Source organism: Gigantopelta aegis, chromosome 7 (assembly GCF_016097555.1).
Source record: "Gigantopelta aegis isolate Gae_Host chromosome 7, Gae_host_genome, whole genome shotgun sequence".
Taxonomy (NCBI): Eukaryota; Metazoa; Mollusca; class Gastropoda; order Neomphalida; family Peltospiridae; genus Gigantopelta; species Gigantopelta aegis.
Window position 1 is genome coordinate 14,062,562 of NC_054705.1, and position 62,715 is coordinate 14,125,276.

At 39.5% G+C, this 62,715-nt stretch overlaps 2 protein-coding genes across 2 annotated transcripts; both read left to right on the forward strand.

Moving 5' to 3' along the window:
• Positions 1-31,649: 31,649 nt before the first annotated feature.
• LOC121377367 (thioredoxin domain-containing protein 5-like) lies at positions 31,650-45,089 on the forward strand. Its single transcript, XM_041505343.1, has 4 exons — positions 31,650-31,806; positions 35,377-35,459; positions 35,753-35,879; positions 42,385-45,089. Exons 1-4 carry the CDS (start codon positions 31,744-31,746, stop codon positions 42,517-42,519), a joined length of 408 nt encoding a protein of 135 aa, XP_041361277.1. The 5' UTR covers positions 31,650-31,743; the 3' UTR covers positions 42,520-45,089.
• A 2,621-nt stretch (positions 45,090-47,710) lies between these two features.
• On the forward strand, positions 47,711-54,932 carry LOC121377698 (thioredoxin domain-containing protein 5-like). The gene is made up of 4 exons (XM_041505777.1): positions 47,711-47,915; positions 49,291-49,370; positions 53,419-53,545; positions 54,165-54,932. Exons 1-4 carry the CDS (start codon positions 47,853-47,855, stop codon positions 54,285-54,287), a joined length of 393 nt encoding a protein of 130 aa, XP_041361711.1. The 5' UTR covers positions 47,711-47,852; the 3' UTR covers positions 54,288-54,932.
• The last annotated feature ends 7,783 nt before the right edge of the window (positions 54,933-62,715 follow it).

The following is a 62,715-nucleotide window of genomic DNA, read 5'->3' on the forward strand; positions in this document are numbered from 1 at the left end:
GTCGACCGGAAACACACCTATTTTTTTTTTGGCCTTAGCTGAAATATACATTAGCCATCATATATGTAATGTAATATACCATGTTAAAGGAAAGGTACTCTTGGTGATGATATTCATGTACACATGTACCGTCGTTAGGTACCATACTGTTAAATCCACCATTTTGAAATGTTGAAATGTTAAGGATCTCCTTTTCCGAAAACTAACCCTGACATGGATAGTAAATTAAAATATGCAGTAAGGTTATTCATATCTATTTATTTTTAAAACATTTTAATTTTTCATATGAAAATAATAGATTAAGCCATCATATTCATGTGTACATTAGGTGTTTACGTAGCTGAAATATACATTAGCCAACATGTGTGTAATGTAACATAACATATTAAAGGAAAACTACCCTCGGTGGATGATATCCATGTACCCTCGGTAGTTAGGTATGCTAAAATCCACGCTTTTTGGGAAAGTTTCAAGAGTCTCCCTTTTCTGAAAAAACCACTCCTCCTTGGACATGGATAGTAAATATGCAGTAAGATTATTGACACATCTTTTGTACACATTTTTTTTTTTTTTAATAATTAAACCCTTCACACATGCAAAGAAATCTCTACCCTGATCAGTTAAAATATAGATTTAAGCCCCTCACACATTTCATATTTTTGAATTGTTTCCATGTCTACATTAGGTTGTTTTCACGGTAATCAGTTTGTTTTTTGTGTTTACCCTTATGTGTAACTGAAATAATGAGGGGGGGGGTGGGGGGGGGAAAGTCGGTTAAGTAATAAAGTTAAATATATGTACAATGTGGAAATAATCAATAAACTATATATGTTTCATATGTACAACGGTGTGCGTGTGGGAGATAATATATTATATTTATATTTAGTTATCTATATAATATATATATATATATATATATATATAGTGGAATGAACGGCTCTTCCTATACAGCAACGGGTCTAGTAATTGTATATATAAAAAGAAACATCTCTTTTATATTTTGGATAATACTCAAAAACTATATATATATAAATATATAAATATATATATAAATATATATCTATAACACGTGTAACGTGTATTAATACTATATATATAATATATATATATATATATATTATATAGATATAATATATATAAATTTATATATTTATATATTATAAAATTTATATTGACGACGCCCCCGCTGTACACAGGACGTTTTCCTACACAGGGCTGTTCCCCCCTAGTAATTTTATAGACTTAGGATATGGTGGGAACACATTAACAGTAAAGGTAATTAAAATGAAATAAATATATCATTTTGTATAGTACTCAATGCGTTCGTGTTGACACTATAAAAATGTGTGCATGGGTTACACTGCCAAATAAAAAAACTCAACTTTTTGAACGCCCCAATTTTTTTTTTTTTTTTTTGGGGTACTTTTCCCAATTAGATACACACTAAGAAAAATGCAACAAAACACATTCTGAATATTTAAAAATATATACTTTACTGTTAAAACAAACTGATACGTAATTTTCAAGTCATTCAGAAACCCGCAAACACTGCTCTCCGTAATTTAAAAAAGTTAAAGCTTTTCTGGTTCCTTTCTTGTTGAAATGAACGCCATCTTTTGTTGGAAATTTCGGCCGGGTATTGGGAATGTTAAGACCAATTGCACAAGTTTTCCAAACCTTCTTTCTTCCTGTTGGTGGAATTTCTCTGCTTACAATACGCTCCTTGAGGTAAGCCCGGGAGAATTGCTTAAAAGTTTGTTTCCTCGTCCGGCCAATCTCCGAGACGTTTTTGAACGAACCTTGTTTTTTTTTTTTTCTACTGCACAGTTTATCGAATAATATATCTTTTGGTGAACGCTGCTCCCAGAAATGTTCATTTTCCCTAACTGTACAATAACATCACGCTGAAATTGCTCAACATCCTCCATCATTCCATTAGGAATGTTATCCGTTCTTAATCCTCCACGCCCAAAGAAACGGAACTCGCTTGCGATCCTCAGATCTCCTGAACAAAACTGCTCCAGTCTTCTTACGTAGCTGCTTCCAAACAAAGCGATTTTGGCCATTTCTAAGTACATATTATCGATCTCAAAACGTGTTCTCTATAAAAGGTTTACTGAAAAAAATAAGAAACTTCCGCTAACTTTGCTTGAACATAACTTTTTTGATGAAAACAAAACCGGGGGGAATAATTGTTATATATGCTTTTAAAATGAGTGTTAATTTATGATGCATCGTTTTGGTAATACAAACATTCAGGCCATAGGTTAACAGAAAAGTGTTGGTAGGGGTTAAAAAAAAAACTAAAACAAAAAACACTTAATAACGGGTATGACCACCTCTTGAATTGACCACTGCAGTGCCGCATCGCAGGCGCATATAATTGACTAAGTGTTTGATTTTCTGCCTGCCCTGTGGAATATTTTGTTCCATTCCTGAATGAGCGCTTGACGAAGTTCGGTGTCTGTCCCCAAACCCCCCCCTATCCCAGACATGCTCGATGGGGTTGAAAGATCAGGACTTTTGGCGGGCCAGTCATCAATGAAATCAATGTTTTTTATTTGTCCCCCCCTAAGAAAATCTCTACAGTGTTTCTAGCTCTATGAGGCAAAAAAAAAAAAAGGTGTGTTTCCGGTCGACCCGACCGTCCCCTGGTTTTAACCACACACCCCCCGATCCTAATTTTTTTTTCTCTTAAACTGAAAAAAACAAAATAATAATTTAAAAAAAAGAATCATCATTTTTCCCCGCATTCCTCCCCTTCCCCCTTTTTCACTCCTCCCTCCAAGCATAAAAAAAAAAGTTCTCCAAAAAAAAGTAAATCCAATAAAAGAGGACAAACATCACCAATCTAATTAAAATTAGCTCCACTTTAATTTAACATGTGGATCTAACACCAGCCAGTTGGAGCTCATGTCCACCAATCAAAACCTTACTGGCAGAATCCTGCCAGTGATTTAAAACTAACAACACTGCGTAGTCTCCAATGTCCCAGGTAACATTTCGTCTGTAAATAATAATTTAAAAATATTGAACCAATCACACTTCGCCTTTTATAAACGTTATTTGGGAGCATACAAAATTCTAAAAATATCGGGCGAAAAAATCTATTTTATAGTGGCCGCAGTACAAGCGAACCATACCAATACGTACGGGGTGGGTTTATAGCAGTCTTCTTGCAATTTTTACATTAAAAAATTTTTATTTATTTATTTATAAAAAAACCAAAACCCCCCCACTAAATCAGTCTTCAGTTTTACATTACAAATTTATTTTATTTTATAAAATAAAACATGTTTTAAGGCATTCGTAATTCACACCAAACATGTCGTATACCCTCGGGATAATTCGGAATGTTTTCAAATTATTTTTAAATCACTGGCAGGATTCTGCAAGTAAGGTTTTGATTGGTGGTCATGAGCTCCAACTGGCTGGTGTCAGATCCACATGTAATAGTGGAGCTAATTTTAATTAGATTGACAACATCACCAAACAAAAGTATTTCCTTCCTTGCACATTGTGTACATACTATTATACGATACATTTTTGCACATGTAATTCCCTTTTCCGAAAAACATCGAGATATTATGGAAAAGCTTTTGTAATAGAGTTCCTTTTCCCCTGATTAGCTACCCACCGAACAGCTTTTTTGGTCCCCGGTTACACGGAAAAGTAACCGAATATTACAGAACATAAGCCTTGGTACAGGTTATTTCGATTAATATAATCCGTATCAATTCAGCTTAATTTCTCGTCTTTCACTTAAATCAACAGGTCTTATTATTAATGCATCTCAAATGTGTTTGCATAAAGAGTATTTAAAATAAGAACAACGAAGTTAATACAAATGTCCCATTAATTTAAGGAAATACACAAACAGTGCATACCAATACTACTACTACTACTACTACTACTACAACAACGACAACAACAATAACAATAATAATAATGATGATAATGATGATAAACAATAATAATAATAATTATTATTATTATTATTATTATGATAGTATTCAATTTTTAAAACAAAACAAAAACCCCCCAAAATAAACCTTGATAGTCTCGTGGAATAACTCGGGAGGCAGTCTATTTAACGTCTATAGGCATGGCGTCAATAATTGCCAACGCTGGCGACGTTTCAGTTTTGGCACTTGTATTGTTTTGTCATTCAGATTTAAAATTATTTCAAGATATATACCGGTAAGCTCCATATCAGTCCCACAGTTCTGTTAAGATTTGTGAAAATAAAATAAATCAGGGGTATGATGCATATAATTTGTCTGCTATCGTTTGCACCTACATTTACAAGGGACTCCCCTTCCAAACTACCTACATAAACACACAGACAAAAACAACATTTTAAACATCTGTTTATGCCACAAATCCATATATATATTATTTATAGATATGTTTGTTATACAAGTACACACACATTTAAGGAAGAAAAGGGAAGGGGGGAAAAAAAAACACCCCAAAAAACCCCTACCCTACCTACCCTAATTGTTGGGAGGATGGCAATCGGAAAACACCAAACATATATTTTGTTTTGGCTCGCGAGTGGGCATTATCTTGCTGAACAAATCGAGATGTTGGCGTTGGTATGGAAAGAGGTGACGTGAGAGCGATAATTGTCATGCGGTGTTATTTTTTTTCTGGGTAACGTTGAGCATTTAAATTGACCATCAATGACGACTAGTGATGAACGATAACCATGGGCAATGGCTGCCCAGACCATGGACAGAACCCCCCACCACGAAACGAAATCTCGGTCAAGACAACCATAACAGTCAGCATAGCGTTCATTTCTCATTACGGTAGACGCGCACCTCTGCCATCACCACGGTTTATAAAGAAAATCTGGATTCATCCGAAACAACACAAGAACGGTATTCAAGCGTTAGCCGGAATCCAACGAGTGTGTACCACGTGACCAAATTAAGACATTTAGACGATGGACGCGTTGCGTTATAAAACGGCATCCGACCGTAAGGGACGTCGTGCATGTAAAACCGTTCTCCCGCAGACGATTACGAAGTTTGCCCACTGAGTCGGGTATTATGAAGCCCAGGTGTGTTAGCAGCAAGTAGCAGTGGCAGTTTGGAAATCGATTGGGCAAATGTCTTCGTGTTCATGAGATGAGCCGGTTCTTGACCCGAGTTGTAACACGCGGACGTCCACGGGCCGTGGCAAGTCGTTGGGCTTACTGTCGTTCGAAATTCTTACGCGAAGATTTCGTAATCGTTTCGACTAGAACTCCCAACCATGAATTGCAACGTATTCTGTTCGACATGCCAGCCTCAAGCATGCCATATCGCCCGTGCGTGTAATTGATTGGGTATTTCTTGGGCATATTAAAAATGCTACAATGTAAAAAAACGGGTAAAATTCTTTACATAATTTTGAAGCTTTTTGGGTCACTTGACAACATCGGCATGGAGTAAGACAAGGTTAAACAAATTGACCGAATACTACACGGGACATGTCGAACCATGCCATGCACGTGCAAACTTGAATTTCACGTTGTCACGATTTAACCAGTTGCAACAAATAATCGATAAATAAAATTCAGAAATCCTGCTAATTACAGCTCAAGGCTAATAATAACCTATTGTAATTTCATTACCCAATGAAATTCTTAGTAACACAACAAAATACTCTATGTACAAATCGGACAGGCGTTTTTTTATGTTCAGTATATGTATATATAGATATAAATATCTATGGTATCTGTAGGGATAAGAAATGTAAACCATATTCCCAGATAAAGGCGCTAAAGGTATATTGTTATGGATAAGAAAAGTATAAAACCATATAGCCATATAAACCATACTTATGTGTTGGTGTCGTTACATTCCTGCTATCCGGTATGTATTGCGTTTGATGTACATATGGACCAAAAAACAGAAAAGGTTTGTTTCAAGGTACCATGGCCAAAAAACAGTTAGGTGGGTAGGTAGGTAAGGAGTTTTTTTTTTTGTTTTTTAGTTCAAAGAAAGGTTACCCTTACCTTAAAATGTGTTTGCCAAGAGAAAAACTAGTTCTTAAAGATGAAAGACATGAAGGCAAGCTGTCTGAAAAATCTTAGTGTTCTCTTTGCAGCCCACGGAGAGAAATAAAAATAATCTCAAATGTCAATGTCAGTTTTAGTTTGAAGTTTCACATTGCCATTTTCAAAAGACCAGGAAAACAAAAAACAAAGTTCCAAACTATTTCTTTTCACCAATAAAAGTTAGGTAGATGACTGTACAGAAACTTAACAGGCTTTGTCCAGTTTGGGTCAGAGGAGGACTATGCACAAATTTGTACAAGTTGGTCAATAGTACGTTGCACAAAAAAAAAGTTCACAGATTTATCCAAGTTCAGTAGATCATGGAATGCACAAAAACGTAACAGATTCGTTCCAACGTTGTATGGGAAAGAACAAAACAATACTAATTTTGTGTGCAATTCTTTACAAATCAATCGCCGTAGAAATAATAACGTGTAGTAAAGTAATTCGTAATAAAAAGGGCGTTCCTAGACCGAGTACTTCAGTGACAGTTTTAATGTTTATTAGCCTTATGGAACGTGACCCCTGCTAAAATCACCCAAAATTCAATTTATTCCCAATTAACTGAAAACAATGGAAATAAATGTGCAACTGATTTCATGTTTGGGTGTGTTATTCGTGAATATTCTCGTTATGGTTAAGGTATTACCCATTGCTCAGCAGTTGATAGGCCTACTCGACATCACTGGCGTAGGAAGCGCGGACTAAGGGGGTAATTTTGTAGCGAGCATCGTATGGTTTCGATATTAATTTTATACGCGTGTGTACCCCACCCAACCCCACTTTTTGGTATCTTCCTACCAGGGACTACACCCGTGTATAGTAACAAATTTGGGGTACTAGGCCTAAGCAGCATCGGCGCGTCATTTTGGTGGGGGACAGGGGGGACAGTGTCCAACCCCCTCACTTTTAGCAGTGCGGGGGGACAGATCTCTGTGATGTTCCCCCACGTACTCTAAATGAATGTTCTCAGCACCAGCCACATTGACCTTCATTTTCAAAACTTTTCTGGGTGTGGGAACCGAAATATTGTTAGAACCCAATTGTCCCCCCCATTTTTCCTGCCAATGGACGCCCATTGCTACAGCAGTAGCCAACAACGAAAAAATTCTACGAAGTCTTCTTCAAATGGAACCTTCCACCTTTGCATGCGTGAAAAAAAAAAACGTGATGCATTGTCGTTTGTGGCATGTGGTATCGAGTAAATCCCTGATTGTTTGTTTGAGATCGCCACGTTGTTGTTTTGGAAAATCAACCTACAAATGTACTACCGGAGGTTACGACTAATACGATATATTTTCCTGCTATAGGCCTACAGTATTTAGCAGTTTGTAATAAAAAACCCGTTTAATTCGCCACACACGTTACCGTACTGTCATGAGATCTCGTGTTGGTCACCAAGTACCGTGGTACATACTAAGGAGCACGGTGTTATAACAGCTGTTCTACACTCCCCCCCGGTGTTATAAACTTACTCGGGCTTTGGCTAGTGGACAAAAAAAAGTTACTAGCCCAAGCTTTTTAAAATGTTTACTCGCCACAGTGCGACACGACTCAGTTTGTTATAATTATGAATGGGTTGTAAGTATCTGGATTGTTTTCGCCAAAGTTACTAAAATCAACGATGAGTTCCGACATTGTACCGATCTAGGAATTCCACAGTGATCCAATCGGGACACAACTTCGTAAATAGCTGAAATGTTTTCCGTAACTGCACAATCATGTCAAACAAATTTATTTTGATGTTTTCGCTGCTAGGATTCTGAACGCACATGGCAAATAATTTAATACTCTAGGCGTTTTTGGAGGGTCAGTCGCCCAGATGGCGCCACGATAATAAATTTCAAAGCAGTCGCAACACCACCATTTTGGTCGCAAACGTAGAAACACTGGTTAATGATTCCAATTTTCAACAAATTAGTTATGCTCATATCCATCAACGTGCCAGGCATGTCTAGTCTGGGTCCCAGTCTCTAACAACGCCAGTGATTTGGGTACAGGGGCACGGCGTAAGCAGGTGCCAAAAAAAGTGGGGTGGGGGTGTATAAAAAACCATCGCTGCGGGGCCCCCCCCCCCCCCCCCCCCGCACACACACACCCTCAACCTCCATTTACACACACACCTGACGTGTAAGAGTTGTCCTACTTCAGTACTTCTGTCGTCTGCTTTGTCGATCCGCGACCACAACTTCTCTGTTGCGCCTTCCCCCCCGTCCCCACCCCAGCAGAAAAAAACAAAAGTTTCAGGGTGCCGGTGGCAAAATTTAGGGTCGGTCGGTGGACCGGAAAACAAACGATTTTTTTTTGGGGGGGGGGGGGCCTATTGTTTTCTGTATAGAATATGTACGTAAAATAACTTGACTATTGATTTCATCCAGGGTTGTTACAGTTTTCTTATTAATTAACGGTGATCATCAATAAAGTAGCCCAAGTGCTCCGCAGGAGGTGGGTGGGTGGGGCATTATACACCAGGGGCGTTAGCGTGATCGGGCCGGGGGGGGGGTCGGTGGGGGGGGTGGGGTTTAGAATATGAACCAAGTGGACGCGTTTTCCCTATTTTGTTTTTTTGCAAAACACTCAGAAAACCGTATGTATAAAAAATGTATGTTTTAGTCCTGAAAGCGGACCATTTGCTTCAGCGGGGGGGGGGGGGGGGGGGGGGGGGGTCATACGAACACCCCTAGCCTACACCCCTGTACAATGGAATGTGGTGGACCAGAAAGAAGTGGTAGAGGGCAACTGAAATCATTACACAAAAGCAGTTTTAACTGGAGGGTGGGGGCTGCTACTGGTCCATGTACGTTGCAGAACTCACTCTCTCTTCTCTCCCTCATATATATCCAGTACACCCAACATTGATTGTACACAGATGTCACTCCTCTATTAGTAATAGTGAATTAAATTTGATCTACAAAATCGACGTCACCATTTCTCACCAATATTGCCCAAATTGACAGCTCAAAATTATGAAAATGGAAAACATTAGAATGTTTATAAAAACATATTTTATTAAAAGAGCAATACTGAGAGGGTAAAAATCTGAAATTTCAGAACTCGGAACTAAAAAAGTTCAAAGTTCTACATCTTCTACGACAACACTACAAACTGTTATAGGTAAGCTACGTGACCTCAGTCAATGGTATTCTCTGATGTAACTGTCACTGTTCCCCAGTCCATTCACAATAATAATCCGAACGATTACTCCACTGTTTATTGTTATTATGCATAGATTTTGATTAGTTAAACACAATAAGGCATTTGATCAAGTAACATAAACTATCTATGTGTTAAATATAATTTTAAGTCTGTTCACTACTAATTACAATGATACATCTTTAATGTATCTTCATGCCAAAAAACTTGATTACTTGGAAAACTGCATTGGTGTATCATCGTATTTGCTAGAAAAAAGTACGCAATCACAGCCAAAGACAAAAAGATCATTGTCCCAATTGTGTAACCCAAGTCTGATTGAGTAATTATAACGTAAAATTACAAAAAATACATAAAATTAAAATAGATTACAAAAACAGTCACAACAAGTGCAAATAGTAAAACAATGAAAATGTAAACATTATTTACATAATTAAACCATCAGTTATTTGTTTGTTTTTTTATATTGTCAATGTAGTCACATGTTTCAGAGTAGTTAAATAACTTAGGGTTTTTTAATAAATCTGTACATAAAGGTATAAAAGTAGAATGTTGTCATCAGAAATATGAACTTTTAAAATGTGCACTGCAATGTATCATGGATTCTTATTAACAATAATAGTGAAGCACGTATATATCGAGACAAAATACTAAACTAACTTTGAATTGTGAACGGATTAATTGACAACGGTAATGCTTGTATGAGAAAGCAACAACAGTGTAAAACGTAGGAATTTCATTCATTTCATAACTTTTGAAAATTTTTTCATCCTAAAGTTTTGAACGCTTCAGAGAATTTCGCGTCTTAGCCTCATCAACTGTGATCTCGAAACTTCTTTTGCTGCGCCACCTTTTCGGCATGCTTGGTGTATTATTTCGCAGATGATGTCTTCAAACTTTATCCATAATTCATCCGAGTGGAACTAGGCCATTTGAAGTGGCGTTTTTGGGTTAGCCCTCGAAGAATTCACCGAGTCTCATGAAGGTAACCACGACAATCTTTATCATCTGCATCAATCTGTTTCACGCATCCAATGTGCCAATCGTTGTTCTATATATTGGAGCAATACACATAATAGTCACTCAGAGAGATCACCGGCTCCAATGAATTTTCACCGAGGACCGCGGCCGTTACCGGGTTGGAGGAACGTCAGCGTAATAGAAGCATCAGGAGATAAGAGGTCTGCAGGCAGTATGGTCGTTCTTTCGGGATTAACCGGTGGAGGCAGTTGGTGTTTACCATGTACAGTTAGGACAGTCCAATCGGCATGATACTTCATCCATTCCCAAACATTGGATGCACAATAGCCAAGGATACAACTCGCAGTTTTGTTACAACTCCACGACTGACAGGCAACCACAGCATGCAGTCAGGAGGTGTCCCTTTAACAGGAACTAGGATTTTGATTGAATTCTGTATATTTCTGAACGAGCTTTTTCACATTCTTCTGCACTGACACGAGAGATGTACTTAGCACTATGGTGATACTTCTGTCCCCATGTGTAAAACCTCTCTTGCACTTTCAATTCTCATGTTAGTTGCCTTGCTAATTACTGAGAATAAAGTCAGCCAAAGCGTAACGTGGCAGTGCCCACCGACACATCGGTGTGACAGGGGATGAACCGTCTCTACCTTCCCTACGTGTCCCAAAATAAATTTAAGTAATGCTTGTTATATTTTTTTTAATTCCATTTCCGTGTTGCAGGGACACCCCATTGCAAGCATTTATGATCTGAGAGAATATAAAAAGGAATGCTGTTTTAGTTTCTCATACTGAGAGGGATGGCAACTGTCCGTCCCGTACAGTAATTATCCAATGCTATGGGCCCTAAATGCCTAGCTTGGATAGTTAGGAACTAGCACTTCTTTCAGGATAGGCCAGTTATACTGTCCCTATTTTCGGTGTCCCAAGGTCATCCGAGGTAAACACGGGTAGCTTTTGTTATAGTATCGAGAGGATTAAAGATTCAGGCCATCTTCAGGACATTGTCTTGAAAATAGTGAAACCACGGGATGCAAGTTACAGCAAAAGGCTATTCCCAGTATGCACTTTGCCACTTCATCATGGAGGGCTACAGCTATAATTATTTGCGGCAAAATCCATTGAACAAGACCAGTTGGTTTTTCGGCAAAATTGTTTTTTCAGATCAAAGGAATGAAGAGCTGGCGTTTATATTAGGGGTCCTTGACCTTGATAAGAATAGTGGGCAAAGAACTCGAATGATTGGTGTTCTGAGACAAGTTTACTAATTGTTCTTTCTCTATTTATTCTTCTTACAATTCTTGTCTCTTCCTTCCATCTGGCATATCACAACTGATCTTCCATTGGTCCCATAACACAATCTTCCCTGCCTGTTTTCAGTTCTTTCTCAGAAAAAATCTACTAGGTGATGATCCTTCAACTTGCGTCCATATTCATCAGGACTGACTAGGCACATTTACAACCTGACGATTTCATCGATTTACAATAATAAATGCCATGTATTTGGATGTCTTTGACAAGAGACATTTGTGTTCGGAGAAATGTATTTGTAGTCAGGATTCATAATGTTTCGGTACGCGCATCCTGCAGAAGTTGCTATAGTGACATCGTTCACTGTGTCATTATCTGACATAATTTAAGGTACAGATATGAACCAGTTGTCATTCAAAACTCTTTTCTGTTTCTTTATCCTTTTGTACTGTTTTCGTTGTCAGTTCTTTCCTGGCATTCACTTCTACTATTTGTCATACTCTTTCCAGAAAAATGTTGTCAAACGTTTTCTGAAGGCATTGGCGTTGCTCAGAAGTAATCTTGTGATATGGGGGAATTCTTTTACACTCCTTGCTTTGTTTTGAAAATCGTTTACGCTAAAACCTGTCAATGGTTCCAAGATAATTTTGCAAACGATATTTCTTTATTCTTGCACCACATACAACCCTTTTAACAGTTGATTTCCTTTATATCCATTTGATATTCGAGCTTGTTTAATTTCTTCACCAATAACATTTGCTAAAAATCAACTTCTTGGTGATGCTTTTTGGGGACAGTCCTTGGACTCATCCCATGTTTACGAAGTTCTGCCACAACTCTTTTTTTTAGGAGTTTGCATTTTCTGGTTCATTTGGGTGGGGAAAACAATTTACACTTACAATGGCAGATGCATTTTTTTGCTTTTTAACTAGTCTCTCGTATCTCTTCGATACGCATTTATATTTTTTAATCAAGTTATTGTTAAGTGATTGTAAGAACATTGATGCGCCCTTCTTGATTTGGCTGTGGCACGACTATTCTTTTTCCTTGTCCTCTGCTTTTTATCAGAAAAATGGGCAGTTTAACAATTAAGGATCTGGTCTGGCCTTTGTGGGTCTGTACTTGAAGAGATCTCGTCCTCCTGAATAACATCCACATTGATATACGGACTAGAACCACCTTCAGAAATGTTCTTTTCAGCATCCTTTAATCGTTTCCTGTGTTTTGTTACCAATGTTCTGACCTTCTCTCTCCTCTCTCTTGCATCTTTTGTTGTTCTTTCCGTTATAGGTAAATAATACGTTTGTACTCTCTCTCTTTCCTTTTTTAGATAACCGTCACCTTCCTTTTCCAATTTTCTCTGTCTATAGTCTCTCTGAATCTCTGCCCTTGATTTTCCCATCCTGAAAATAAAAAAGTCCTTTACAGTAATCTACGTTACCAACATATGTAATCTACGTTACCATTGAAACAAGTACTACACACTGACAAATTCAACAGTTAGTTAATATCTATACATTGGTTCTTAAGGCCAACTGTTAGTAATATGATTTTTGTCAACTAACAATTACATTTTATTCCAAGACTACATTATTTTAGTACACTTAGAATATATATGTAATCTACGTTTAGCCTATACATTGCACACATATTTAGTAATATTCAAAGTAATTGTCTGCCTGCAATTATGTCTGACACTATTTTCAAATCATCAAGTCAAAATTTCGAAGGTAATGTCTTTGGTCTGTTATTTACGACTAATCGGTATAATCATGAAATAGAAAAAAGAACAAACTCGGAAACGATAGCCTATGTTGAACCATTATAGTACAATTTCACACAAACGTACGGTTGTGTTAAAATAAATATATTAATTATTAAGAAAGATTACATTTATTCACTGACTTACCTTATTTGGTCCAAGATCTTGAACAATTTGTGCGATGCATCTGATTAATATCAGCTTTCAAATTTCGTCACTTGCAAATATTTTCTCCACAGGAAACACGTGTTTTTGGCAAGGGAGACTACTACGTTTAGTGTGATTCAATATAGTCGTACATCCAATACCAGCTTTCATATTAAACGGCAAACTGTCGTGTTAATAAAAATGTTAACATTTACTGGTAACGTTGATTACATCACGTAAATTACTTCAAGTGCTTCTACACTCCCAGTAATACATTAAAATAATGTAACATGTAGATATATGGTTCATTTAGATTTACTTGGTATCACTGCATTGCGTACACAAACCTGTGGGTGGTTGGCGCTATACATTTGTACGATATAGGCGGTCACGTAGATTACATGCTTAACACAACTCTTCAAAATTACACACTGTTTTGCAATATGGAGACAATAATTTGAATTAAAAGTAACAAGTGTATTTTGTCATCGATTCGGTGATGTTAGAGCTCTGAAGTATGAATGTGTCACGTTTTTTTCCGTCGTTATATTAGCATAGTGAATTAACAAATGAAAAGTAACGTAGATTACTCGAATTTGGGCGACAATGTTCAAAATACTAGAACTTTTTTGTGTGAAAATACATTTATTTAAAATTTTCACATGAATACTATTGAATATTACAGAATCTTAGCAACGCATATGTATTGCAATAGCTGTTGCAAATATTATGTTACGACTGTATTAATTTTGCATGTTGTCCAAGCGACAACGTAAAATTCGCGAAATTACTCCTTTCGATAGATAAATTGGGATTTGTTTTTTTAAAGAACCCAATCTGTTTCTGATTGTCGACGTTAGTACTGGTTTATAGCTTTTAGTAAATGATAACTTGTTATCCTAAAACAATATTTAGAATGGCTAGTCGATGGCGACAATAATTTTCTTAAATTGGGCAACATTGGTGAGAAAGGGTGACGTGTCTATATACGGTAGACAAACGTTTATATTGTCTAAAGTTAGCTCATTGAAATGTATGTATGATAATATTGATTTATCTGTAAGTCTATAGTGAGGTCTATACTGATATAAACTGACAGAACACATGTTACACAACCAGTAGCACACAATGAACGTACTGGCTAGCGCCGACCCCGTGTAGCGCTGGCTGCAATGACCCATACACGTCACATGACCTTAGCCGACCACAAACTGTCCTGTGCAGAACCGTCCTGTATAGAGCCGGCTCTGCACAGGGCGGTAAGCTTTTGGATACTATCACTAACCTTGACCCCTGTCAAATTTCTATAACAAGCGGACAACGTTGTTTACAGGTTGATATTTTGTTATTTTTCATAATTCTGGACAAAATATTAATTTTAAGTTTCAAAAGATGAAAAAAATAAAAAGTACCTTTTGTCAACTATATCATATCAAAACATTACCGTTGGATATGTTTTATTTACTGTGTACGAAGCCAAAACAAGGGTGCGAAAAGTGACTGTCGTCGACCTTAACAAAAATACATTACCATTTAGTTAATGAATTACACAATAAATAAATAGCTTACCATTGTCGGTTCTCACATAATAAGTCTAAAAACAATTTAGAATGAGAGAGAGCCATTCAAAAGCTACACATAAAACCCCCACAATCAACATACACACAGTTACACCTGTGGTTGAACAATCAGAAGTGAGTAAATCGATTTTAAAATCTAGCGTTAATGCATGGAATGGCTCTCATTGGTCCAAATTAATGACATGACATTAATCGGACATGACGATTGGTTAACCTATCCTAACAATTCTTCGTGAGAAATAACGAAGATTATCGACAAACTTAATTATAGCCGAATATTGCCGAAAATTATACATCGCTACAACAAGAATTACGTAATAAAATAAACAATTCTAACTTAATTATCTTTTCAAACGGTATCCCCAAAAATACAATATAACATTATTATTTTTAACCACTCCCAAAAATTTACATAACGTGATAAAATCCAAGCCTACGGTCTCACTACACAGGTCACTTCTAGGTGAGAGTTGATTGATGACGGTCCACTATAGTTCCTAAATAGTATTAAAAATTTTTTTTTTTTTAAACCCAACCCAAACAAAATTATTAAAGTTGTAGTAACACAAATAAATATTATATTATATTATATTATATTATATTATATTATATTATATTATATAGAGGATAATAAACGAGTTACCAGTTATTATCAAATGTATGTCCCTCGTGAAATAATTTTCAGTTGTCACGAGCTTTAGCGAGTGACAAATGAAAATTATTTCACGAGGGGCATAAATTTGATAATAACTAGTTGTCACGGGGATCCTATAATACCCGTAACTGAATGAAACACAATTGTCCAAATATCTCTCCTAACTGTATATCTATTAGATCTCTCTGTAACAGGTAGTTATACCCGCTTGTGGCTCGTCTAGGTATGATCAGAGATAAGATCTTATATTAAGTATATATTATTATAGCACGTTTAGTTCACTAGAAAACACAACAAAACACAATACACTTTGGAATCTGTATTAACCTACGCTGACAAATGTACTGCCGCAGTAGTTAATTAATAACAACAATAATAACAACCCAGAACTGATCACTTAATTAGTTAATCTCTAGGTGTCTAGTTTACACAATATGCTAATCACTTCACCGTGACACAACACCCACACGTGTGATAATTGAGAAACGCTGCCAGGAGAACTTAATTAATAAAGGAATTACAACTCTATTCCTAACTGGTTAATTTTTAATTAACCCTTACTACTCGTTCAGTAACGTGTGATAATTGAGACACGCTGCCAGGGGAACTTAATAAATAAAGGAATTACAACTCTATTCCTAACTGGTTAATTTTTAATTAACCCTTAACTACTCATTCAGTAACCTTGTAACACAGAATTAATACTGGTACCTATCACAATAAAGACAATAACCTACAGTTTACCTAGGTCCCCTAGGATGACTGGCTAAGCCTTAATAATTATTTAGGACAGTGAGCCTACAGATTACTGCGTCAGATGACCGGTAGCACCGTCTAAATAATATTGGTATAATACAGTATTAAAATATTTAAAGTCACATCAATCACATCAAGGTTATACAACAGAGCAGAAATAATATATAATTACCACGTCCGGGCTGAACTCATATATTTCGTTCAGTGGACGTCGTCCGTTTCCCCTGCAGCCTTCCTATGTTTCTCCCTGATATCTCTAAAATCCTAGCTATTTATTCAAAACTCTCAGAGACAGCGAATATCGCCTGGGGGTACAAGGCGGTCCCTCACGTATCATCTGATATTTCCACCTCTCCCAGAGTCGGTATCTTCCCTTAGATGACCAGACATTCTGTCGCCAGTCGCCAAAATCACGGTTGTAAAAACCGCACTCGCGGAGGTATTACGTAACTACTGGCAACATGGCCTCCACAGCTGGACTAAGTGCATATTGGGATGCACGGTCGCGCGAAGGTATTACGTAACAAGGTGCCCACCTGGGCTAAGTGCATTTGGAACTGCACACGGCCCTCTAAAACAATTAATATCGCCACAGGCGAAAAGAAATTAAGAGCATGTACCGTCACACTAGTACCGAGTTTGTTATTCTATTTATTACCTCAGCTATTTTTTCTCTAACAGCCTTTATTTTCGACGCACATGCACGAATATATTTATTACCCCAGCGGTCACTCATAACTGGGAAAATATTTTCCATATTTTCTCAGTGAGAAATATTCTGCATTGGTCTAGCGAACAATACTATTATTTATGAACGTGATTAAATTACAACGTAATTCTCAGAACAGTGCGTAAAGTGGTTTACATCGTTCCTATACAGGTTGGCCTTTGTGCATGTGCGTCGAAAATAAAGGCTTTTAGAGAAAAAATAGCTGAGGTAATAAATAGAATAACAAACTCGGTACCAGTTATTATCAAATGTATGCCCCTCGTGAAATAATTTTCTAAAGCTCGTGACAACTGAAAATTATTTCACTCGGGACATAAATTTGATAATAACTGGTAACTCGTTTATTATCCTCTATATATATATATATATATATATATATATATATATATATATATATATATATATATATATATATATATATATATTCAGTGTAAAAAAGAAAAAAAATTATATATGTATACAATAATAATACATTTAAAAAAAATCAATCAAACATACATGTAATTACAGAAATAAATACTAAATTTTCAAATGATGAAAAATAAATAGGAAATTTAAAGTTACATTCTCTCGTTACCATATTATAACGTCATGTACAAATGTGAAATACAAGCTCAAATGCACTTTTAAAAAAGTCGTGCGTGTTCGCTATGAACGGATATCGTCAAACGGTATACGCTTGATTCGTCGCCAGTGCCGCCATAGCTCGGCAAAGCACAAACGACAGCCTGTTGTCAGTTTCAGTTTCAGTTAAAGCCGCACGCCCTAGTTCCATCCATCGAAAATAAATTATAATTTTGGTTAATCTACAAACCTGTAGCACACTTAGATCACGTTTTTATAAAATGGAATGAAAAAGCAGGTTTTATATCGATAAATACCATGGGAATCCCCATGACCCAATTGCTTGAAATAATTTTGAAAGTTAGTATTCTGATGTCACCGGTAGATGTCGCTCGAAGCACAAAAATGCCTACGTCACGACAAATTTCACAGAGTGCGCATAGACTTGGGATGCGTTCCTTTCACCTCTCCTGGACATGTTCCAACTGTTCTGTCCTGGACAGCGAAAGGAACAAGTTTGGAACAGGGAGTTACTTTACGAACATGGGTGCTTCTGTTTAGGAAGTGGCTGCTGCAGCAATCATGATACTTGAATGGGAATAAGACGACTCTGACTTTGTTGACTATACTACAGTGTTTGAAATAATAAATTTTATATATTTTGTGTAAACCGCAATTAGCCTACATTTGCTATTCGGAACCGGGTACTAGTGCCTAACCTATTGTTATTAGCAATTAGATGCACTGTTTATTATTGGTGGTGGTGGTGGGTGGTAGTGGTGGTGGTAGTAGTAGTAGTAGTAGTAGTAGTAGTAGTAGTAGTAGTAGTAGTAGTAGTAGTAGTCGTCGTCGTCGTCGTCAGGGGTGGAGAGGCACTTCCCGTCCCCAGGACGAAAATGTAAGCTTGTGTCCCCCACCCCCCAAGGTTGTGTCCCCCACCCCACCCCCCAAGGTTGTATCCCCTCTCCAGATATCGTAAGACTTAGCAAAATTATTGGTTTTAAGGGTTTGTAACGTTTTGTATTGAGATACTTACTTGTCTGAACTTTATTGTTAATGAAAATGTTTACGAACTGTGAAGAAAAACCTCACAAATGAACAACAAGCAAACGACAACAAATCGGATGTAGTTGCGCGAACCGTGCACGAGAAAACAAACCGAACCAAAATGATAACGGTCACGTGGTATACCAACGTATGTGACATTGAAATAGAAATACCCCCTCTAAAAATAGATTAGACCTTGTCTGCTCAACGTTTTTTTCTCAGAGGCACGTGGCTTTTTAAGAAATACGAAAAATGCATTTTGTGGTTTTACAAACACCAGGATTATCAGGATTACCAAAAAACACTTCAGGTGAATGGAAAGGTATATTCTAATTAATAAACGGTAAGTAAAGTGCAATTTTAGTTTATGGGTTTAATAGCGAAAAACAACGGCGTAATGGTTAACAACTAGGGCGTGTCCCTTTAACACGTGCGTAAAAGAGAAATCTTGCGCTGTACGAAGAACGTTCGGTTGAGGATACGGTACTAAAGTCTTTAGTTAAAACCGGTTGACAACGTATTATCGACAGTCGTACCTTCCTATTTCAGAATTGATATTTTATAAAGTGTTTACTATTATCCTGTTCAATTATTTAGACCCAAAGTTTTTTGCAAATGTTACGTTTATTTCCTATTCGATATTTGTTTTCTTTGCATTTACATGAAAACAAACCCAAACCCCGACAGGTTTTATATACAAATCATCATATAATATGCACGAAGTTGACTTAATTCCACTTTTTAAAAATCTCTGTGTCGTTTGAATGCACGTTATTTCTCCTATAAATAACTAAGGTCATTTGCATATCAAAAGCATCATTCTATAGTGCGTTTCAAACTATTGTTCGGTTCTATCGTCCTATCCGCACAAATCGTAGTATGACCTATATTTAAGAAAATATCTGTAAACATGAAGCAGGCGCGGATTCAGGTGGGGAGTTCAAGTGACAAAACCTCAGTTTGAAAAAAAAATATGTATCAAATATTATAATTATATTGTGGAATACACAAGCGTGCGCGCTGAAGGGAGAGACAGGACAGACAGAGAGAGAGAGAGAGAGAGAGAGAGAGAGAGAGAGAGAGAGAGAGAGAGAGAGAGAAGTCATTTATGTAACGACGCACTCAACATATTTTAATCTATGGTTATATGGTTTATAGGGAGAGAGAGAGAAGAATATGGTATGCATGCGATTGGTGGAGGTGTGACCCTCTGCACAACCCCAACCCCACTTAAGGCTTCTTTTGTATATGGAGCGGGACGTAGCTCAGAGGTAAAGCGTTCGCTCATGGTAGGTCGACTGATCGATCCCACATGGTGGACCCATTGGGTTGTGTCTAGTTCCAGCCTGTGCACCAACAACTGATGTATAAAGGCTGTGGTATGTGCTATCCTGTCTATGGGATGGTGCATATAAAACGTCCCTTATTGCTTATCAAAATTGCTTATCGGAAACAATGGCCCATGTGGCGGTAGCGAGTTTCTTTGTCACTGTCATAATGCTCCTTAACCGTTTTGTCTGACGCCACATAAACGTATATCAAATGCGTTGAGTGTGTCGTTAAATAAACATTTCTCTCGTATGTATGTGTAGTCTATATGCATTTCTAGTCGGGCAATCGCATGGAAATTATTGCGTCTGATGAAAAAACTGTAGCACAAGCCACAGAATTCCCATCCCGTGATCCGTCTGTGTAAACAGGAATGTAATCACAATACCTCTCTTGGATTTCCATAAAATGTTGTTTATAAATAACTGCATCTGTGCGATCTTTCTTTTGATGCACAAGATCGAATACAATTTTTGGTGGTTTGATACACCAAGGTGGCAAAATAAAATATGAAGGCGTTTCTAAAATGTCTGTTAAATCAATGTTGGAAACTGATAAAAACTGCTTAATGCGAAGACCAAATGTTCGAATCGCATTCGGTTTCGCATCAAATAACTTTCGCATTGTGTGCAGGATGTTTTGGCATTGATTTAATCTTTGTAGCATACTGCAGAGAAAGCTTTGCACGTCTAGCGCCCAAACTAGGTTCGTGTGCATCGACGTACAAGCTCTCCACAGGAGATGTTTTGAAAGCACCAAGACAAAGCCTAAGTCCCTGGTTGTGTATAGGATCTAGCATTTGCAAGTAAGACTTACGTGCTGACCCATACACAATGCACTTATAATCAAGTTTAGACCGAACTAAAGATCTATAAAGTCGGAGCATAGCCTTTCGATCACATACCATGGTCTTTTATATACCCGCCGATGGGGATCGATCCTAGACTGACCGCGCATTTCCAAAAAACACCTTTTTAGGTCTAAGTAATGAATAAAAATAACATATAGTCTTGACAAATATTACGTACATCGAACACAGTACCCTCTTCTTCTACCACTAGAGTGTTACGTAATTAGTAATACCCCACTTACATGTAACGCGTATGCCAACAGATGGCCGCTGTCAAAATTTCAAGGCAAATCCTCCACCCACCGACCCCTGGAAAGGCGTTGTACCATACCTCTATGGATATAAATATATTTTGGAGATATGAGACGACCCCTCAATCAAGACAGTTAAATTTGTTCAAAAATTGCGAAATCTCACGTGATCTCTTGTTGGGGAATTCTATACTTGTGATAAGCCAATGAAAACCGAGATCGATACGAGCCCGTCAAAAGTGTCCCACTTTCAAAATACTGGCTTTGTTTTTGACCTGGATAAGCCAGCGTAGTGAAACCAATGCGGAGTGCGGCGTCATATATGCACCAAACGTAATTGGATTTTCTGTTCTATATGCTTAAATAATAAAAAAATATTCCGGATACTGCCGCTTTAAAATATTGAATATACTGTTTTTTGTTCTTAATTGTCTTTTTCTTAAGTAGAAATATAACACTTTTTTATGCACATTTTCATAAAATTAGAAATGATAGTGAGATAGAGATATTGTTTGGCAATATTTATAATTTGTTAATGTAAATAATTTAATTTTTGTGTACAAAATGACATAATCTGATAGGAATTCTTATTTCATTGAGTCTGTTTTAACATAAATGTATTTGACATACCAGTATCTAAATATTCTACTTTTCAGTACTTATATCAAGAAAAGTTCACTGTAAATTATCTTAATCATGGTTCATACCAAGAAAATGCACGACTTTTCATGATTTCCACTGATAATAAAATTAACAGCAATTGAAAACTGCTTTAGACATTATACTTTTTTTCTCTCCAAAGGCTGTAAGAGTAATAAATTATAAATTAAAGAAACAAAATACTGGTATGTGGATTTCTAAAACCAGATGCAACAAGAAATAATTATGACTCTCTTAACATTAATTTCAAGAGATGCATTACATGCAGTATTCACACATGGCTTGTTTCATGTTCAATATATGATCACAATTACTTGCTTAGCATGTACACATACGGTATTTGATAAGTGCATAAACAATAACTATCTGGTATTTACATTTTCAGTCCAACAGTGTGGGTTTTTTCAATGCCATGCTAGAATTTATCATAATGTAGTCAACATACTCCCCCAAAAAGTAAAAGGATTATAACTGTTATACGGCTTAACAGTCACTGCAGAATAAAATGTTGGGTTTTGCTACATTTGTCCAAAATAGTCTAGTTAGGGGAAAAACAAATCCCACAAAATAACACATTTATTTTAAAAGATAATAAATAAACTCTAGATTTTATGGTCGGTTTGTTTAGGGGTCAGTAGCAAAAACCAAACAGTTTGTTCTGTTATGCCTCAAGTATTTAATCAAATCTCACATTGCAAAACAAGCTCTGCAGTCTCTATAGCATAACCGATAATGACAAGAAATGAATATTTGTATTACAACATCTCAACACATTTTACATTTGATGATAAACATCTGTGTTTCAGAAAAACAGACTTCATAATTTTGACCCATGGTTTTGACACTTGGCATAGATACTGACTCACTGAGAAGGTAAACCCATGGCCACCACACAGGCTACTCCTACCAATTACTTTAATTTCAGCATTTTCACTTCTATTGGAGTTATTTGTTTACACCACCATCACAGCATCCTTTGGTAGTGTTTTTGTCAGTAATTTCAGATATGCTTAGTATAAAAAGAAAATGCATCCTACATACATATTACATCTTACAAAAGAGATACCCAACTAGTAGGCCCCCTATAGACAGATTAACAAAAGAATAATCAAATACAGAGTTTAACAAATGAAGAAAAATTACATTTTATTCTGCCTTGTACCTAAAAATAAATTCTGGGAACAGGACTAAAAAATATTAAGTAGGGCCAGTCTAAAGTTTAAAAAAAAATACATTTGTACTCTCTTTAGCTTGAAATAAAATTAAAAAAAAAATTAAAATAGGGAAAAATAATCAGGGTAAGCCTTTTTTTTCAGGTAGGGTCAGTTTCAATTATTAATTTTTTATGCCTTAATAGGCGCAACACATCTCACTATTCTGTCTATATTGTATTAACATGTGATATTTAAACTTATTCCGGGTGAGCATGCCTCCGAAACTCCACAAACAGGTTCGGGTCCTCAAATACATGTATACTCTCTCTCTCTCTCTCTCTCTCTCTCTCTCTCTCTCTCTCTCTCTCTCTCTCTCTCTCTCTCTCTCTCTCTCTCTCTCTCTCTCTCACGCACACACTACCTTTTAACAGACGGCACATTACTAATACCTAGTACCCCCACCCCATCCCCACTTTCAAATACACTCCGCTGACCCTGTACATAAATTTAAATAAGTGTGTTGTTTCTAAAACATTTTTTTCTTTTAGTCTGTGAAATTATTCATTAAAAATAAATTAATTAATTAATTAATAATCGACAACAAACATGATCAATGCCATTGGGGGGGGGGGGGGGGGGGGGGGTAGGACGAACCCACCAAAACCCTTCCCCTCACCAAAAAGCAATGAACAAAACACACACATAAACAAATGTCCACATAGCATACATAAAAGGAAGAAAATATGATATTTCAACTAGATTTTATTCAAATAATATATCAATAATTACTTTTTTTAAATCCACACACCGAGAATGGATAGGTTTTTGGCAATGACAAACAAACGTCTCGTTTTCCAGCGATTCACTGTTTGTTTGGGTTTTTGGTTTGTTTTTTGGTATTTTGTCATATATATATATATATATATATATATATATACTAGATCCGTTATGCAGTCCAGACATTCTTTATGCAATGCCTCATCTTCTGAAAAAAATATGACCACTTTTCCTGTTCGTACAGAGGTGGACAAAGTAATTTTATACGACCAGTGGCTTCAAATCACACTACCGAACGACGCGACCTCTAAGGGGGAGATAATTTCTGTCTGGGTGTTCGCCATTGTGACACGTTATGGTTCACATATTCATTTCTAGGAAATGGTGAAGAATTAAAATAATATATATGTTTAATGGTAAGCCTTCTGGCTTTATTTTGCCGATGTTATTGTGTAATATTGTGCATTGTCCTTTTGGTACATGGGTGTATAGTGCAAAAGACAGCCGGAGTGAATCGGCTTCATGGTGTAAATGACCCATATTATCAAATTAACATCAAAGCAATTTTGACAAAATCTGTTCATAAACTTTAAGGTCTCACTACACAGATCACTTCCGGGTGAGAGCAATCTAATTAAAATTAGCTCCACTATTACATGTGGATCTAACACCAATCAGTTGGAGCTCATGTCCACCAATCAAAACCTTACTTGCAGAATCCTGCCAGTGATTTAAAAATAATTTGAAAACATTCCGAATTATCCTGAGGGTATACGACATGTTTCGTGTGAATTACACACACAAAGAAAAAAGTTAAGCACCCCTAGATGTAATTAGTACTGAAATAGCCCCATTCGTAAAAACTGCAAATTAAGTGACGAATATGTCAAGAATGGTGTTCGATTGAAATAATAGGAGAGTACAATGACAACTGCGACATCCCACAACAGAACGACATGCACGTCCATCATGCCGCCCATGCTTTGCTCAAAATACAGTATCAACACATTGCAATTGTTGCCATTTAACATCACTGTCTTGCATTGTTGAAGTTTAATCGTTGAATATGGCACGTCGACGGTTATCAGAGGCCCAAAGATGGCGTATTATTGGTATGCATGCGACCGGCATGACCTTCAAAAGTATAGGACGTCAACTGGGGTATCATTACACCATAATCAGCAGATCGATACGAAAACACGGGCGTACCAACGCTGTAAAGGATCTCCCACGGTCAGAGAGACCGCACCTGACGTCACAGCGCGAGGACAGGGCCCTGCTTCGGCTCGTACGTCGTCAACCCTTTGCTACGTCTCCTGTTCTGAAGAGCCAATGGTTACCCAATAGACGTATGCCAGCCAGAAAAGTGAGGATTGAAGGCCAGAAGGGTCATCAAGCGTCCCTCTCTTGCTGATCATCATGAGAGATGCCGTTTAGCGTGGTGTTTGGCCCAGAGAGGTTGGAATCAGAGGTCCTGGCGAAGAGTCCATTGGTCCGATGAAAGCCGGTTCCTGCACCATGTCACAGATGGCCGATTGAGAGTTTGGAGACATAAAAATGCTGCCTACACACCCAGGAACATACGACCTATGACCTTGTATGGTGGAGGTTCAGTAATGGTTTGGGGTTACCTATCACATGATTGTAAGCTGGATCTTGTCACCATCCAAGGCAACCTCAATGGTGATCGCTACATTCGTAATGTCCTGCAACCAATTGTTGTGCCGCATTTTGACAACCATCCACTCCCCACCATACCATACTGTACATGGATGACAAAGCTAGGCCACATCGTTCCCGAGTAGTAACAGTTTTACTCCAAACTGAAGCTGTGACGACCCTGCCCTGGCCGGCCATGAGTCCTGACCTAAACCCACTAGAGCATGTTTGGGACATCTTGGGGCGTTGAGTACAGGCACTGACCCCACCTGTACAGACTCTGGCACAATTAGAGGCAGCTCTTCATTGAGAATGGCAGCAGTTGCCCATGCAGCAGATCAGACGACTTACTGGAGGGATGAGACAAAGGGTGGAAGCTGTCATCCGGGCACGTGGTGGGTTTACCCGCTATTGATGATTTGTGTCATGAATGTCATCTGTGAACTTCAAATGACATTTTTCATCATTTTTCATGACATTGTGTTTGTGACTCTGCACCTCCATACTTATTGTACCTCGGTTGTTGGCTCAAATACAGCATATTGGAATTCTTCTCAGAATCATGATTAAAATTTCAAAATTGGATACACTTCTTATGTTTTCTTACTGTCAAAGATGTATTCTTGCAAAACACATTTGTTTTTCCGAGGTTATGTTATCAGGCTTTCAACGCCAAACCTCGTAAGACAAGTCATTGTGAAAAATACAGGGGATGCTTAACTTGTTTCTTTGTGTATATATATATATATATACATATATATATATTGAGCATCACGTAGGTAGGGCACAACCCCTCCGGGTCCTACAGCCATTGAAGGGGTGGGGAGTAATCCGGGCGAGACAAAAAGAGCACATGTTGGCCTAAACTAATTATATAGGCCACATTTTCCTATTTTTGGGAGGGCAACTGCTCTTGTGCACCCCCGCTAGATATGGCCCTTTGGAAGTTAATATTTTGCAATCCGCCCCCTCCCGAGAAGGGAGGATGATTAATTAGGTACAGCCGTCTTATGGAAGGGAATTCAATAATACCTTTCAGGTTAACTACATAAGTCTCACCTGCTTCTATCCGACAATCACCATTCAGGATTCACGCCTGTGAAATCTAAAGTCGTTTGCATCAAAGAGAACTGTTTTGTTGTATAATTTACACACTTTCAATATGAATGAACACAGGCCATGCATAATTGACGTCATTACATTGAACCTGTAGTCGGAACCGATGTCAACAATGTGACACTTTGCCTTGCCCGATGCAACATATAATTTGCACTCCCTTGGATTTACACTCCCCAGTCAACATTATACGTATAATAAGCACTCCCCAGTGTATATAATACATGTAATATACACTCCCCTAGTCTATATTATAGTGTAATGTGCACCCCGTCTGAATAATATACCCCCCCCCCCCCCCACCCAGTCTATATTATATGTGTAATGTGCACTCCGTCTGAATAATATACACTCCCCCAGTCATTATTATACGTGTAATGTGCACCCAGTCTGAATAATATACTCCCCCAGTCTATATTATACGTGTAATGTGCACTCCGTCTGAATAATATACACTCCCCCAGTCTATATTATGCGTGTAATGGGCACCCCGTCTGAATAATATACACTCCCCCAGTCTATATTATGCGTGTAATGGGCACCCCGTCTGAATAATATACACTCCCCCAGTCTATATTATGCGTGTAATGGGCACCCGTCTGAATAATATACACTCCTCCAGTCTATATTATGCGTGTAATGTGCACCCCGTCTGAATAATATACACTCCCCGTCTATATTATACGTATAATGTGCACCCCGTCTGAATAATATACACACCCCCAGTCTATATTATACGTGTAATGTGCACTCTGTCTGAATAATATATACTCCCGTAGTCTATATTATACGTAGGCTATAATATATTTTTTTACCCACTCACATAATTATATTTTTTGAGTGTTTTTTTGGAAAATGTTTGTCCATTGCCTTAGGTTTCAACTTTTAATAGGAGGCCGCCATACAGTAGCTATTAGTACCAATATATGGGAATCCTTGCCACCTATACTCTTATTTTGGGGGTCTAACTTTGAGTTTTAAGGTAATTAATGCAGTTATATCAATAAAAGTATCACTAGATGGATTTCTATTTTTATACAAATAACAAAACATACAGTCGAATTACTCAGGGGAAAGGTTCTACGTCACTTTTTACTTGGTATATTCTGTTCATACAATACGTTTATATTAAACAATTTACTTCGAAGGGATCTATTTGCATGCCCACCTAGTGCCACATCCACTCAGACTCGTGTAACCGTACTTAACCAATTCAGTGCAGGCTTTGGAAGACAAAGTTAGGGTATTCCAATATTTCAGCACTGGTGGCGTCGTGGTTAGGCCATCAGTCTACAGGCTGGTAGGTACTGGGTTCGGATCCCAGTCGAGGCATGGGATTTTTAATCCAGATACCGACTCCAAACCCTGAGTGCTCCGCAAGGCCCAATGGGTAGGTGTAAACCACTTGCATTGACCAGTGTTCCATAACTGGTTCAACAAAGGCCATGGTTTGTGCTGTCCTGCCTGTGGGAAGCGCAAATAAAAGATCCCTTGCTGCCTGTCGTAAAAGAGTAGCCTATGTGGCGACAGCAGGTTTCCTCTAAAAAAAAAACAGTGTCAGAATGACCATATGTTCAACGTCCAATAGCCGATGATAAGATAAAAATATCAATGTGCTCTAGTGGCGTCGTTAAATAAAACAAACTTTACTCTCTTTTTTTTTTATTTCCAAAACACGTTTACTTTTCTTTTTTTCGTCAAAGAAAACTGAAATTATTTACGAAAAAAACACAAAAACATTAATGTAGGATGGGACGGACTATAAATAAAAACATTCTTGGGTTAAAAGACCGTGCAAAATAATTTTTTAAAAAGGTCTTTGTACCGTTTTTCTTGAATTTTGCGATTCAAATGCCAAGAAAAAGGCGTTTTTAAAAAGCCATACGGGTACTTCGACCCCTGGCCGCCATTGTTTATCACGTGACGCGGTGAAGCTTCTCCTTAGTTAGGCTACGTATGGTTTGATAGTGAAATGAGGCAACTTTGGTCGATCATTTTCAACAGTTAACGGTCACGATGCCTAACACATGTTGTGCAGTTGGCTGCATAAAACATAACATGATGTTAAAAAAAATATCGTTTTACAAATTTCCAAAAGAAGAGACTAGGCGCCGCTTGTGGGTAGGGTCATTAAAACGACAAACCTGATGGAATTCCATGGCTTCACTCACAGAATGTGACTACGTTGACTTTAATGTTGTTGCTTGTTGACACCAACAGAGATTAATTTAGCAAACAAAATGGTTAAAGCATGTGCAGTGATAAAAATCCCACATTATACTGTAAATAAAATACACAATTCCATCGTCTTCCATGACCCCCCCCCCCCCCCCCCCCAACAAAACGATGCATCCAGTTCTTGAATAAAGAGTATATTCCTTTATCATTAAATTTGTGTGGTCTTTATTTTTCATTTAATCTTAGTTGCTTGGATATTATCTACACTTGTATTTATTTTGCCATACCACAGCTGCTACATCTTATTTATTTTTTTTTAATTTTAAAATAAAAGTTTATACTGCTAAATTACACACATATAATAATTATAATATAGGCCTAAATTCTTGTTTAAACTTTAATTATTATTTGTTTGGCAAATGCGTCTGTAGCAGGCCTGCAGTAAGAAAATATAGGTCGTTCCCGCCACCCTCTCCGTTTAGTATTTACTTTGGTGCAGAGGGTAAATAATGTGTGTGTGCCTTTGTTTCAGTATATATATATATATATATATATATATATATATATATATATATATATATATGCCAAATTTCTAGGGAAATCACTAATGTGTGTGTGTGTATATATATATATATATATATATCTATATATGTATACATATACATACATACACATACATACATACATATATATATATATACACACACACACACACAATTAGTGATTTCCCTAGAAATTTGTCAAGGCGTGGTAGACCAAACACTTTTGGGGCATTTTCACCATTTTCGAGGCACTTTTTTCATTAAAAATACACAAAAATTAATTGAAATAAACATTAATGTAATTTATGTGCTTGCTTTAATAAATGAATGGCAAAAGATGTAAAAGGCATATTTTATTAATTAATAATACCTTTTTGGGTGTTTTATAAAGGCAATTTTAGAATTAATTAGTGAAAAAGGCTCATTTAATCTCAGGGCAGCATGGTGCCGATTAAGGCAAGATGGTGCTAGACTATCGAGGCATGGTGCTGCACCGTGCTAAAACAAGCTAGGGAAAACACTACACATACATATACATAAATCTAAAAATACATAAAAATCTATTCCATTGTGGATCAATGTAATTTGGTGGTTGTGGTACATTTGTAAATTTTACTTGTTCTTGAAAGTTAGAGGACTTACCTTTTTACATATATATGTAGTTTCATGGTATTCTACAGTTCAGTGTGTGTGTGTGTTTGTGTGTGTAATCTGCTTTAGAAATTACCTGCAATAAAATGAATGGTCAACTGCCATATCTGATATTTGTTTTCCATTTTGAAAACACTGTTTGACATGGAGAATATAGCATTTAACGATCTCATTCATATATTTTCCTTGAATATGCTACATAAGTGCATCTACATGAGGTAATTTAACCCGGGTTAAAAGCAACTTAGGTTAAATATGTGTAGTCTAGTAGAAGGCATACTGATATAGATCAGTTTATTAACAACCATATTTGCCTCCTTTTCCAGCTGTATACTATTAAAAATTAGTTTTGTAGATATTACTTAAATTGAACTGCAATAACAATTCCAATACAGCACAAGACTGAACAAGAAAATATCTGCAATATCCATTGTGACTAGATATAAAACAACACCAATATTATACATATATATATATATATATACCATTATTTACTCAGGTAAGTTTTTGTGTTTTATTACTAAATACACCAGGTTAAACCCTATTATTAAAACATTTGCATGTTTGTTCGATGAGGTAACACTTATGTTTTATTAGGTTGTAGACCTCGACATGAAAATAACTGAGGGAACTGATTATTTGCTCCCTAATGTAGTTTATGGGGGGCAATTTAAAATATTACCATATTGATACTACATGTATATACATTCACATGCCAAAGGAAACTATATACCGGTATTATTCTTCTTGAAACTAATCTCAGGTGTGATGGGTAAGTAGAGAGAGATATTGCTCCCCCTAGATGTCTAGGTCTGAGGATGGCTATATTTTATTATTGCTATTTTTTGTTGCCTGCATTCAACCGGTAAGGAAGGGCAACATCATGTGGTAATTTTGCAATCTGTAAAAACAAAAGCATTTCATTATTTCAAGAAACTGTATTTTGTTTTAAGAATAAAAGAATGTATTCAGTGGAACATTATACTGTTGCCAATACATCTATATAATAAGATATGTATTGACAATAATACTATTGTAATTTTGAACTTGTAAAGTAACAACTTTGCCATTGTTTAATTATTACATATTATTTGGAAATAAAATAATTATTAAATCATACAAATAATTTACTTAATCATGCATACAAATTTTATTATAAATACAAATTATATATTTTGTAGCCCACATCATAATTATTATATTAATAATTATCTTATCATTTCAAAATTGTTAAAATTTATAATTAACATTACCTGAAAATTGCATCAACAAAAATTATATTCTGCCCAACCTGCCCTGTCCCCTCGACATTCAAAGTACACGGAAACACATCGGTACTAAATATAGATTATACTAATTCAGATTCCCGTTGTTCGTTTCTCTTATATGGCAACCCAAGCTGTTATAATACACATAAGACATAGTGCAACTATGTGTTAGCTACAGAAAATAAATGACAATATGTAAGGCATGTAAAAAGTTAATATGATAACTTTATTCTATGTAAACCAGTAATCACTAAGGCTTTGCTTTACCCCCAAAGACCCGGATGATCGGTAACTATGCCGTGTGACGTCACACCGGTTCCGAGAATTTTAATATTTTCCCGGAGAAGCATGCCCCCTGACACTCCCTACACATCTCGGGCTTAATAATGACCCTGATCATTGGCCCTTCCACTTAAAAAAAATGCTTCGACGGACCTGTGATGCGCAAAAAAACTCAACCCCAAAACCCCCAAGAAACCCTCGACAAAGGCAGAATAGCAACTGGTACGGTTACTATGGAATGGTTTTTTAGGGCATCCCAATTCCGTAGTAACACACGGTTTCACTTCCGGGTTTCATCAGAACGTCAGTTTTTAAAAATTCTGATTCTTTTAATTATTAATCTAAGATCATGCTGAAACAGTTTCTGGCTTCGTGTCACTTGACCTATCAACTTTTGGCAGCCAGTCCGCCGGTAGGCGATGCAGATTTTGTGGGGTTTTGTTCGTTTATCTTTAAAGATTGAACCAGCCGTAGAAGTCACTTGTGTCGGTTTTGTCTCGTTTTGTCGCATTTAAAGGCGCGTTATCCTTGGGCATAAAATTTGGCACGAACGATTTTGTCGTTCGTCTGTCGGTTATGCAAAACCAATATCGACACGAACGACGGATCGTTCGTGCAAAAACTATTATCGCTCGTCAGAAAATGTAAACTGACGTGTTTTGGCTAATATGACTAGAGAACGGGCCTAGCATTGCAGGTGTGAGAAAAAACCAATGTATCCGTTTGAACTCGACATCGCGGTCAATTAAAAAGTCGGCACTGTGGCACTTTTGATTTACGTTACGCTAAAACTTTGGTACGTTACGCTAAAACTGAGCTCATGAAAGGAGCATTGAACAGCGGTTTAAGATACATTGTTGATATATATATATATATATATATATATATATATATATATATATATATATATATATATTTTAAAGGTATGTAATAAATACAGAACCTCACATACGTTATTTTCGCTTCCTATTTATTGCACATGTTTATTGTGAGCAAGAACATACCACGAGACCGCTACGCACAATAAACTCGTGCAATAAATAGGAAGCGAAAAAAACGTATGTGAAGTTCTGTATATTTATTTACTTTTTCACACCTGTGTGGTTACATTGAAATATATGCATTAATTCTGAAACATGTATTGTAATGAAAACAATTTCTAAATCAATTTATTAAAATATGACATACACAGCGAAGAAAACAGTACATTTAATAAGGGACTTTAAAATAACGAAGTGGAAATTAGAACATGATGAAACACTGAGTTGCAGCATCGATTGGATCGATCGAGGATCCGCAGAACTTCAGGTCTTTCCGTTCAGACCCGGAAGCTCATAGCTTCCGGGAAATCCCCATTTCGTTCACACTATTGTTTGGCGCCAGCAAGTACTCCCCTGTAACAGAACCGATGGGGTAGTGTGCTGAAATGTAAATGGCAGCTTTCAAGTTAGTCTCAGCATACCAAATAATAATAATAATTTAGTATTTATGATAAGAATTTGGAGAAAAGCTACGAAAATCGCCCATCTTAGATTCTCATTTGATTACCATTGTCGGTTAACCTTTTCATTTGTATCTGAATCACTGCAGAAAATCGTTCGTGCAAACACTAAAACCACACAAACGACATATCGTTTGTCTGAAAAAATCAAATTTTATGCCCTGGTTAACACAGTTGCAAGTGTAATATGCATGGGGCCATTCAAATATTACGTAACACTCGAGGGGGTAGGTGGATGTAGGTTCAAACGTTATGTAGCATTACAGGGCGTGGGTGGGTGTATTTAACAGCGTTACGTAGGGTTCTAAATTCGCCAAAACATATAGTGGCCCAAAAAATAATAATGCAGGTTAGCAAATTATGGTAAGCGAACCACGAGTATGATTTTAATGTGTAATACAAATATTAATAGTGGCTCATGTGTTATATCTCTAAAGAAGATAATATTTTGGCGAATAACACCATTATTTTTTAATACTTAAGTCGCCCAAACAGGACATTGGTCGCATTTGGTGACCTGGCCACAGGCCACTTCGAGCCCTGGTTACATAACACACTATTTTAATGACTAAAGTCCGAACCAAAATGTTAACAACTACAATAAATTGCTCTCCTACCTTTATTTTTCGTTAGATTTTACCCACATTTTGTCCAGACAGAAATTTTGAAGAAAAAAAACATTACAATGACATAGATTCCACATGTAACCATGTCACCTATAATGAACTTCGCTGAGATCGCATAAGGCAAAAAGCATGTAATTTTCTGACGACTGCCATTTTGACTTTTTATGGAATATTCTCCAAGAGGGGTGAAAGGATATGACTTAATCTAACAACGTCATAACATGTTATGATATAAAAGCAAACGTGATGACGTCATATTAATTTTATTATTATTTGTTTGTTTAAAGATACCACTAGAGATCACTGATTTTATATTAATTATGTCACATACTTTAATGGAGGCTTTAACCCCTCTTGAAGAGTATTCCATAAAAAAGCAAAATGGCAGACGGCAGAAAACTGCATGTATTTTGCCCTATGCTATGTCAGCGAAGTCGATACTGGCGACATCGTTAAAGTCTCATGTCGAATATGCGTTACTATAATGGGGTTTTTCACAACTTGTGTCTGGACAAAATTTGGTAAAAATGTAACGGTAATTAAAGGTAGGAGAGTAATTTATTGTAGTTGTTAACAATTTGGTTTGGACTTTAATTTATTTTTTTATTTTTTTCATAAACGCTCTGTCACGGTGACAGTGTTTAACATAGATAATTATCGTTAGACCTATACATAATACACACAATAGAGATTATAAATCGAGTTGAAATGTGTATCTGTGCTTTCCCAAATCGCAAAATAGTATGTTAAAATTATACTACACCCATCTCACGACTTGCCTGTGAATAGGAAGTGTGGGTGGGGTTGGGGGTCACCAAGCATTACGTAATATATTGGGGGTGTATGGTCTAGCATTCCGGAGTGTTGCATGGGGAGGCAGGGTGTCTAATTTTTACCGAAATAGCATTACGTAATATATTGGGGGTGTATGGTCTAGCATTCCGGAGTGTTGCAGGGGGAGGCAGGGTGTCTAATTTTTACCGAAATAGCATTACGTAATATATTGGGGGTGTATGGTCTAGCATTCCGGAGTGTTGCAGGGGGAGGCAGGGTGTCTAATTTTTACCGAAATAGCATTACGTAATATATTGGGGGTGTGTGGTCTAGCATTCAGGAGTGTTGCAGGGGGAGGCAGGGTGTCTAATTTTTTACCGAAATAGCATTACGTAATATTTGAACAGCCCCTTTCACTGTCCTTTCATGTATTTGTGATATATATAATTACATATACACTCATGTCACATTAGTCTGCACGGCACAAAAGTCTGCACATGTTAATTATGTTACATTACGTCTTGAAACAAGTGTTGGGGTATGTTTGTAAACAAACAATGTTAATTTAATTAAAACAATTGTTAAAACAATGCATCTTGATTGTGAATATATGTATAAAACTTAAGATAACAATTTGATTGAAAAAAACAAAAAAACTCTGATTTAATGCACTAAAAGTATACATTTTGCCAGCCTCGATTAGCTTGAGTCACCTCTAGCCCTGCCCCTTATTGATATTGATATGTGGGGTAAGGCTAGAGGAAAGTCTATGTAATGTTTTGGCAATTGTCAGCAACCAAATGGTAGCCAGCTACTGTGTCTAAAATACAAAACATTTCCTAAATCTGATGCCACAGATCTTTAGTTTGATTATTCTCGAGTCCAGTCATGACATTAAACTTACATGTTGTTAACCAGTACCAATGCTTGGTAGGAGTAGCCTATGTGGAGTTGGAGGTAGAGTGGGGGGGGGGGGGGGGGGGGAGGGGGACAAGTGCAGCTTTAGCCAATGATTCATAAATGAAATATATTAAACTCATATCATTAAACAAAAGAAAATATTTTCACTTTTGTCTTTTAGGCTGGTGTTGTATGTTTGACTGAGAAAGACTTTCAGGAAAAGATATCAAAAGGATACGTTTTTGTCAAGTTCTATCAACCTTGGTAAGTTAGTTTGTTTTTGTTTAATGACACCACTAGAGCACATTGATTTATTAATCATCGGCTATTGGACGTCAAACGTTTGGTAATTTTGACACACAGTCCTAGAGAGGGAACCCGGTATATTTTTCCATTAGTAGCAAGGGATCTTTTATATGCAACATCCAACAGACAGGATAACACATACCAAAACCTTTGATAGACCATTTGTGGTGCACTGGCTAGAATTAGAAATAGCCCAATAGGCTCACTTTTATTTTGTTTTTCTTATTTCATCTTTTTTTTTTTATTCACAGGTGTATACACTGTAAAAGATTATCCCCTACCTGGGATGACCTATCAAACAAGTTTTCGTCTATAGAAGGTGTCACAATAGCTGAAATAAACTGCACACAGTGTTCAAGTCTGTGTTCAAATCATCAGGTAAGTGGACATCCATTTAACTCTAATAAGATGGGACACGACATAGCCCAGTGGTAAAGGGCTCTCTTGGGTAAGTGTCCATCAAGTTAACTCTAATAAGATGGGACACGACATAGCCCAGTGGTAAAGGGCTCTCTTGGGTAAGTGTCCATCAAGTTAACTCTAATAAGATGGGACACGACATAGTCCAGTGGTAAAGGGCTCTCTTGGGTAAGTGTCCATCAAGTTAACTCTAATAAGATGGGACACGACATAGTCCAGTGGTAAAGGGCTCTCTTGGGTAAGTGTCCATCAAGTTAACTCTAATAAGATGGGACAGGACATAGTCCAGTGGTAAAGGGCTCTCTTGGGTAAGTGTCCATCAATTTAACTCGAATAAGATGGGACACGACATAGTCCAGTGGTAAAGGGCTCTCTTGGGTAAGTGTCCATCAAGTTAACTCTAATAAGATGGGACACGACATAGCCCAGTGGTAAAGGGCTCTCTTGGGTAAGTGTCCATCAATTTAACTCGAATAAGATGGGACACGACATAGCCCAGTGGTAAAGGGCTCTCTTGGGTAAGTGTCCATCAAGTTAACTCTAATAAGATGGGACACGACATAGCCCAGTGGTAAAGGGCTCTCTTGGGTAAGTGTCCATCAAGTTAACTCTAATAAGATGGGACACGACATAGTCCAGTGGTAAAGGGCTCTCTTGGGTAAGTGTCCATCAAGTTAACTCTAATAAGATGGGACACGACATAGCCCAGTGGTAAAGGGCTCTCTTGGGTAAGTGTCCATCAAGTTAACTCTAATAAGATGGGACACGACATAGTCCAGTGGTAAAGGGCTCTCTTGGGTAAGTGTCCATCAAGTTAACTCTAATAAGATGGGACACGACATAGTCCAGTGGTAAAGGGCTCTCTTGGGTAAGTGTCCATCAAGTTAACTCTAATAAGATGGGACACGACATAGTCCAGTGGTAAAGGGCTCTCTTGGGTAAGTGTCCATCAAGTTAACTCTAATAAGATGGGACACGACATAGCCCAGTGGTAAAGGGCTCTCTTGGGTAAGTGTCCATCAGTTTAACTCTAATAAGATGGGACACGACATAGCCCAGTGGTAAAGGGCTCTCTTGGGTAAGTGTCCATCAAGTTAACTCAAATAAGATGGGACACGACATAGCCCAGTGGTAAAGGGCTCTCTTGGGTAAGTGTCCATCAAGTTAACTCTAATAAGATGGGACACGACATAGCCCAGTGGTAAAGGGCTCTCTTGGGTAAGTGTCCATCAATTTAACTCTAATAAGATAGGGCCAGAATGTAGCCCAGTGGTAAAGGGCTCGCTTGGGTAAGTGTCCATCAATTTAACTCTAATAAGATGGGACAGGACATAGTCCAGTGGTAAAGGGCTCTCTTGGGTAAGTGTCCATCAAGTTAACTCTAATAAGATGGGACACGACATAGCCCAGTGGTAAAGGGCTCTCTTGGGTAAGTGTTTATCAATTTAACTCTAATAAGATAGGGCCAGAATGTAGCCCAGCCCAGTGGTAAAGGGCTCCCTTGGGTAAGTGTCCATCAATTTAACTCTAATAAGATGGGACAGGACATAGTCCAGTGGTAAAGGGCTCTCTTGGGTAAGTGTCCATCAAGTTAACTCTAATAAGATGGGACACGACATAGCCCAGTGGTAAAGGGCTCTCTTGGGTAAGTGTCCATCAAGTTAACTCTAATAAGATGGGACACGACATAGCCCAGTGGTAAAGGGCTCGCTTGGGTAAGTGTCCATCAATTTAACTCTAATAAGATGGGACACGACATAGCCCAGTGGTAAAGGGCTCTCTTGGGTAAGTGTCCATCAAGTTAACTCTAATAAGATGGGACACGACATAGTCCAGTGGTAAAGGGCTCTCTTGGGTAAGTGTCCATCAAGTTAACTCTAATAAGATGGGACACGACATAGTCCAGTGGTAAAGGGCTCTCTTGGGTAAGTGTCCATCAAGTTAACTCTAATAAGATGGGACACGACATAGTCCAGTGGTAAAGGGCTCTCTTGGGTAAGTGTCCATCAAGTTAACTCTAATAAGATGGGACACGACATAGCCCAGTGGTAAAGGGCTCTCTTGGGTAAGTGTCCATCAATTTAACTCTAATAAGATGGGACACGACATAGCCCAGTGGTAAAGGGCTCTCTTGGGTAAGTGTCCATCAAGTTAACTCTAATAAGATGGGACACGACATAGTCCAGTGGTAAAGGGCTCTCTTGGGTAAGTGTCCATCAAGTTAACTCTAATAAGATGGGACACGACATAGCCCAGTGGTAAAGGGCTCTCTTGGGTAAGTGTCCATCAAGTTAACTCTAATAAGATGGGACACGACATAGCCCAGTGGTAAAGGGCTCTCTTGGGTAAGTGTCCATCAATTTAACTCTAATAAGATAGGGCCAGAATGTAGCCCAGTGGTAAAGGGCTCTCTTGGGTAAGTGTCCATCAATTTAACTCTAATAAGATGGGACAGGACATAGTCCAGTGGTAAAGGGCTCTCTTGGGTAAGTGTCCATCAAGTTAACTCTAATAAGATGGGACACGACATAGCCCAGTGGTAAAGGGCTCTCTTGGGTAAGTGTTTATCAATTTAACTCTAATAAGATAGGGCCAGAATGTAGCCCAGTGGTAAAGGGCTCGCTTGGGTAAGTGTCCATCAATTTAACTCTAATAAGATGGGACAGGACATAGTCCAGTGGTAAAGGGCTCTCTTGGGTAAGTGTCCATCAAGTTAACTCTAATAAGATGGGACACGACATAGCCCAGTGGTAAAGGGCTCTCTTGGGTAAGTGTTTATCAATTTAACTCTAATAAGATAGGGCCAGTATGTAGCCCAGTGGTAAAGGGCTCACTTGGGTAAGTGTCCATCAATTTAACTCTAATAAGATGGGACAGGACATAGTCCAGTGGTAAAGGGCTCTCTTGGGTAAGTGTCCATCAAGTTAACTCTAATAAGATGGGACACGACATAGCCCAGTGGTAAAGGGCTCGCTTGGGTAAGTGTCCAAGTCCATCAATTTAACTCTAATAAGATGGGACACGACATAGCCCAGTGGTAAAGGGCTCTCTTGGGTAAGTGTCCATCAAGTTAACTCTAATAAGATGGGACACGACATAGCCCAGTGGTAAAGGGCTCGCTTGGGTAAGTGTCCATCAATTTAACTCTAATAAGATGGGACAGGACATAGTCCAGTGGTAAAGGGTTCTCTTGGGTAAGTGTCCATCAAGTTAACTCTAATAAGATGGGACACGACATAGCCCAGTGGTAAAGGGCTCTCTTGGGTAAGTGTCCATCAATTTAACTCTAATAAGATGGGACACGACATAGTCCAGTGGTAAAGGGCTCTCTTGGGTAAGTGTCCATCAATTTAACTCTAATAAGATGGGACAGGACATAGTCCAGTGGTAAAGGGTTCTCTTGGGTAAGTGTCCATCAAGTTAACTCTAATAAGATGGGACATAGCCCAGTGGTAAAGGGCTCTCTTGGGTAAGTGTCCATCAAGTTAACTCTAATAAGATGGGACACGACATAGCCCAGTGGTAAAGGGCTCTCTTGGGTAAGTGTTTATCAATTTAACTCTAATAAGATAGGGCCAGAATGTAGCCCAGTGGTAAAGGGCTCTCTTGGGTAAGTGTCCATCAATTTAACTCTAATAAGATGGGACAGGACATAGTCCAGTGGTAAAGGGCTCTCTTGGGTAAGTGTCCATCAATTTAACTCGAATAAGATGGGACACGACATAGCCCAGTGGTAAAGGGCTCTCTTGGGTAAGTGTCCATCAAGTTAACTCTAATAAGATGGGACACGACATAGTCCAGTGGTAAAGGGCTCTCTTGGGTATGTGTCCATCAAGTTAACTCTAATAAGATGGGACACGACATAGCCCAGTGGTAAAGGGCTCTCTTGGGTAAGTGTCCATCAATTTAACTCGAATAAGATGGGACACGACATAGCCCAGTGGTAAAGGGCTCTCTTGGGTAAGTGTCCATCAAGTTAACTCTAATAAGATGGGACACGACATAGTCCAGTGGTAAAGGGCTCTCTTGGGTAAGTGTCCATCAAGTTAACTCTAATAAGATGGGACACGACATAGCCCAGTGGTAAAGGGCTCTCTTGGGTAAGTGTCCATCAAGTTAACTCTAATAAGATGGGACACGACATAGCCCAGTGGTAAAGGGCTCTCTTGGGTAAGTGTCCATCAATTTAACTCTAATAAGATAGGGCCAGAATGTAGCCCAGTGGTAAAGGGCTCTCTTGGGTAAGTGTCCATCAATTTAACTCTAATAAGATGGGACAGGACATAGTCCAGTGGTAAAGGGCTCTCTTGGGTAAGTGTCCATCAAGTTAACTCTAATAAGATGGGACACGACATAGCCCAGTGGTAAAGGGCTCTCTTGGGTAAGTGTTTATCAATTTAACTCTAATAAGATAGGGCCAGAATGTAGCCCAGTGGTACAGGGCTCGCTTGGGTAAGTGTCCATCAATTTAACTCTAATAAGATGGGACAGGACATAGTCCAGTGGTAAAGGGCTCTCTTGGGTAAGTGTTTATCAATTTAACTCTAATAAGATAGGGCCAGAATGTAGCCCAGTGGTAAAGGGCTCTCTTGGGTAAGTGTCCATCAATTTAACTCTAATAAGATGGGACAGGACATAGTCCAGTGGTAAAGGGCTCTCTTGGGTAAGTGTTTATCAATTTAACTCCAATAAGATAGGGCCAGAATGTAGCCCAGTGGTAAAGCGCTCGCTTGGGTAAGTGTTTATCCATTTAACTCAAATAAGATTGGGCCAGAAAATAGCCCAGTGGTAAAGCCAGGACTCGAAACGGCCTGTGGCCAGGTCCCCAAATGCGACCTATGTCCTGTTTGGGCGACTTAAATATTTAAAAATAATGGTGTTAGTCGCCCAAATATTATCTTCTTTAGAGCTATAACACATGAGACACTTAATATTTGTATTCTACATTTAAATCTTGCTCGTGGTTCGCTTACCATAATTTGTCAACATGCATTATTATTTTTTTGGCCACCATATTTTTGGGCGAGTTTCGAAACCTGTTAAAGCACTCGCTTGAGTAAGTATTTGCCCATTTAACTCAAATAAGATTGGGGTGCGACATACGTATGAAAATATATATATCATAAAATAAAATTAACAATGACTGCTATAAACGTTAGTACACGACCGCAAACAGTGGATATCATGGTTTCTGGCATAGGGTATGGGGGGTAAAATTACGTACCCTAAAATCTTGGAAATTAATTTGAAACATTTTTATGATTATTAGAAAAAGTATATTAAGAGAACTTTTGTTTAAAATTTATCATAGTACACGCAATGCAGTGTCCAACTTCAAATCCATAACCACTTTATAAGAGCACTTATGTTTTGTTTTTATTGTACACCCTCAAATTATTTTCTGGCAGAAAGCCTCGATATACAGACACTGGTATTCTAAAGCAGAAACCTGATTTAATATGTTATTTTAGTCGACAAAAAGGCGCTGTTAGTGGGAACTACCTTACAATATTGGCTGCAAACTCTGTAAGTTAGAGACATGAAATATAAATATAATATCAAAGATGTTTTCATCTGTAGAAAGTGTCACAATGAATACAGGAATGAAGGAAGGAAATTTTTTATTTAACGACGCACTCACAATACAGTGATAGAAATAAGTAGAATTTTTCACTAAAAATCTACTTGTCCGCCAATATTTTCACTTGTGCAAATAAGTTGTCAGTTTTATTCACGGACAATGTTTTTGATTGATCAAAATCAAACAGCACTATACATTTTTACTTGTCTGCTGGACATTTTGCTTTTCCCAGTAGATTGTCACTTGTCAGGACAAACGGACAAGTGCTTATTTCGAGACTGCAATAGCTGACATAGACTGCTGCTGCACACACAGTCACAATGTTCAAATCTGTGTTCAAACTATCGGGTAAATGCCCTGTGGTTTCGAGATGAAATAAATCTTTTATGTTCATATATTTTTGATGATTTTCAGGACGGGACGTAGCCCAGTGGTAAAACTCTCGCTTGATGCGCGGTCGGTCTGGGATCGATCCCCATCGGTGGGCCTATTGGGCTATTTCTCGTTCTAGCCAGTGCACCACGATTAGTATATTAAAGGCTGTGGTATGTGCTATCCTGTCTGTGGGATAGTGCATATAAAAGATCCCTTGCTGCTAATTGAAAAGTGTAGCCCATGAAGTGGCGATTGTGGGTTTCATCTCTATATATCTGTGTGGTCCTTAACCATATGTCTGACGCCATATAACCGTAAATAAAATGTTTTGAGCGCGTCGTTAAATAAAACATTTCTTTCTTAAGTTAGAGACATGAAGTATAATATCAAAGACGTTTTCACAGTATTCAGATCTGTGTTCAAACCATCGGGTAAATGTACTGTGGTTTCGAGATAAAAGAAATGTTTTATGTTGATATATATTTTCGCTGATTCTCTGTTTGGCAGGTGTCAGGATACCCGACTCTAGTGTTGTATCGTGACGGCGTAAAACTGGGGGAGCACAGAGGACAGAGAAGTCTGGAAAACCTCTACTCGTTTGTGATGAGACACGTCGAGCGAAATCAAGACGAACTATATTAACACCTGCTTCATTTAATGCTTCCAGGTGTATTCTGGGACATATTAAATAGTTGTAGAACTGAGTCTGTAAATGGTTTAGAAGGAAGTGGTAGGTCTGCATGGTTTGTAAGGAATTCCCACGTTGACGGAAGTGGTTATGAACTGTAAATATTAGTTTAATTATACTACAGGCTTTGTAATCATGGAAGCTTCCAGGTGCATTCTGGGACATAATAAATCGTTATAAAACTAAGGATGTAAAATGTGTTGGCGGGAAGTGGTAGGGCTATATGGCTTATAACTAAGGCTTCTCATGTTAACAGAAGTCGCCATGAAATTAGATTATATTACGTCTGCAGGCTTCTTAATTACGGATGCTTTCAGGTGCATTCTGGGACATAATAAATTGTTATAAAACTAAGGATGTAAAATGTGTTGGCGGGAAGTGGTAGGGCTACATGGCTTATAACTAGGGCTTCTCATGTTAACAGAAGTCGCCATGAACTGTAAATTATACTACGTCTGTAGGCACCTTAATTACTGGTATGGCTGCTTTCAGGTGCATTCTGGGACATATTAAATCATCTCCTTTATCGTCATAAAACTGGGGATGTAAAACGTGGTGGGTGGGCTGCATAACTTGTGGCTTCTCCTTTGTCTGAAATACCTAATATACCCTAATTAAGATTAAACCTTTATTCTGAAACAAATGTAACAAATTCTGTATTTTAATTTTTTTTTTTAAGATCTCTGCTTATAAAAGTTGAAGTCAAGAATCAGGAATTTAATGAAGCGTCACCTGTACAAATTTCCGTTAGCATGCTGTTAAAAGACTTGTGGCTAACAGGATTAGAAGCGCAGGTGTACGGGCTACCATTTTCGTAGGGGCACAGACAGATTTTTTATTGAATTAAACGAAAATGCCCGAATATTGATAACAACATTTATTCATATTAGAATTTCTGCAAAACGTCTGGATTGGGTTGTAAACAAATGACTACATGTCTTTACACAGATTACATCTAATATTTTTGGTAGAATGATGGAAATACATGGTGAAAAGGTTTCAGGCAAGCTCATAGTGCTCGAATATCTATATCTTTTTGGCTTGAATTTAAAAGTGGTGCATTTGACGACCCCCCCCCCCCCCCCCCCCAACCTCCAGTCCCCAGTCTCGTATACTTGTTACCCAATATCATTATTTTATTATGTTAAGATCATGTCTCTGGATTACGCTATTGCTTGTTAGGGGCCAGGTTAGTTAACTGTATCACGGTTTCAAGAATCATGATGCCTGTATAAAGTACAGTGCATAATCAAGTGGGAATTCGGAGAAAAAAAAGAAGTTATAATTTGTTTTATCTTTGTTCATACTAATGATTTTGTTTAGTTTTGACTTGGATCCAGCGAGCTTTTTTGCTTTCTTATTTTTTTCTGTCTTTTTTTTTCTTTTTTTTCCCTTTTTTCTTTTCTTTTTCTTATTTCCTTTTTTTTCTTTTTTCTTTTTGGTTCGTTTTTCTTTTTTGGTTTGGGTTTTTTCTTTCTGCTTGCTTGTGGTGTTTTTGTCATTGTTTTTTATATAACTTATCTTTCTCAGTATTTATGAATGTGAATTTGTGTCCATCTTTTTCTAGAAAATATATTTTGAAAGGACAATATTTATTTTGGAATGACCTTGATGGACATGTATGAACTGTTGATAGCAGAACTAGTCTACTAAAGTTGTGTTTTTGTTTGTTTACGTTGTGAAAAGTGATTACAGGGTTCATACGGGGTCACAGGGCCGTAGCTAGGATTTTTGGTTGGGGGGGGGGGGGGCAAGTGAGTAGTTAATAGTCTAAAACTCCTTTTCTTTAACTTGCTATAATGCCCCCCTTGCCCCCCTGCTAGCTACGGCCCTGGGTCACGGAGATTCTAAAAAGTAATGAAATTTGCAAATATTGTTTTGCAGGCCTGGAAAGTCATAAAATTTTGAGTTGGATAAGGTAAAGTTCTAAAAAACACACAATTAACACTGGAAATAGATTGTATAAAAACATTGTGGTGCATGTGTTAATAAAGAGATTGACAGAGTGGGTGTGGGTGATGTTTTGGCATACTTCCATCAGAGAACTGTTCAAGCTCGCCTGTCGTGGGAACAACCTCTGACTTCGTCAGAGAGTTCTGTCCGTGACAGGAAAGAGAATATCTAATCACTAAAGTTCTATACACCTGGAAACTAATTAAGCCCCTTCTGAACTGTACTGCAGACAAAAAGACGGAAAGGGTAGTTATGCATACCGACGGTGTTTAAATCTGATACTGTCAGTTTTTACATGTTCTGTATCTACTGGGAACTATGTTGAACATCGCCTTAAAATGTTTCTTGAAAATGCCTTTAAAAAGGCATGGAAACTCGTGGAATTTGATAAAATGTACGAACCCTGGATTACGATGTACACGCGGTGCCTTTGATATTTTTACACTTAATGCTATTAATAGATGCTTTTCACACAAGTATTATTTACATCTGTTCAGTACTATTTGTACAAGATATTTAAATTTTTTATGGAGTTGTACTGTTAAAGAAAAATACATTGTGGAATGGTAAATCATGTCGTTGTTTTTAGTAAATTGTTAAAGAGTTAACATTTTGAAGGGGTCTCCAGACATCGTTCCTGCCCGCCCCTCCAGACATCGTTCCTGCCCGCTCCCTCCAGACATCGTTCCTGCCCGCCCCCTCCAGACATCGTTCCTCCTCGCCCCTTCCAGACATCGTTCCTGCCCGCCCCTCCAGACATCGTTCCTGCCAGCCCCCACCAGACATCGTTCATGCCCGCCCCTTCCAGACAACGTTTCTGCCAGCCCCCTCCAGACATCGTTCCTGCCAATCCCCCCCCCAGACATCGTTCCTGCCAGCCCTCTCCAGACATCGTTCCTGCCCACAGGGGCCATACATCGATCCTGCCCGCCCTCTCCAGACATCGTTCCTGCCCGCCCCCTCCATACATCGTTCCTGCCAGCCCCCTCCAGACATTGTTCCTGCCCACAGGGACCATACATCGTTCCTGCCCACAGGGACCATACATCGTTCCTGCCCGCCCCCTCCATACATCGTTCCTGCTCGCCCCTCCAGACATCATTCCTGCCTACAGGGGCCATACATCGATCCTGCCCGCCCCCTCCAGACATCGTTTCTGCCCGCCCCCTCCAAACATCGTTCTTGCCAGCCCCCTCCAGACATCGTTCATACCTGCACCTTCCAGACATCGTTCCTGCCAGCCCCCTCCAGACATCGTTCTTGCCCACAGGGACCATACATCGTTCCTGCCGCCCCCCCCCCCCCCCAGACATCGTTCCTTCCCGCCCCCTCCATACATCGTTCCTGCCAGCCCCCTCCAGACATCGTTCCTGCCAGCCCCATCCAGACATCGTTCCTGCCCACAGGGACCATACATCGTTCCTGCCCACAGGGGCCATACATCGTTCCTGCCCGCCCCTCCATACATCGTTCCTGCCCGCCCCTCCAGACATCGTTCCTGCCCACAGGGACCATACATCGTTCCTGCCCACAGGGGCCATACATCGTTCCTGCCCACATGGGCCATACATCGTTCCTGCCCACAGGGGCCATACATCGTTCCTGCCCACAGGGACCATACATCGTTCCTGCCCGCCCCCTCCAGACATCGTTCCTGCCCACAGGGGCCATACATCGTTCCTGCCCGCCCCTCCATTCATCGTTCCTGCCAGCCCCCTCCAGACATCGTTCCTGCCTACAGGGGCCATACATCGTTCCTGCACACAGGGGCCATACATCGTCCCTGCCCGCCCCCTCCATACATCGTTCCTGCCCACCCCTCCAGACATCGTTCCTGCCTACAGGGGCCATACATCGATCCTGCCCGCCTCCTCCAGACATCGTTTCTGCCCGCCCCCTCCAAACATCGTTCTTGCCAGCCCCCTCCAGACATCGTTCATACCCGCACCTTCCAGACATCGTTCCTGCCAGCCCCCTCCAGACATCGTTCTTGCCCACAGGGGCCATACATCGTTCCTGCCGGCCCCCTCCAGACATCGTTTCTGCCCACCCCCTCCAAACGTCGTTCCTGCCAGACATCGTTCATACCCGCCCCCTCCAGACATCGTTCCTGCCAGCCCCTTCCAGACATCGTTCCTGCCCACAGGGGCCATACATCGATCCTGCCCGCCCTCTCCAGACATCGTTCCTGCCCGCCCCATCCACATACTGTTCCTGCCCGTCCCCTCTAGACATCGTTCCTAAGGACCTGGTATAGGGTTTCATTGGGAGGAGATGGAGAACGCAGTCCCAATTTTTATTTATATTTATTTTCGTAGTTATATCCAATTGAAGTTCAAGCACGCTGTCCTGGGCACATACTTCAGCTATCTGGGCTGTTTATCCGGGACAGTGGTTTAGTGATTAGTTGTTAGTGGGAACTTAGTGCGTCAATGAGAGAAGTCGGTGAAGTGGGCTGGGAGGCGAACAGAGTACCTACCGGGCTTAAATATCCTTCATGGGTTTCTTCTTTCACACCCAGGGGTGGGATGTAGCCCAGTGGTAAAGCGCTCGCTTGTTGCACGGTCGGTGTGAGATCGATCCCCGTCGGTGGGCCAATTAGGCTATTTATCGTCCGAGCTAGTGCACCACGACTGGTATATCAAAGGCCGTGGTAGGTACTACCCTGTCTGTGGCATGGTGCATATAAAAGATCCCTTGCTGCTAATCGAAAAGAGTAGCCAATGAAGTGGCGACAGCGGGTTTCTTCTCTCAATATATGTGTGGTCCTTAACCATATACGCTCGTATCTGACGCCATATAACCGTAAACAAATTATTATTATAATTATGACCCTATTTGTAATTTCCCTGAGACTGAAAATATCTTATCTTTCTTTGTTTTTAAACCATAGATGGGCATTTAGGATGCCATGGTCTGTCATGCATAAATCTCAGTTGAAGATTCCTAAATAACTAGTCTTCTACCAGGCCCCGTGCTTATTAACCTTAAAGTCTAGACTTTAATAAAGTCCAGACTTCAACGTCATGGCAACGCCATTCAAATAGCATTACATTAAAGTCTGGACTTTATTAAAGTCTAGTCTTTAAGTTTTATAAGCACGGGGCTTGAAGCAAAGACCCCAAAGTAGTTTACCATGACCGCCCAGTAAACAACAATATGACGTCATAATAAGGTGACGTCACCGTAATTAGCACAGATAAACACACAATACGTGATCGGTATATGTAACATTCCATTTTGAGTGGTTCTTTTCAGAACAAGGTTTCTTCCACAAGGCTAGTGTCAAATAGACAAAAATCAAATCTGCTCTTAGTAGCCAACACCTCTCGTCATGCTGACAAAATTTCTCATTTCCTGTAAACAGCTTTACAGTGTATTTGCGGCCCAAAACTCGGTAGGTTATTTCATTCTGTCTATATATCTGTTTATCCGTCTGCCTGTCTATGTATTTATCTACATATCGACCTACCTACTTACCTATTCTTAACTAATTATTCTTAAATACATACATATATACATACATACATACATACATACATACATCAATACATACATACATACAAACATGCATGTATGCATACACACAGACACACACACGCGCACACACACGCGCACACACACACACACACACATAAATACATACATACATACACACATATATGGATGTCTGGATAGCTCAGAACGCATCGTGGTTAGTCTGCAATTTACGGGCGATTCTGTGCCACAGGTTCGAGTCCCTGCAAAGGCATGGAACAGTTTGTGAGGCCAGAAAGGATTTAATTATCCCTGCGCCAGTGCATTAATATCTATGTATGTAACAGTCAACCTTGATATACAAACAATATATAGATATTAACACATCAGTACATACATACAAGGGATCCGTTTCACGAAGTGATTTTGGCGCGAAGTTCGCCTTAAATGCATAGCCTAATGTAGTTATGCACTTGATGTGGCCATAGGGCTATGATCGCTTCGTGGAACGGGGCCCAGGTCCGTAGGATTGTAGGGGGTGGGGTGGGGTGGGGTGGGGTGGGGGTGGCTACCTCCAATACAGAAAAATACTCTTCTTTTTTTCTTATAAAGATAAACATCTTGATTGTGCACCACCCCCAAACCCCCCACCCCCACTAGAGACTGGCCCTTCACTGGAGATTGTGCCCCCGTCAACTCCAGAGATTATGCCTGCGGGGTCTGCATACATATACACCCTACGCCCATTGGGCTATTTCTCGTTCCAGCCAGTACACCACGACTGGTATATCAAAGGCCGTGGTATGTGCTATCCTGTGTGGATTTGTGCATATAAAAGATCCCTTGCTACTAATTAAAACAAATGTAGCAGGTTTCTTCTCTAAAACTATATGTCAAAATTACCAAATGTTTGGCATCCAATAGCTGATGATTACTAAATCAGTGTGCTCTAGTTCTGTTTTTCATCAACAATGACTAAAGATTTCAGCTTTAATTTGTTAAAATGTAATAAAAATTCAAAAATTAGGAAATAGCTATTATAGAATACCTCAGGGAATTTCCTGTACCAAATTAAGTTTTGGGACGATCCATTCAAAACTCTAGGACGATGTTTGCCCTTTATCTGAATAGGCGCGGATCCATGGGTATATGGGGGGGGGGGGGGGGGGAGCGTGGACACGGTAAGGGATATTTGAACATGTTTTTATTATTATTTATTTAGCACCTGCTAAAACCATATTTTGAATACTTTTGTCAGAGTGTGATATCCTTGACTTTTTGAATACTTTTTTCAGAGTGTGATATCCTTGACTGAGGACAACTTTCACCAATCAATAGCCAAGGGATATGTTTTTGTCAAGTTTTTTGTACCTTGGTAAGTTTTGTACATATACTATACTCTTCAAAAGAAGAAACGCAAAACCACATTGTCGTAACATTTGGAGAATTGATTTAATTATTGAATGGTGAGTCCGATAATTACCAAATGTTGCAGGATTGTTCACAATTCACTCTAGTCCATTGTGAGTAAGTGATAGGACACACCACCAAGGTCAAGGTCATCTGGAGTCAATACCGGGTGTGGCCTCCGCGTGTGTTGACAACTGCCTGGCACCGCCTGCCCATTGAAGCAACCAGAGTACGGATGACGTCCCGGGGGATGGTGGCCCACTCGGCCTGCAAGGCTGCTGCCAGCTCGGGCAGGGTCTGGGGCTGTGGTTGTCGCTGTCGGAGGCGTCGGTCCAACTCGTCCCATAGATTCTCAATTGGGTTCAAATCCGGTGATATCGATGGCCAAGGAAGGACATTAATGTTGTTGTTCTGTAGGAAAGCCGTTGTGAGACGTGCTGTGTGAGGCCTGGCGTTGTCATGTTGGAACACTGCGTTGGCGTTGGCCATAACTGGAACGATGTGTGGCCGGAGGATCTGGTCAATGTAGCCCTGTGCATTCAGGTTGCCCTGCACGTGGACCAGGTCAGTTCTGCCAGTGTGTGAGATGGCTGCCCACACCATGACACTACCCCCGCCGAATCTGTCCACTTCCTGCACGCAGTTTGCCGCATAACGTTCACCACGACGCCTATACACGCGACATCTTCCATCATGACGTCGGAGCAGAAATCGGGACTCGTCACTGAACCACACCTGTCTCCATCGCAGTTGAGGCCATTGTCGATGAATCTGGCACCACTGCAGTCGGAGTCGACGGTGTTGTGGTGTTAAGATGACACCTCGAACTGGACGTCTGGCACGAATTCCTACCTCACGTAGGCGGTTCCGTACGGTCTGGTCGGATATCCTGCGCAAACCTGGTATTGCTGCGGCTGTGGAGGTGGCAGTAGTCAATCGTTCCCGAAGGTGGCGTACCCGGATGTAGCGGTCCTGCCCGGGGGTAGTGACCCGTGGTCGACCGGATCTAGGGAGGTCACGTGTTGATCCATGTTGCTGGTAACGGTCCCACAGTCTGGAGATGGTGCTTGGGGACACATGGAATGCCATGGCAACGGCCGTTCTGGATTCGCCTGCGTCTAGTCGGCCGATGGCATTGTTTCTCTGCGGTTCACTGAGACGTGGCATGTCCTGGATTGTCAACTGTCGGCCAGATACAGAGGCCAGGCAAGCGAACACCCTGCACTTTTATACTGTCGGTGTTCATGTTGCACGTGCAGTGGTGACATGGTTTGCACGTGGCTGCGTTTTTGCGAATATTCACATTTTGGAACTTTATTGTACAGTAGCTGCGTTTTATCGAATGTAACCGTGGGAATGTGTTTGGGACATGCAATGACCTTATATTCACAAAGCATGAACCGGTAGGAAACATAAAATCGGAGTTATAACCCATTTGTACCATTTTGCGTTTCTTTTTTTGAAGAGTATATATAACGCAATTGTTACTTGTGGATCACTTTTCTTTACAGGGGCGGATCCAAAAAATCCATTTAGGGGGAGTGTGTGTGAGTGTGTGTGGGGAGGGGGGGGGGTGCAATAACATGTGGCGGATAGCCACACACGTTTCAAAGGGATTCCTCATTCTCCAACGTGAAAAAAAACAAAAAAAAAAAAAACAAAATGGAACTGTCGCAAAATTTAGAGGGGGCGGGCCCTTGGTACTCCCTTAGATCCGCCACTGCTTTAAGATCGTAGGCTGAAACATTTTTTTTTACTACTCAAAAGAATTTAAGGGTCAAAAATTTATAACCAAATAAGTTTCAGAGTGTATTAGATTGATGATGTAAACTACACCAAAAATTTAATTTATTGTTCCATATTTACAAAAAACCACAAATAAACGTCACTGTATACAAGAAAGTCACATGACATGCTGTCAAAGTTGAAGGTTGTCAAACATGGATTTTACACATTAGAACATTCGTTTAATAGTGTGTGAATCCACCCCTGGCGCGAATACACTCGACACATCGTTGCCTCATGCTGTTGATCAGACGTCTGAAGAACTCTTGGGGAATGGCCTGCCACTCTGCCATAAGAAGTTGACCCAGATCATGAAGGTTGTCCGGAGGGGCATGGTTATCCCGAACTCTCCTGACTAATTCGTCCCAGGCGTGCTCTATTGGGGCCAAGTCAGGCGAATATGCTGGCCAATCCATCCTGGCGATACCTTGTTGTCTGAGAAAGTCCGTTACCACCCTGGCGCGGTGGGGTCTGGCATTGTCATCCTGCAGAACTGCCCCGCCGCCAATCTGCTGAAGGCCTGGGAGAACCAACGGCCGGATAATCTCATTCAGATAGCGGATTCCATTCAGATTGCCATCCACCACATAGAGGGGGGTCCTGTGGTGGATAGAGATGCCGCCCCATACCATGACGCTTCCACCACCGAACCGGTGACGTTGTCTAACGTTAACGTCAGCGAAGCGCTCCCCAGGACGTCTGTAGACCCGAACCCGACCGTCGTTCAACTGGAGACTAAACCTGGACTCATCAGTGAACATCACTCGACCCCACTGAACACGTTGCCACCGTAGATGAAGTGTGCACCAGTGACGTCTGGCCGTTCTGTGACGTGGTAGGAGTGGTGGTCGAACAGCCTGGCGACGGCAGCGTAGATTATTGGCTCTCAGACGATTGCGTATGGTTTGATCAGACACTCAATTCCAGTCGCAGTCCGCAGATTGTCACGTAATCGGCGTGCACGTAATCGGCGTGCAGTGGTTGTGCGTTAACGTAGAGCCATATTGGTGATGTAGCGGTCCTCTCTATTTGTAGTGCTTCGGGGTCTTCCCGAACGTGGACGATTTCGAACAGAATTCGTTGCTTGGTACCGTTGCCACAGTCGGCCAACGAAACTCTGACTGACACCAAGTCTCAGAGCAACATTTCTTTGCGTATTGCCATCCTGAAGCCAAGCAATAGCCCTTCCTCGATCTTCGATAGTCAGTTGACGTCGTACCATTGTCGAATTTGGAGTGTGCACTGTACACGAACGCAAGCTCCAATTATATGGAAATTCAGCATTGGGAACATGGAATACACATGCAAAGCGTGCAAATGAAGCGCTTTGTGAAAAAGCAAGTTATGGGCACTTAGCAGACCTTTCGCTTTCGCCCTAATTTACGTGCAAATGTAAGCATGTTTTCGCCATTAGAACTAGTCGACAGTGTCATTGACAGTGGATTTTAATTCATTTATGGGTTGCTTAGACCCACTTTCGTCAAAATGGAACAATACCATGCGTGACATTATGGTCTAGCTAATATAATTGACATTCAGAAAATAATGTCGAAAATATCGTCTGACCCTTAAATTCTTTTGAGTAGTATATATTAGGCTATTGATGGTGTCCACAAACACACACACATGCACACATGCAATTCCCACCCCCTATGCCCCTATTGGTACATCTTGTTTGCAGGCCTGTAGTAACGTTATCTGCAGGGGTAGGGGGAGTAGAATGACAAAAAAAAATACATTTTCGTCCTCAAGTTGGGCCCGGGGAGGGGGGGGGGGGGGGGGGGGGGGGGGGGGGGGGGGGTACAGCAACAATTTAAAAAAAAACGCTCACAAAGTATACCTCAAAATTTATATCAGTGTGGTATTTTTAAACAAGACAAATTTTATAACTTGTATATCAAAGGCCGTGGTATGTGCTATCCTGTCTGTGGGATGGTTCATATGAAAAATCCCTTGCTACTAATAGAAAAATGTAGCCGGTTTCCTTTCTGAGACTACATGTCAGAATTACAAAATGTTTGCACCAAGACTGGTATATCAAAGGCCGTGGTATGTGCTATCCTGTCGGTGGAATGGTGCATACTAATGAAAACAAATGTAGCGGGTTTCTTCGATAAGAGTATATGTCAAAATTACCAAATGTTTGACATCCAGTAGCCGATGATTAATAAATCAATGTGCTCTAGTGGTGTCGTTACACAAAACAAATTTTAACTTTATTTGCCTAGGTGTGAGCACTGCCAGAAGTTAGCTCCCAAGTGGGTGGCCCTGTCCGAAATGCTCTCCAATGTGAAAAATTTCAAAATGGCCGAAGTCGACTGCTCAGAAAGTCCAGCTTTATATGATGAAATCGAGGTAAGGTGGACAAGGCGTAGCCTTGTGGTAAAGCGCTCGACTTATACGCTGTCAATTTAGGATCGATCCCCATCGGTGCGCCCACTGGGCTATTTCTCGTTCCAGCCAGAACACCACGACTTGTGCATCAACGGCCATGGTATATATACTTGCCTGTGTGTGGGATGATGCATATAAAAGATGCCTTGCAATTAATGGAAAATGTAGCGGGTTTCCTCTCTAAGACTATATGTCAAAATGATCAAATGTTTGACACCCAAAAACCGATGATTAAAGCTGTTCAGCGTTCTGAAGACAAAAAAGTCATGCACAAGTTTATTTTTGATGTAATGATAAGCACACACACACACACACACACACACACACACACACACACACACACATATATATATATACAGTCAAACTTCGATAATGTACATATATATAGTCAAACTTCGATAATGTATATACATATACACACACACACACACATATATATATATATATATATATCTCTGTGTGTGTGTGTGTGTGTGTGTGTGTGTGTGTGTGTGTGTGTGTGTGTGTGTGTGTGTGTGTGTGTGCGAGTGTGTGTATTTTGCTTTATTATGTATTTTCTTTCTTTTCTGATTTATTACAGTTAACAAGTTTTCCAACTCTAATATTATTTCAAGATGGCCACAAACTGGCGGAACATAAAGGGCCGAAAGAACTGGACAGTATATACTCGTTTGTGAAGAAATACGTGAAAATAAATCAATAATCTATATAGAGAATGACTGGTTACTGTTGTAAGATATCGGCTTTATCCTACGAACGTTAGAATGGCGAATGCCGAAAGTCTTTGAGCAGGATAAAGCCGACTTCTTAAAACAGTAACCGATTATTTGATTTATCCTGCAATCCTATATAATATGGCAAAATTAATGAAATCAGGGCCGTAGCTAGGATGTTTTGTTTGGGTTGGGGTGGGGGCAACCGAGTAGTTAACAGTTTAAAACTCCTTAAATGGTTAGGAAGAGAATTTTCTTTAAGTTTCTATAATTTTTTCCGGATTTTTTCTCCCCCCCCCCCCCCCTCCGCCGCTAGCTACGGCCCTGAAAATGAACCATTTTATTTCACAACTTTACCGTTTTTCCAGAGCATTAAGGCTACACGTGTTGAATGCCTTGTCACCAAAACAAAATAGTTTTTAAACACCAATGTATTTCTTATTTTTTAAATAAAAATTGTCTTCAAAACTGCAATATTTAATTATGTAACTAACTTTTACTGAAGCACAAGAGAATAAACATATACTCTGTCAAAAAAGAAACGCATAGGTGATAGGGAAAGAAGAAAAGGGTTTGATTTGACAAAATATCGTGGGTTTTTTTGTACAATGTTGCTGAATGACCATGTTTGTTAATGTTCCTAGAATGGGACAGCATGCCCAAATGCACCCTAAAACAAATGTAACGCTAGTTGTGGCACGTTGTGCGACAATTGCATGAAATCGGCGTGAAATGGTCAGATTTTGGCGAATGCACGTGAAATTCGGGGAAAAGATTGGGGTAGAGTGGGGTATTTAAAGCTGCGATGCTCGCAATGATGCCTCATTTCCATTTCGACGTAGCCGAGTTACAAGATGCCAAGACTAAGCCTGCCGAATCGAAACATTGCAATAGGCCGCCTCCAGTTAGGTGAATCGCAGTCAGCAGTCGCACGCCACATGAACGTCCATTGGAGCACCAGTTCACGTATCTGGGACAGGTACGAGCAGTTTCAATCAGCTGAAGACCGGCCCAGAAGTGGAAGACCTCGCATAACAACTGCAGCACAAGATCGCTACATCCGGGTTATGCACTTGCGTCACCGAACTGCCACAGCAACGAACACTGCTGGACGCATACCTGGTTTGAGAAGGGCGTCTGCACAAACCATTCGGAACCGACTTCGAGAAGCTGGTTTACGGGCTAGTGGACCGTATGTTAGACCCGTCCTGCGTCAACAACGACATTTACGTGTTCGCTGGTGCACGAATGTATAGGGGTGGAACTTGGGAAACTGGCGGCGAGTATAGTCTAGCGATGAGTCACGTTTCCTTCTACAGTGACGTGATGGACGACAACGTGTTTACAGACGCCGCAATGAACGTTTTGCCAACAAATGCGTCGCCCAAGTTGACAGATTCGGTGGAGGGAGTGTCATGATGTGGGGAGCCATCTCATACACCGGCAGAAGTGAACTTGTGTTCGTACAAGGCAACCTGACAGCTATACGCTACCAGGATGAAATTCTTCGCCGTCACATGCTTCCCATTTTGGATCGACAGAGAGAACTGTTGCAGCAGAACAATACCAGGCTGCATACGGCACGTGTAACAATGGATTTCCTACATAATGAGAACATTAATGTGCTGCCATGGCCATCAAGATAGCCAGATATCAACCCCATTGAACATATATGGGACGAACTGGACAGACGTGTACGCCAGCGTGACCCGGAGCCTCAGACGCTTCCGCAACTGTCACATGCACTGCAGGATTCCACGTGCCCGGATTCAGAGACTTGTTCAGTCTATGCCAAGGAGATGTTACGCAGTGAATGCTGCTGCTGGTGGCCACACAAGGTACTGATTTTAGCGCCCTCGTGCGACGCTGTTTGGTGACGAAAACGCCTCCACTGCCGTCCGTCCATAGCAAGAACATTGTTACATACTCATGTCACATTTTACTATGATACGATCATAAATAACGAAATTATGCCACTTTGTATTAAAGAGATAATTCCATGAATATTTCGCCTATGCGTTTCTTTTTTGACAGAGCATATATATTTATACTAAAAAAAGTCCCATTTACTGTTGTTTTTGAGGTGGGTTTTTTGTTTGTGCTTCTTTTTCTTTTTTTCTTTAAAATATCTAGGGCGTTTTCCTTAATTAGTAAATAAAATTTGTGTAGCCATTACGTAATCATTGCGATGCCTTGTTTGTGTTTTGTGTTTCCCTTTATCAAACCTGCTGTCTAATTATAGAACAAATAAAAAACTTTATTGCGTCTCTTTTTTTTCCCTGTTTACTTTATTCTTTCTCTTTTTTAATAATATTTATTTATTTTTATATTTAAATTGCGAAAATATATTACTGTCGTATTTTGGAGAAGGCCTAGGGAGTTGTGTAACATATGCCTAATCCATTTGTTCTTTAAAAAGCAACAAAATATGTTTCAATCAATTGATCTGGGGCCCAGATTTTCGAAGCTATCTTAACATAATGCTAGGCTCAAACTACAACTGCCAGCACAAAGTTGGCCAACTTTCTCTACTGTGACGACTTCTACGGCTTTCCAGTTGCTAGTCTGAGCGCTCTTACGGAACTCGAGTTTCGTCCTATTACCCATTAGCTGTAAATCTGAGCCCGCTCGTTGTAAGTCGGGGTAGTTGGGGAAATTACAACGCAACCATCGAGTTGTCCTACTTCTTCGTGACAGTTGACAGTCTGACACTAGCATAAGATAGCCTCGAAAATGTTTTATCCAGTACCCTAAAAGGCTAATATGATAAAGTGTGAATGTATTTTTGTTTTAAAGTGACCGACCCTACTTTCTAAACACTAAAGTCTATTTTTGTTTTAAAGTGACCGACCCTACTTTCTAAACACTAAAGTCTATTTTTGTTTTAAAGTGACCGACCCTACTTTCTAAACACTAAAGTCTATTTTTGTTTTAAAGTGACCGACCCTACTTTCTAAACACTAAAGTCTATTTTTCACTATTAGAACCGTTTTTGATACGTGGAATCATACTTTATTTTTACTTTATTTTATTGTTTAGATTATTCATTTCCGAACATCCAAAGTGTTTCTAGTCATCCTTTGTATTTTTAATATCACGAAATGTGTTTTTAATATTGATTGAAAACGCACGTGCGTCTGAGAAGTAACGGTTATGGAGTCGAAGTTTATCTATTTTTAAGGATATTTCCCGGTTTCAAATTCACAGACTCTTGTTTTACTCTGTTGTAACTTTATCCAAATGAGTTACAGGTTTGTAGATTAACTAAACTTAGTGTCCATTTTTACGAGTTGAAACTAGGGTTTGCGCCTTTAATAACACCTCAACACGGTTTTTGGAGTGTATACCACGAAACCAAATCACATAGATGTCAAAAGAAACATGTGGCTAAAACGCGGCGTTTCAATCAACATATACACGGTAAACCATGCATAAAAAAAAGAGGGTCAAGTCGCTCATTTGAGATATAACGGGAAGCGTCTTTGAGTTTCGCACAAAACAAAAATGTTATAAATCCTGTTTTTTATTGGAATGCCCCACATGGTTTAAGCACTGTGTTAGTAGATGGTATATTGAAACTAGTTAAAAGTAAATTATAGGAAGTTAGAAAGAAAGAAATGTTTTATTTAACGACGCACTCAACACATTTTATTTACGGTTATATGGCGTCAGACATATGGTTAAGGACCACACAGATTTTGAGAGGAAACCCGCTGTCGCCACTACATGGGTTACTCTTTCCTATTAGCAGCAAGGGATCTTTTATTTGCGCTTCCCACAGGCAGGATAGCACAAACCATGGCCTTTGTTGAAACAGTTACGGATCACTGGTTGGTGCAAGTGGTTTACACCTACCCATTGAGCCTTGCGGAGCACTCACTCAGGGTTTGGAGACGGTATCTGGATTAAAAATCCCATGCCTCGACTGGGATCCGAACCCAGTACCTACCAGCCTGTAGACCAGACTGGGATCCACACCCCGTACCCAGAGGGCGCACTTGAACTGGCCCTGCCTGCTGTCCACACTCCAACCCCATACCCAGAGGGCGCGCTTGAACTGGCCCTGCCTGCTGTCCACACTGCAACACTGCACCCAGTTTTCGCTCTTTAACTGGCCTTGGTAGCTGCCAACACCCAAACCCAGTGATTCGGGTATATTCGTTTAACTCGGGGGGGGGGGGGGGGGGGGGGGTGTTACCAGACTGCCCCCTCCCCATCCCGAAATTAAAAAAATTACCTTTTTTTTTTTTTTAAATTGGAAGCCTGTACGTCTATGTTCATCCTAAAAGACCCGAGGGAGAAGCTGTGGGGACCGGCGACGTCGCTAAGATAGACGGCGGAATTCGTCCACAATATGGACTACCCATCTGACATTGGCTGGAACAGACCCCCGCCGCCCCCCATTCCTCTGGAAGAAATGGGCCCATTCAAGCGCGTGCAGAAATTTTATCGGTTTATCAAATTCATAAAACAAATACACACCAAAAGTCCCGTCCCACTAAAAAAAAAACCCCCAAAACAAACCTGCCCCCATCCCCCCAACAAAAAACCCCAACATACACAAGAGAAAATTTTATATATGCAACTACAAATTTAGTTTTATTGATCACTACTCTATCACACAGGATCAATAAACAATAAACAGACACATGCATGCATGCACGAACACAGACGCACACCACTGGTAGACCCAGAGAGGGACCTCTCCTGTCTGTTACAAGTGCCCTTATTAATTAAATTTCAGGGCCGTAGCTAGCAAGTGGGTGGAGTACAGGGGGGGGGGGGCCGCAACTGAGTAGATAATAGTCTAAAAATCCTTAAACAGTTAAGAAGAGAATTTTTTTTAAGTTTCTATAATGCTTTCCCGGATTTTTTTTCAGGGGGGGGGGGGGCAGATAAAAAACTTCCTAGGGGGAGGGGGTATGTCCACAGAACAGCTAGTGTCTTGCACATTCCATACTCTTTCGTTCGAATAATTCTTCTGCACCCCCCCCCCCCCCCCCCAAAAAAAAAAAAAAAAAAAAAAAAAAAAAAAAAACTTGCTATGGCCCTGCTTTTTAGTGGTTTTTTTTTTGTTTTTTTTAATATAAATTCATCATACACAACATGCAACCCTAAATTACCGTGTGGACACGTCTCTGGTCATTGTTATTTCAAAAACTCCCTGGAAGAATTCTCTAAAACCATTATCTTTGGGAGCTTATCTGTATTCAACAAACTCAAACTGCCCTTTTTAGAATTTAGCAACCCCCATTTGACAAAATCCTGAGTCGTCGCCTCCATACAAACACACAGACACACACACACACGCACACACCAAGCTCATGCGCACGCTCTCACAACAAATCATTAACAGTACTTGTTACCGGTCTGGTCAGGTCATAGAGGAGCTAACTAAATACCGCTAACAGCCCTGGGCAGACTCCGCCGTCCAGAACAGGGCTGTTAGCGGTATTTAGTTTTCACAGTTACACTCCTGATGTGCTAGTTACTTTATGGTTAATCACACAACACAACACAACATCATTCCTACTGGATAAACTTCAAAACAATTACACTCAAATTGTCTCAGAGTTGCTCAATGGCTATTAATTAAGCAGCGTTCTAATTATGCGATTTCTCGCACCGACTTGTCGCATGCGATTTGTCGTAGCGACTCAAATGCGATATGTGGGAAGATTTAGGTGTTCTCACAATACGATTCAATTGCATGCATGCGACAAGTCGGCATGACTAATCACACAATGAGAACACCCCTTAACCCTTAGTATCAATGGACAGATTTTCCACAGCACATCTAATATTGTACCCACATTGTTCAATGGATAATGGTGAACACAAACAAAACACTATCAAATACATGTATAATTCATTTGAAAATATGAAATATGCACAAAAAAACAAAAACAAAAACAAAAATTAAAATGTAAATGAACAACAAAATAACAAGAACACAATCTTGAAATATTGTAAGCATTCAGACACAAATACAGTGAAACCGGTTTAAACCGGATCATACCGGGGACTAAAGTTTATCCAATTACAATGAAACTCCTCTAAACCGGACACCATCAGGACAAATAAAACGTCTGGTTTCTAGAGGTATTCAGTTTAGAGAGGTTCTCTTCTGCACAGATATTTGCAAAGGGACCATGACAAAAGGTCCGGGTTTTAGGGAATTCCAGTTTACAGAGGTTCCAGTTTACAGAGGTTCTGGTTAACAGAGGTTCCAGTTTACAGAGGTTCCGGTTTTGAGACGTTTCACTGTACTTATTTAGAAAGGATCCGGTGTTTAAGGGGTCGCGTTTTAGAATTTAGAAAATGAGCACGAAAATAAGTAAACATGAATGAATGAATTTTAAAGTTACAAAGCCCTGTTCACAAATTATGTACATCAGACTAGATTTGCCAGCATTGTTAACCGAGGCGTAAATTGGTAAATAATGTGTAATGTAAATGTTAAGAAACTAACAGCTTTAACAAGTGGGATATATTTAGTACAACCTAATAACTAGCTTCAAAACTTTTACCTGTTGGAAATTAAATTAATTATAATTGACCAATTTTTTTTTTTTAAATCATAACTGAAAAGAACAAAAAAACATTGGTCATTACATACCACACACATAATATACAAGACATGTATTAAGCAAAAAAAGAAAGACATGTTTTATCTAACGATGCACTCAACACATTGTATTTACAGTTATATGGCGTCAGACATATGGTTAAGGACCACACAGATATATTATAGAGAGAGGAAACCTGCTGTCACCACTTCATGGGATACTCTTTTTGATTAGCAAGCTCTTTGATTATCGATCATCATCATGTGGAAGTCACACTTTATCTTTAACTCTATACGACACTGGGGGCGGGACGTAGCCCAGTGGTACAGCGCCTGCTCGATGCACGATCAGTGTGGGATCGATCCCCGTCGCTGGCCCACTGGGCTATTTCTCATTTCAGCCAGTGCACCACGACTGGTATATCAAAAGCTGTGGTATGTACTATAAAAGATCCCTTGCTGCTAATCGGAAAGAGTAGTGCATGAAGTGGCGACAGCGGGTTTCCTCTCTCAATATCTGTGTGGTCCTTAACCATAGTTCCGACGCCATACAACTGTAAATAAAATGTGCTGAGTGCGTCGTTAAATAAAACATGTCTTTCTTTCTATATGACACAGATGTATACAAAAGTTCAGCTTAATATCTTCAGGCAATGCTAAATTAAAAAGTCTGAAAAACTATATGTGAGACAGGCAGATGGACAGACACAAAATGGAGACAAAATCTATAGGACCCTCCCCCCCCCCCCCCTTACTGGAATGCAGGAAAGAAGTAAATGGGGGGGGGGGGGAAGAAGCAGAAAATAGGAAACAGAAAAAAAGGAAACAGGAAAAAAAGTAACAGAAAGAAACATTCCATATATACTAATTTATACTAACTTTTTTAGTAATATATACTAACCCAAACCCACTAACCCTGTTTCCCTCTTTCTGCTACTTCCCCCCCCCCCCCCCCCCCCCCCCCCCGTTTCCTTTTTTCCTACCCGGTTCTGTTTCTTTTTTTCCTGGTTCCTTTCTCTCTCCCCCCCCCCCCCCCCCCCATTTCCTTCTCCCCCACACACACACTGAACCCATAGCGGATTAATAGATGCATTTCAACACCTCAAGTGAAAAGGCTACTGATATTTCATGATTAGTGAACGAGTATTCGGTCAATTGGCTGATGGCATGTTCAGATCAGTCCACTTTAAAGGGGGGAGGGGTGTGTGTGTGTGTGTGTGTGTGTGTGTGTGTGTGTGTGTGCTATAGAACAGAGGTCAGGTTAAGTTTAAAAGAAAACATCATGTTATGTCCATGCCTAATTATTTGTTCACTATATTAAGCATTTCACATGGAATTGGAATTGACATACATTGTATCAGGGTTTGAAAAATCCACTAACACTCAGTCCTGGCTAGTGAATTTTTGGCCTGGGCTAGTAAAAGTTATCAATGATTACTATAATACATAAGGGCACTAGCCAAGGCTTCTGTGAGGGCTAGTGACTTTCTCAAACATCTGTCAAACACTGAGATTGTATGAAAGTACGGTTAATGGTTTTGTACTGAATATGTGTAAAAGAAATTCACAGTGAAATTACTTTTCATCTGCTAAAAAATATAACACCAAAAATATATACCTTGCTACAAACTATTTAATATTGTAAATATTTAACCAGAAAAATTAGAACTTTTAAAAATTCTTCAAAAATGATATGGTTTTAGCTGTACTGTATTAAAAATAAAATATGTACAATTTGTCCTGTTGTGGAAATATATATTCCAGGGCTTCTACAATTGTTTTTAACTTTACTAACCACAATTTAAAATTCACCAGCCCTATTTTACTTTAAGTTAATACAATTTTACTAA

What these genes read in the sequence shown, in the direction of transcription:
- LOC121377698 (XM_041505777.1), top strand. Translation starts at nt 47,853, where the DNA reads ATGCTGACAAAATTTCTCATTTCCTGTAAACAGCTTTACAGTGTATTT. An exon ending in TATTTGCGGCCCAAAACTCG is followed by an intron (nt 47,916 to 49,290) that starts GTAGGTTATTTC and finishes TACTTTTTTCAG; the next exon opens with AGTGTGATATCCTTGACTGA. An exon ending in CTTTATATGATGAAATCGAG is followed by an intron (nt 53,546 to 54,164) that starts GTAAGGTGGACA and finishes GATTTATTACAG; the next exon opens with TTAACAAGTTTTCCAACTCT.
- LOC121377367 (XM_041505343.1), top strand. Translation starts at nt 31,744, where the DNA reads ATGCTGAAACAGTTTCTGGCTTCGTGTCACTTGACCTATCAACTTTTG. An exon ending in TTTTGGCAGCCAGTCCGCCG is followed by an intron (nt 31,807 to 35,376) that starts GTAGGCGATGCA and finishes TTTGTCTTTTAG; the next exon opens with GCTGGTGTTGTATGTTTGAC. An exon ending in GTCTGTGTTCAAATCATCAG is followed by an intron (nt 35,880 to 42,384) that starts GTAAGTGGACAT and finishes TCTGTTTGGCAG; the next exon opens with GTGTCAGGATACCCGACTCT.